Source organism: Pipistrellus kuhlii, unplaced genomic scaffold (genome assembly GCF_014108245.1).
Source record: "Pipistrellus kuhlii isolate mPipKuh1 unplaced genomic scaffold, mPipKuh1.p scaffold_m20_p_4, whole genome shotgun sequence".
NCBI classification, from domain to species: Eukaryota; Metazoa; Chordata; class Mammalia; order Chiroptera; family Vespertilionidae; genus Pipistrellus; species Pipistrellus kuhlii.
The window spans coordinates 25,843,637-25,900,578 of NW_023425540.1; the positions used below are offsets into that span (position 1 = coordinate 25,843,637).

Sequence of the window (56,942 nt, forward strand, 5' to 3'; positions counted from 1 at the left end):
TAAAAAATAACAGGCAATAAAAGTAAAGATATCCAAGCACAAGTGATGAGACAAGGGATGAAGAACAAAGGAAGCCAGTTATCAATGATAACTCAGATTATAGAGCAGGGGTGGGGAATCTCTTTTCTGCCAAGGGCCATTTGGATATTTATAACATTCTCAGGCCATATAAAATTAACAGCTTAAACATTAACCTGCTATATTTGGTCAAACATTTCATTAACTCACTCCTAATGCCTTGGCAGGGCCAGGCCAAATGATTTTTCAGGCCTTATATGGTCTGTGGGCCTGACATTCCTCACCCCTGTTATAGAGAAAGAATATTTTTCAGTTATAATGATAAATCAAATGATATAGAAAGAAAAAATTTCAGTCATAAGTGATGAATAAGATGATAGAGAAAAGTTTTCTAGTCATAAAAGATAACCAACATAAAAAAAAATTCTAGTCATAAAGGGAACCATGAGGTTCCATCATAAATGATGGAACTCAGTCAATATAAAAATGTTTTCAGTCATAAATGGTAACTCAGGTTATAGATGAAGATGGTGTTCAGTCATAAGTGATGACTCAGGTGATAAACGATATAGTCACAAATGATCATTTAAGGGATAGAAAACAAAAGATTTTTAGATATAAATGATGACTCAGATTATTACAGGTGAAGGTTTTCAGTCATAAATGATAACTAAGGTTACAGAGAAAATAGATTTTCAGTCATAAGTTGTTGTTCAGGTTATAGAGGAAGGAGATTTTAAGTTATAAATGATAACGTAAATGACAGAGAACATAATTGCTTCAGTCATAAATGATCTCAGGTTATACAAAAATAATGATTCCATTCATAAATGATAACACAAGTTGGGAACAACATACCCAATAATAAGTTATAATTCTGATGAAGGACAAAATGTTTTAAGTTATAAAGGATAATTCTCAGGTTAAAATGAAAGAAAGTTTTTAGTCATAGCGATAAATCAGGGGATAGTGGGAGAATGTTTCCTGTCATAAATTATAACTCACTAGAGGCCCGATGTAAGAAATTCATGCAAGGGGCTCAGCTCTCACAGGCCCGGCTTTGTCCGGAATGTCATTCAGCTGTCTGGTCTAATTAGCATATTTCGCTTTTATTATTATAGATGTGATAGAGAAACATTTCTAGCCATAAATAATAACTGATGTGGTAAAGAACAAAAAATTTTCAGTCATAAATAACTCAGGTAAAAGTGGAAGAAGATTTTTAGTTATAAATAATGAGGCAGGTTATAGAAGGAAAATGTTTTGTCATAATTGATAACTCAGATTATAGAGAAAGAATGTTTCCCGTCACCATTTATAACTCAGTTGACAGAGAAACATATACAGTAATAAATGATGATTGAGGTGATAGAGCACAAAATGTTTTCAGTTGTAAATGATAGCACAGGTAATAGAGAAACAACATTTCTAGTCATAGATTATAATTCAGATGATAGAGGACAAAATGTTTCCAGTCATAAGTGATAACACAGGTTATAGCAGAAGGTTTTCAGCCATAAATGATAACTCCAGTTATAGAGGAAGAATACTTCTGGTCACAAATAAAAACACAGGTGATAGTGAAACATTTCCAGGTATAAATTATTATCAGATGATAGAGGACATAAATGCCAACTCAGGTTATACTGTAAGATTTCCAGTCATAAACAATAACTCTGGAGAAAGAGAACACAATGTTGTTAATAACAAATGATAGCTCAGGTGATAGATAAACATTTCTTGTAATAAATGCTATTTAAGATGATAGAGAACAAAATGTTTGCTGTCATAAATGGTAACTCCGATGATTTTTTTAAAAAAAGGTTTTCTATCATAAATAATAATTCAGGTTAAAAAGGAAGAAGATATTTTTGTAATAAATGACAACTTAGGTGATAAGGGAAGAATGTTTCCAGTCATAAATGATAACTCAAGTGACCCATTACAAATGATGAATAAGATGATAAAGAAACACTTCCCACCATAAATGACAATTCAGTTGATGGAGAACAAAATGTTTTGTTATAAATGATACATCTGATTAGTGTTTCCAGTCATAAATTATATCTCAGTTATAGAGGGAAAAGATTTTTAATCATAAAGAATAACTCAGGTGATAGAGAACAAAATGTTTTCAGTCATATATGGTAGCTCAGGTGACACTGGAAGAATGTTCCCAGTCACAAATAATAACACAGGTGAGAGAGAAAGAACCATTCCAGGTATAAACTATTATTCAGATAATAGAGGTCAAAATGTTTACATCATAAATGGTAACTCAGGGAATAGACGAAGAAAGTTTTCAGTCATAAATAATAAGTGAGGTGATGTAGAAAAAAATGTCAGTAATTATGTCGAAGCCGGTTTGGCTCAGTGGTAGAGCGTCGGTCTGCGGACTGAAAGGTCCCAGGTTCGATTCCGGTCAAGGGCATGTACCTTGGTTGCGGGCACATCCCCGGTAGGGGGTGTGCAAGAGGCATTACGATCATAGAAGGTTCTAGTCATCAATGACAACTCAGGTTTTAGAGATAGGTTTTCAGTCCTACATGACAACTCACATTAGAGCAGTGGTTCTCAACCTTTCTAATGCCACAACCCTTTAATACAGGCTCTACAGCAGTGGCTCTCAACCTGTGAGTTGCGAACTGTTAGCAGAGTCACCTAAGACCATCAGAAAACACAGATATTTACATTACGATTCATTACCAGTAGCAAAATTACAGTTATAAAGTAGCAACAAAAATAATTTTATGGTTGGGGGTCACCACAACATGAGGAACTGAATTAAGGGCCGAGGTATTAGAAAGGTTGAGAACCACTGCATTAGAGGGAGAATGTTTTCAGTAATAAATAATAACTCAGGATATAGGGAAGAAAGTTTCTAGCCATCAGATGATAGAGGACAAAAAGGTTGTTTTTTTAAACATGATTTTTAGAGAGAGAGGGAAAGAAAAAGATGGATCAGTTGCTTCCCATACGCACTCCACCCGAGGATCGAACCAATAACTTGTTTATGTGCCCTGACTGGGAATCGAACCCACAACCTTTGGGTGTATGGGACAGTGCTCCAACCAACTGCAACACCCGGCCAGAGAGAGGACAAAAAAGTTTTCAGTCATAAATGGTAACTCAGGTTATAGTGGAAGAAGGTTTTCAGTAATAAATGGTAAGTCAGGTTACCATTTATTACTGGTAACCATCCCATCCCAGTCATAAATGATAACTCTGGAGAAAGGTCATAATGTTTTCAATAATAAATGATAACTCAGGTAACAGAGAAACAGTTTTAGTCATAAATGTTATTTAAGATGACAGAGAACAAAATGTTTTCAGTCATGCTAACTCTGATGATTGAACAAGATAACTCGGTAACTCGGGTTATAGAGAACATTTTTTGTCATAAATGACAACTCAGATGATATAGGGAAAATGTTTCCAGTCATAAATGATAACTCAGATTATAGAGAACAATATTAAGTCATAAATTAGAGAGTGAGAGTAAGGCATGAAATTAGAGAGAGACTGTTTCCCATCCTATATAATAAAAGGGTAATATGCAAACAGACTGAACAGCAGAACAATTAAGCAACCAAAGCATAATATGCTAATGATATGCAAAGGCTTTTAAACCACTCACTATGATGTGCACTGACTACCAGGGGGCAGATGCTCGGACTGGCTGATCAGGACTGAGCAAGACAGGCCAGACACCCTGGAGTCCTCCCATGGTCCTTCCGTGGCCCAATTGTGCACCATTGGGGTCCCTCAGTCTGGCCTATGCTCTCTCGCAATCCGGGCCCCCTCGGGGGATGTTGGAGGGCGGTTTCAGACAGATCCCGCAGGCCACTCCCCTTGGGAAGGTGCCAAGGGCAGGGCTCATGGCTGGTGAGCACTGCTGTGCAGCGTGAGCCTCTCCCAATGGGGACTGATTGGGCATGTGCCCGCAGCAGGCACAGTGGGGGCTGGATGAGCAGGAGAGGCAGGTAGGAGCTGCAGGCGGCATTGGACTGCAGTTTCGGCCCAATCCCTGCCGGCCACCCAGAATTCGTGCACTGGGCCTCTATTCATAAATAAAAACTCAGGTAGTAGAAGAAAAAATATTTCCAGTCATAAATGGTAATAGAGAACAAAATGTTTTCAGTAATAAATGGTAATTCAGATTAGAGGGAAAAGGTTTCCAGTCAAATTTGTAACTCAGGTGATAGAGAATAAAATGTTTTCAGTCATAATAACTCAGCTGATTGAGGAAAATTGTCTCAAGTCATAAGACGTCAGGTGATAGAAATACAACATTTCCAGTCACAAATGATAATTCAGGTGACACAAAACGTTGTCAATAATATGATAACTAAAGCTTTGGAGGAAGAAGGTTTTCCATCATAAATATAATTCAGGTTATAGAGAAAAAGATTGAGGTACTTGAGAAACAAAATTTGAGGTCATAAATAATAATTCAGGTAATAGAACAAAATATTTTCAATTATAAGTAGTAACTCGGGTTATAGAGGAGGAAAGTTTTCAGTCATAATAACAACTGAGGTTTTAGGGGAAGAATTTTTCAGTCATAAGATAACTGGTGATAAAGCAAGAATGTATTCAGTCATAAACGATAACTCAGATGAAAGTAAAATATTTCCATTCCTAAATGAGAATTCAGGTGACAGAAAACAAAACGTTTCCAGTCTTTGTTTTACTTAGGTTATAGAGCAAGAAAGTCATAACTCAGGTGACAGAGAAGCAACATTTCCAGGCATAAATGATAATTCAGGTGATTATACTCCAGTCATGTGATAGCTCAAATTTTGGAGGAAGGTTTCTAGTCATAAATAACCCAGGTTTTAGAAGCTGTCAGTCATAAATGAGAACTCAGGTGGTAGAGGAAGTGGGTCTCCTGTAACAAGTGATAACTCAGGTGACAGAGAAACAACATTTCCAGTTATAAAGGATAATTCAGCCGAGTTTTCCAGGAGCCTCATCATGGTGACAGGAATCACAGCCAGTGCACCGAGAGCCATTGCTTCCTTCCTGGGACAGAGAGTGAGGCCTTGAGTGAGGCCTCTGATTTGGAAGCTGAGCCTCCGAATGAAAGCCTCCTGGCCTCCATGGCAGGGGCACGTCACCTTCAGTCCTGGGTGTTGTTTACTGCATTGTGTCCTGTCCACCACAGGTGAGCAGCTTCGGCCCTGAGTGCAGGTGTGTGACGTCTGAACTCAGCGATCCCCGTTCTTGCTCAGAGCACAGGGGGTGGCAGGTGGCAGTGTGGGAGCTGTTTTCCTCCTAGGGGTGGGGGGTGGGGGGATGGTCATCTGCCTTAGCTCTTTGTATCCCAATCCTGACTCCCACAGGCCACATCTACTCGAGGGAGGTGGGAAAAGTAAACGATCAGGGATGACCTCCCTCTTCATACCTTGGTCCTCCCATCTCAAGCAGAGGCCTCCTCTGGAAGGACGGATGGGTGTGGGGATGGCCTATGTCTCTTCTGTCTACACAAGTCTGGTGAGCTAGGTCCTGAGGAGGGAAGTTCCCATACCCTGCCCCCATCCCTCCCATGTAGACACACACACATGCAAGCTCATGAACACACATGGCTTGTAGGGAGGATAGAGGGACTTCTGGGCCTGAACAGAGACACATGGCCCGGCTGGCCACCTCTGCTGACCATCTTTCCATCCTGGGGCCCTGGTGAGCCCAGAACTCCCTCCATCCCATCCCGAGGAGTGGTGTTGCCCTCTAGTGGCCCATGGGCAGATGTGTCAGCTGCACCCACAGACCCCCTAGAACCCTTTCTGGGAAATGGGTGTAGGTCTGGTGAATGTTACCAACCCCCCTTCTTGCTCCCCCCAATCTCTCCTACACTGCTGGCAGAGTCTGGGCTCTAAGGCCCTGCCCACCCGTCTTTCTGAGCTCTCTTCCCCATGCCTGCCTCCCTTGCTGCCTATTTCTTTATCCATAATGCCCCAGGCTCTTCCTTTCCTCCCAGACCCCTTCCTTCCACCTGGGTACCTAAACATTGGGCATTTCAGCAGCAACCTGTGAAATGAAGTTGTTTCATGGTCCCTGCCTTCTCCAGCCCCAATACTAGGGTGTGGAGCATCCCATCCCCTTCGCTCCCGGTGCCCAGACCCACCTTTCCCCATTATAGGGTCTTCAGGAAACCTCAGAACCAGGCTCTGACTCCAAGGCAGAAGTCACTGGCTCTGGCTCTGGCTAAAGCCAAGGATGGCAGATGGCACCGAGTGTGCCACGGCCTTGGGGGTCCTCCACCGTGCAGCCTGAAACCCTCCCACACCTGTGTGTGCAGTTCCCATAAAATGGGCATAGCCTCTCTGCCTTTATCCCCAAAGCATAAAACACGCTAAAAGTTAAGTAATTGTGTGAGCAATTTTTAAATAATATTCAAAGCGGATGGGAGTGGTAAGAGAAACAAAGCAAGAAAATTCTGGGGGGAAAAACTTTTAATACTTAAAAAGTTATATAACAAAAGGTAACACGTTTTTTAAAAAATGTATACAAAACACTAATATAAAATTTATTTTAGCATGAGATAAAAGCAAAACATAATATTCTGTGCAATATACCAATTATTGGCCAGTTGTTTCACATCTGTTAATGTGAATTTTCACTTGAGCTGTGGTAACGCTATGGAACTGAATGCAGGGAGAGGTGCTGCTGTACCTTTGCCTGTGCAGCTGAGAGCACCTGACACATGCGGGGGAACATCGAGGACTGCCTTCCCACCAGGAGGGCCACATCTGACTGCTGTGAACAATACTTTACCTAGAATTTTTTCTTGATTTCTGTAACACAGGAATAGCTTTTCCTTATGCACATTTCCTTTGCAATGTCTGCACTAAGTAAAACAAGCTCACTGCAGATAGCAAGTGACATCTTCTATCTTGAGTGATTTTTACAATTTTAATGCTATGACCAGATTCTTATTTACGGCAATGTAATTCCTCTTTTGTTTCCCTAACCTATATTAGTCATCATTTTTAAACAAAATTTGTAAACATTTTGTGTCCAATCAACCCCAAGCAGGATGAAACACATCTAGACAGTTCTTTACAAAGAGATAACAGAACCTGAACTATCTCCCTTTAAAACAGTGAAAATGACATGCCACCTGCCCTCTAACATGCATTTTAAAATATATAAATATGGCACTTTCTTTTAACAATGCTTGGCCCTGCAGGTCTATGCCACGTTGACACATTTCTGAGGAAGCGACCTCACTGTTCGCATTCATGATTTGAAAACCACAGGTGGGGAGCCCCGCTCAATCAATCACAAGAGGAAAGCTTCTCTCTCTCTTCAAACTGCTTGTCCACCGCCAGAGACAGGGCCTGGAGGAAGCCCTCGATGGTGACGGTGGGAGCCTGGAAGGATAGGGATGAAGGAATGGAGGGGTGACCCTCGCCTTTGAGGGCCACTGGCAGCACTCATCCCTTCCATGAAGCAGACGTCAGAGAGGCAACTCCGGGCGGCTGTTCTGAGGGAGCTGGCCCAGGCCCGAGGGGCACGAGCACCTCTCGGAGGCTTGGATGTGAGCTCTGATGTGTACAAGCAGAGACACACAGCACGGCCACCTCCCCCCAAAGAGCTTGGCGGGGCCCCACCACTAAGGCACCCAGGCTAGCACCTCCTAGGCTCCAGGAGCCTGTCCCGTTAGAAACTGAGGTAAAAGAAGGCAGATAACCCAATGGTTTAAATGTGACTCCTAGCAAGGCCACACACTGCTGGACAGAGTGGATGGTAAAGAGAAAAGTACCCAGTGGTGGAGGGTGGCTGTGGAAGACTTACCTGAATGTACAGTGCATGAGCCAGAAAAGGGAGTTTTCTTAAGACACGGCCGCTGAGGCCCTCGCTCTTCCTGAGAATGTAAGCCAAGTTTGTGGATGTCAAGTGAACAATTATGTTTTAGGACTACTTTTCCTACCCATCTCTGAATGTTCCTTCTCCCACAACCCCTTGAGGAGTCCTCAGCTACTGCTCCCGGTGGGGAAGGGTCCTTGCTGCCCATTTGTGCCACCTAAGGCAACGCTGTGCTCAGGGACCCAACCCCTACCCAGCGGCATGGATTACCTCATATTTTTATTAATTTTTGCAGAAATTTCTGAACTACTCCCCTCTGTCCTATCTCAACTGGTTTAAATTTCTTCAACAAATAATTTTTAAAAATACCCTTTAGCCCAGCTGGTGTGGCTCAGTGGTTGAGCGTTGATCATTAACATGGAGGTCACGGTTTGATTCCTGGTCAGTGGGGGCACTTTGCTTCTCAGCCTTTTGGCAACCAATCGATGTTATCTCTATCACACTGATGTTTCTCTTTCTCTTTCCCAATCTCCTTCCTCCCACTCTAAAAGTATTTATACATATATATATATATATATACAATATATATATATATAAAATAATACCATTCTTTATGTTATATCTTCATTCAAAACCTTCCACACCCCTTACGACCTCAGAATAAAGTTCAAACTCTGGTCAGAACCCAGAAGTTCTCCAGAATTGGCCCTCGGCAGCGCAACTCACCTAAGGTCCCTGCACCCACGGTGCCTGCGGCCTCACCGATTTCTCTCCAGTTTTTCTGAATTCTTATTGTTCTTTGAGGCTCTGCCCCATTCTCTACCTTCTTTGATCCCCAAAGCCGTCTGAGAACTTAAAAGCACTAGCAGTCCTGGACCAGGAACCCAGAACAAGGGGGCTCCGAAGCTCCACTAGCCTATGTATGATGACTTGGGGTTCAACTCTCTATCCTCTGACCCCCAAACCCTGACCTCAGATGGTTACAGTCAATTATGACTCCCTATTACTACAGCAAATGGACTTTTCTTGGTTACAAAAATTAGGTCCATTCACACCTTGAAATTTCACTCAAAAGGAGGCTCAACTTTGATACGTTGTTTTCAATGAAGCCAATCATCTCCAGCTCTCGGAGGGTCAGCAGCTGCTGGCGAGGGTATATGATCTGACACTGGGAAGATAGGGGCAGAATGCATACAGTCAGTAACAGGACAGCACAGAGAGAGCAAGCACATCACATCTTATTAAAACGCAAACAGGCCATTTAACAAGTGCATGCACATCACTCCACCCCAACACACATCTCCCTGATTCTTCAAACAAAGGCAAGAATACAAACAACAAAACACGTCTCTGAAACCAGCAGTGGCCCAGCCTTTTCTATGTTTTTGGCCAAAATGTGTCCTCACCACGTCACATGTCAACATGGGAGTTCAATCTGATATTTGGTTTCAAGGACATGACACAACCCACAGACGGCAGAGCTGGGCTTTGGAGCCAAGACTTCGCCTGCCTTTCAAGGAGAGTCTGTGTTTGTTGTTTTTAAGATTAGACTCTCACTTGGTGAATTGACACAACCAGGATCTGAGTCAGAGAGCACCTTGTAGACCACAAGCCTGCATGTTGGATGTTCTTTGCCAAGTAGCCACACTGGACTGTCAGACTGCCACCACTGAATGAATTTCAACATGAACTGTTTTGATTCAGGAACCAGGAGATAGAAAAATGAAAGGCTTCCTCCGTACATTTTGGAGGTTTGATGAGGGTCATAGGTAAAATTAAGAGCAGGGTTTGAGCTCGATATATTTGGACCCCCATCTAAGTGACTGACTACCTCAGGCTCCCTGCAGCCGCCCGAGCTGCCCCTGCGGCCCCTCCATTAACAGGCACCGTCCTGCAGGCTTGTGCGAGGATGGCAGACCTCAGGGTCTTGACAGAGAGGGCACAATCACACGTCAGCCTTCAGGACCAGCCAAATCTCCACTAGAGCATTGGAATAACCGAACTTCCTGTAATCTGTGTAAGAAGCCACCCCTGCCCACATGCTCAGCTCCCAGAAAAAGTCCATGCACCTGGCTCAACCTGAGAACATCCCTGGATTCAGAGCACAAGTGTGAGTACGACACCACACTGAGGGCAATCTCCAGCAGGACCCGCCATTGCACTGCACAACATTTCTGATGGCCAATTGGGATCTCACATCAAAGCTTCCTGGGAGCCCTCTGCCTCTCCCACATCCCAGAAAAGTATGATGGAATGTGCATGCCAGGTCAGTCCTGAACCAGATTTGAGCCCAGTCCTGAGCCCAGCTCTCCTGTCCCTGCCACAGGCTGTGTCATCTTTGTGGAGGATGTTGGGTCCAGATCTGTAGTGCCAGGAGGTGGCTGCAAAAGGGGATGGGGGGAGGGGGTGGGGGTGGTGATTCCACCCCATCAGTAATTACAATGATGCCTTACTATGATCACCAGGTAAATGCCCATTTGTTGGTTAGCTTGGTTACAGTGCATGTCCTCGCAGTGCCCAGAGCTCTTGGCACCAGGAACAGGTCAGGTCCCTGTTATACTGAATTATCAGAGACTGTGAACATTGCTGCACTCACTGCTATCACCAGAACACGGGACCAAAAGGACATGAACACCATAGCCGATGACAGGCTGTGAGAGTCTGTCTAGTCTGGATGATTCCCTGTGAGATGACCCCCTGTCAGATGACCTCTCTGTCAATCAGGACCTCTACTGCTCTTCTTTCAGGGATGGAAAATGAGGCTCAGAGAGTGGATCACTTGCAAAGGCCGTCAGAACCAGAACTTGCCAGGAATGCTGACCACAGCCCATACATTTCCTACCCATTCATCGCCTGCAGGTAAATCAAACAACCACAATGATCATTTTGTGCCAAAAAAGCAAAAATACTGAGTCAGTGGCCATGATTTTGACCATTAATGCAACCTGCCAGATATAACAAACTGATTGTTCAATCTAAAGAAATGGTTTATGCCTTGTAAAAATACCTTATCCTATATTCAAACTATTTTAATCTATGTCAAGGAATTTAAAAAATATATAAAGTCTAATGGTAAGAGAAAAAAAACCAAAGCACCTTCATCAGTTCTTCCAAACAGGAGAGGTAGATTTTGAAGATGGCTGCGGCAGAGGGGGGCCCGATATACTGCCTGATGTCAGCCCTGTCCACGAAGGCCACGTCGATCCTCTCCGTGATATTGGAAGTGGTCAGTATTACCACGTTGGAGTGCCTGGAGGCGGAGGAGAGAGGACCAGTCAGCCCGTGCCTGTGACTTGATTATACCCTACCCTACACAAGGATTGTCAGGAGCTGCCTGAAGGTTCTGGGCACTTAGCTGTCATTCAGCTAGCTATCCTTCCTATCCCAATACAGCCCATGAGGCCTCCTGAGATCCTGCAACTCTTGAGCACCTGGCCACACACAGTGTGTCAATCCAACTCTCTGGGGACCTTTGCTCTGGTCACTTCTCTGTCCTCTGGAAAGCTCTCCTAGACATCTGCTGGCTGTTCCCTTACTTCATTCAATTGTGATAAAAGTCTAATCTCTGAGGGCATCCCTGATTGCTCCATCTCCTGACCACTCCCCCAGTAACTGCACCCCATCTGCCTAGGCACAGCATACAACTGCTCATCACACAGCTATCGACAACCATGGATCAGTCTTAAAATCCCCTTTACCAGCTGCTTTCTCCTCTAGCTTCCAAATTCTGAGAGCCACTACTGCCACTCTGCTCTCCAACCTGGGCTGGCACAAGGTGCCTTGGGAAGCATGCTTCCCAGCCTGGTATAGGGGCAGTGCTGCCCTCAGGGACTGTGGTCAGCATACAGATGGCTCACAGGCAGCTGTGTAGCCAGGGAGCACCTAGGAAGATCAGCTTCACCTGGACTCTGGCAACAGGTGTGTAGCCCTCAAATGGTGAACAGGGTGAGCCAAACAAGAGCAGAGATGGGAGTTTGACATGCTTGCTGTACAGGCTTATAGCTGAGGAGCAAAAGGCTGTACCATATAGCTTAAGGGTGCAGCGGCTATGCCATCTGGGTTTGTATAAGTGCCTCTCTGATGTTCATTCAACAGAATCACCTAACAATGCACGTACCCCCATCGTTAAGTGGCACATGACTGTAGTACCTTTTAATTTGGTCGATTTGGGTCAAGACAGCGTTGACCACACGGATGGCATCTGAAGGCTCGGTGCCTGCCCTGCAGGCATTGCGGGAAGCTGTGAGGCTCTCCACCTGTGGGGACAGAGCAATGAAAAAACTACAGCACCTGGCCCCACAAGTCAGCCGCGGAACATGTGAATGAGCAAGTGAATGAACAAATGAATGGGTGTCAGGTGTCCAGGTATGCCAGAAGTTTAATATGTGGGATGGCAAAGAGGACAGGGCTGCATGAGACAGTGACTGCCCGATGGAGGCTGGGCTGAGCGAGGGGCTGGCTGCACCCTGGCAGCAGTAAGAGACGCTCAGTCTTGAATTTCCTCCACCACAGGTTTAATGCATGAACATGCCTACCTCGTCAATCAGGACGAACACCAGAGCATCCTTGTCATCAATCAGATCCTGGATCTTCTGGAACATCTTAGTTACTAGCTTGCCACTCTGGAACCAAAACACTCAGTGTTGACTTGTACTCATCATGCTGCCTGGTGCACACCTGTCCCCACCTGGCATCACTCTGACTCCAGGTACCCCCGCCATTTCCTGACAGCCCTTGGAGAACTCCCTAATCAGAGAAGCCAGGTCTGCAGGGGTGTAGGTAAAGCCAAATGCCCTCTTTCCCTGCTTCATGTGCCAGGACACTGAGACTTGAGTCCATAAACTCCTGTCCAGGGGCCACATGGCTCACAATCTGTTTTCTTACTTTCCCAACTGTCCCCACGACTGGGAATGAGATGAATCACGGGTGCCAAGATGCAAACCAGCCAGGCACACTCCTTATGGACACTCCCTGTTCCTACTCCAACCTACCATAAGGGCCAACTGACAGGGCTGCCTGCGGCAGAACACTTCAAAAGCGAGGGATATTGTACTGTCACCTTGTCCAAGCCCCTCAATTCACAGATGGCAGAAAGAGGCTCAGAACTCCAAGTGCATGCTCAGCTGAGGGGTGCAGTCCAGGTGAGAACTCAGGATGCCCTCCCTCCTCAGACAATGGTGATAGTCATTTGTTGTACCCAGGCTTTCAGGCCTCATACTATTTCTAAGTAACTGCTTAGCTCTGAAAGTTTCCTCTGACCACAAAGTCAGATGCACAGAAAGTTTGCCTAATATACAGGCCATCTTTTCAACTAAATCACATGTGTCAAACACAAGGCCCGCGGGCCAAATCCGTCCTGCCAGGCCTTGCAATGTGGCCCGCACCGCGCTGTCATCACTGCACTCCACTGCATTTCCATCACAATGACAGTTTATGACTGTTCAGTAAACCATTCGGCCCGCGATTTAGGCTGGATTTTAGATTTTGGCCCCTTCTCTGATTGAGTTCAACACCCCTAAACTAAATGATTGACAATCTAGAGAACTAAAACTTACTTCTGAAAACCACTTAGAAAAGAGGCTGTGGCTATTTATTTCAATTAGTTGGCCATACCGGTACCTAGGATTAAAGAAAAAAAAGAGTTAAGACAATTACGTTACAAATTAGTCCTCTGGCAATCCCAGTGGCAGCACTTTTGCTCATTAAATACAACACCTCTCAGCTGCCCAGTGTGGTGAGCATTACTAACACATCATTATAATTACTGACAAAGAACTGAGGTACCCAGTAGTCTGCATACTAACTAGTATGAAAAATCTAAAAAAATGCAACCAACAGTTCTGGTTGAAGCAAATTAAGTTTTTCAAACTGAATATCTTCATTTGGCTTAAAACAACAGTAGAATTCCTCTCATTTTTAATCTACTTATAATTTACATTTATTTTTTAGAGGTACTATGGTACTAATAAGCAAACAAATCTACATAAACAAGCATCAGAGGTTTTACCTGGCGTTGAATATTTTTTCCTCCTTTCACAAAACCTTAAAAACTGTAACAATTTACTTTCCAGCACAAATTCTAGCACCGTGGATACTGAGATGGCAAAAAGTGAACCTTAACACACAAACTGAATGGCATCAGCAGTAATCCTGCAGCCACTCAGGAGGCAGCTGAGAGGTCTGGACACACTTACTAGTAGTTCTGACTAGAATCGTACAGAAAACCAGACTGAGGCAGGACAGGAGCTGACTCCCAAGTCCTCTCCAGGGTCTTTCATGTTGAAAGTCCACAGAAGGAAAAGAATTACTTTCAAATTTAAAAAAGAGACTTTCCATTTAAAAAAGAAAAGACCATTTACTAATTCTGTTCACAAAGGAGGAGAGGGAAGACAGACAATGTAACAAAATAAAGACTGGGTTGATAAACAGAGTTATACATTATCAGATTTTTGTACAGTCACGTGTCATTTAATGAGGGGACACATTTGAGAAATGCATGGTGAGGCGATTTCCTCATTGTGACAGCTTTACAGAGGCACTTACACAGAGGCTCTTGGTAAACACGAAGTATATGATCCAGCACAGCACCACACACACACACACACACCCTGCACTGTTTCATAGCAAACTCTTTTTATAAGTAGAAAGAGCACACTGTGAATAAAAAGTATAACAACAGAAAGTATACACATTAAATACTTAAGCCAGTAACATAGTTGTTTATTATCATTTTCAAATAATATGTATTGTACCTAACTGTATGAGCTGTACTTTTATACAACTGGCAGCTCAGTGGGTTTGTTTACACCAGCATCAGCACAAACACATGAGTAATGTGTTGTGCTCTGATGTTATCATGGCTTCAGTGTCACTAGGCAATAGGAATTCTGCAGCTCCATTATAATCTTATGGGACCATCATCATGTATGCAGCCAGTTGTTGACCAAAAAGTAGTTATACCATGCATGACTGTGCTAGGAAAACTTCTATTTCTTGTAACAACATTTTCACTCTGTGGTGTTTTAGAAAACTGCTCATAAAGATCTTTAAAACACAGATGCACTTCAATATGTTAAGACAAAGGCCAAGTTGCTAAGCATAAAATAAAGGGTTGAAATAAAGCAATTTCCCTATGAAAAAATACAAGACATTTTGAAAACAAAGTAGATATTTAAAAGTAAATCTCATAGAATTCCCTTTTCTAAAGCCAAATGGGAGTAACAGGCACCAGATTTATATTGTGCCTTCACCAACTAGACTACTTGACCGCATAAATGAAGCAACGTCAATGAAGGGCACTGGACAACAGGCACAGAGGACTGTGACCTGAGACAAGGAAATAAATTGGTACTACAATCATCGGCTCTCTGTGTGGAGAAGACATAAGAATAACTCAACCACGATGCTGAATTGAGGAGACAGAGGTCAGAAGTCCAGAGGGCAGGAAGCTTTTCAGAAATAAAGCACCAGAAATCACCCTGATGTTCCTTCAAGTCTTTACTGAACACTTTGATGTCTAGGAGCAGGGAAATCCATAAGGTTCTCCAAACCTGTGAGCTAAACGGTTCCCGGTGCTCACACGGACTGGCTATGTTCAAGTTCCCAACAGCCAAAGCAGAGAATACTTGTTACTCATTCAAGGTGTTCAACTGAGACCCCAGGAAGGGCCTCCTGGAGAACACCTAGACTCCTAATAAAGTTTAAAAACAAACCTCAAAAGGATCACAACAAATCACAAGTAACAGAAATGCCTATCAGAACAAGACCCAGCAGCCTTTGGAGAACCCAGACACTTCAGATCGCAATGTCTGCATTCCAACAGAAATTACCTGACATGCCAAGGGCAAAAAACGTGACCTGTAACCAGAAGAAAAATCAGTCAATAGAAAGACTCAGAAATAATGATTATGGAGTTAGTCCACAAGAACATTAAAATAACTATTATAAAAATTGATCAAGGATTTTAACAGAACATAAGTAAAAAGTATAAAAGGAACCAAATGGCACTTCAGAGAAAAAAAATACTCACTATCCAAAATGAAAATTTCTCTGAATGTAATTAAAAGCAAATTAGATACTGCAGGAAACTATCCAAAGTAAAACACAGACAGGAAAAGTTTAAAACCTGAAAAAAACATAACAAAAAGGTATACCAGTGGCCTCTGGGATAACATCACAGTCTAAGTTGCAAATCAATGGGCTCCCAGAAAGGGGGCTGAGGGGAGATTAGGAAAATTAGTTGAGAAAAAAATGGCCAACTATTTTTCAAATGTGATGAGACCATAAATTCCAAAACAGACAGAACTCAAGGAGAAACAGACAAATTCACCATTAGAAGCTTGGCCATTCCTTTCCAGTAAGTGATAGAACATCAGACTAGACTATCAGCAGGGACATCAAGTACCCTGAGCTGACATCCATGAAGCATTCCACCCAACAACAGCAGAAACACGTTCTTTGAAGTGCACATGGAACTGGTCCACAGGACAGAACACGAGCTGGTTACTAAGCAAATCTCCATAAATTTAAAAAGATTGAAGTCATAACTCAAGACTATGTTTAGTACAGAGGAAATATTTTACAATGAAAGACAGGGACCTACTATTCAAGTAAAGTTATTAAAAAGACAGCTTATGCTATTATAAATCTCATTCCCACTACTCTCCTCTCTCAAATCACCAGTTACCTGCTTGAAAGTCGAATGGTCAATTTCTGGGCCAACGCTCTACACAGGGATGTTTTTCCAGTTCCTGGAGGACCTGGGACAAAATTTAAGCAAATACATGTTTAAGTCAGCGTTATGACAAATTTCTTAAAACCATGGTAGTTGTATTTTCGACAGAATACAAAATAAGAAGCGGAGAGCTCAATACTATGAATATTATTACAAGCACTGCCTATTAACACGCAAAGAAGTCTGCTAGCAAAGTGCCATAAAGTATTACCGATACTGTACACTTTAAAAGTCTTTTTTCCTAATTTGAATTTAACTTGTGCTTCTCGTTTTAGCTTCCACTGCCCCTGACATAAGCCCTGCTTCTGGGCCGAGGGGCTGGCTCAGCTCTCTAAGTGAGCACTGCATTTCCTGGTCTATAGCTTCACTAACACCTCCTTGTCCCCACGTCATCTATGAAGTTTACTTAGTAAGGCATCTTTCAAAAGTCAAACCCACCTTTCTTGCTAATCATCAGGACACTTAGGCACTGAAACTTGCTGTGTCTGCAGGCCACAGCAGCACCGTCTTTCACTATGGCTATTTCTACAGTGGCCCGCACCCCGTACTAAACCAGAGGATGAAGGCAAGGGACCTTGATTGTACAGCCTCTTGCTCTGTGTGTCACCTAACATGCCTTGCAGAAGTTCTGAGGTGACCAATGTAGAAGAACAAACGCATCTAATAGAAAATTCTGGTATATTCAAATGATTTTTTGCAAGCATTTTTAATAATGAAAAAGAAAATATATAACAAGTTCTAAATGAAAGAATTGAAATACTTATGATACTGGTATCAGGATAATGTGCTGAGATATCTGCTATTTAAAAGGCATATACAACTGTACAATCTTAACTGGTATAAAGAGGCTGATTACTCTGTGCTCCTAAGCTAAGAAAAATACCCCCTATCTTTCTCTGGGAAGAACCAGACAAAATTTCTGTAAAGTATGGTTTTGCAGCTTACTGCTCACAAAGCAAAGCTTTAAGAATACTACAAAGAAATACCAGGCAATTTATTTCCCAAGGAATTTACGATCAGTTGGAGAAATAAGAGTTAATTGAAATGTTTAATAATAATATAAAAAGTCACAAGGAAGTAATTGGGTGGCTGCCAGACAAATAGTCAAGTAACAAATGCCCAGAATAATGTCAGCTGCATCGGCTTCACGAAGAAGGAACATTCTAGGACAACTCTGGCTCCACCAGAATGAAACTGCTGTAACTCTTCCCAGAAGGACAAAGGTACACGTAAAACCTGATATCACAGCCTTCCCTGTCCATGTAACCTCACATGCCTTACCGTGAAGCAGCACCACCCGGTTCCAGGTGATGAGATTGCTGTCAACATTCCTATCTGAAAACAGTAACGCTGTCATCACATAATCAAGGAGCTGAGTGAAGAAAGGAAACATGCAGATAAAGAGGCTAACAGACACAGGCTCTCACTCTGTGCTCCTGCGCAGGCAGCAGGGACAGGAGCAAGGCAGCCCTCCATAGACACCACAACCAGATGCTTCCTGGATACATCACAAGCTTTCATTTTAGAAGGTAACTTAAAGCAGATGAGGCTAGCTGCTGGCTATTACTATTACAAGCATAAAGGATAAACAAATATTTTAATTACTAGATTACACAAAAGGGACTTATCAAGTAGGACTACGCTCCTTCCCCTGGGCTGACATAGCAGTAGGCAAGCACTCAACACACTTACTACAATATAACAGTCAGGACTCCCTCCTCTCACTGTGGCTGCCCAGAGCAGCCTGGGAGACCAGGATAGACTACCAGTATCCCCCACAGTGTGCAGAAGGACTCCTCCCTTAAAAGCGTTTTAGACATGCTGGTACTTGCTCCATTCTGCCAACCTGCTCTGTCTGCAGTGTTCCCTTCAGCCCTCGTGGTTCTTCACATTTGGCACCTTCCCACTTCCCCCTCGGGGATGCCCCAGAGACCAACTCCATGTGGGAGCAGTCTCAGAGGACGGACATGTAGGATATCAGCTGCTAGCAGGCAGTGGCTCCCAAAAACATATTTCAGTCAAAGAGTTCTGAGTTGTTAGCAAAACAATAGTGACTCTACTTCAAACAAGGGGGCCTTTTGGGGAAAAAGTGAAACTTACGTGAGATTTGACTTCCACATCATACACCAGGCTGTCCCACAGCCCATGGAATTCAGCTGTGACAAAATGAAACAAAAACTTAACTTTAGGAAGCAAGCATTACACCTACCAGCAAGATTTGCCCTGAGCCATTGATGCTCTCCCCTGCTCCACACTGGCATGCTAAGATTCTGATTAAGGGGAAGTTAAATTTTTAAAAACTGTCTTAAAATTAAATATGTAAAATAAATGTCAGCTATGTAGGACTTTTAACAGATAATTAACTGGGTAAGAATTACTTTTTGTCATGTTGTTACATACAGCCATCTCTTGTAGACAGACTCTAATCCACAACTCTCCCTGTAGGTCAACACTTGGGCAAGGCAGAGCAGCGGGTCTAGTCCAGCAATTAGGACATCAGGCATAAAACTTGATGACTAAGTTAACCCCAGGACTCTGCCTATAAGAACACATTGGCAAGTCCACAAATTAGCATCGAGACAGTAGGAGAAAGGAGTGGTCCAGTAGGACTGACCAAGTGGACAGGAAGGAAGAGAATGGTCCCTTTCTCAATGAACACCATCTGTGAGGATTCAGTGCAAAGGAACTCTCTACTTTCCTCTTTTGTAAGATATAAAATACCTTACAATCCTACAAAACAAATGAACAAAAACCTCTCTGGTTAACTGACTTGGAAAATCTGAGATTATGCCATCCTCTGACCTTGTGGATTCAGCATGTTTTATCTACTGTTATTATCACCTACCTGCGGGCAGAACCCAATGATTTGCTGCAATTATATTTTCTGTCTCTTCTTCCAAATTTTCACTGGTGGGGCCATCTTCATTTAGGTGGAAGATGTGAAGCGCAATAGTGCATACACTCAAATCGATGGGCTGTGATGAGAAAGAAAATCAAATAAGTCTACACAAATGGAAAAATCACTTACTTTTCAATTCTAATATCCAATTTGAACCTTAAAGTCCAAAAATAAAGATTGAAGGTGATGTTAATAGAAAAAAAGTCTATTACTTCAGAGTCAGGATTAGCTCTTTTAAATGTGTTTATCCCTCCCTCCCCTTTTGGTGTATGACCTCTATTTGAAAAAATAACTTTAATGTTTTTATAATTATAAAAGTAACACACTTGTTAAAAATTGCAATTATAGAATGAAGAATGTCAAAGTTGCCCAGCATGGCTCTGTGGTTGAGCGTCCACGGTTAGATTTCAGGTCAGGACACATGCCTGGGTTGTAGGTTCAATTCCCAGTATGGGGCATGCAGGAGGCAGACGATCAGTGATTCTCTCTCATCACTGATGTTTCTATCCCTCTCTCCCTCTCCCTTCCTCTATCTGAAATCAATAAAAACATTTAAAAAAATGTCAAAGTCCCCTACAATCAATCTCCTAAATGTTAGCCTATAATATATCCACATACATCTGACTCAAAATTAATTCTATCACAGTTTCTTAAACACGCTTTTCCCAGTTACTAGAGCTAGGAGACATTTTACATCAGTAGATAGAAATACCATTCTCTTTCATGGTTATAGCATATTTGGTGTGAATATGTCAGACATTTAACCAATCTCTAATAAACAGTTGAAATATTTTGATAGCTAAGGTGGTATGGTTTTGGAACCAGTGCCCATGAGGCCTTCCTGACTCCCCAGCATCCAGACAATGACGGAGGAAGCCCTTTCTTCAGAGGGTGGGTTCTCAGTTTATATCCTGGGAGTCACTCCTTGAGCCACAGCTAGAACTTGCTGCTCTCTACAATCTACCTCGCATTCATCTTACATTACCCAAATGTTTCCCATTATTTAAAAGATTAAAAATGGCAGCAGAGTAGGCGGATGTTGCACAGACATGCTCCCAGAAACAGACTGGAATTACAACTAAAATACAGAAAAACTTCCTAAATAATCAATAGAAAACTCGTTGGAGAGATCCCTGATACCTGAAGACCACAAGTGGAGACCACATAGAGACTATTGAAGAGGTGGAGGCACAAAAGGGCTGGCCTGGCAACCACAGACAGCAACTGAAGTTCCTGAGAGATATTTCAGCTGTGGGGGGTTGCCACTGACAACTCTGTGATCCAATCCCCAAGCTGGGCCCCCCAGCAGCAAGCACCAGAACTGAGAAGGGCACCCACATAACATCTAGCTGTGAAAAGCAGCAGGATTACTATCTGCTAGGGAGTAACAGCTGGAAATTCAAGCATCCTCTTAAAGGGCCAACACACAAAATGGAGCCACCCACCATGTGCTCCAGCAGGAAGGGCAGAGTGGATTGGAGCTGTGTGAGCAGAAGCCAGGGTTGGGGACTCAGGGGTTAGAGCTCACAAGGTAGAAACCCCTAGTTTCCTGTGTTGAATCATTCCCTCACGAGTGGAGGACACCTTTCCCACACAGACATTTCTTTTCAGGCAGCCTTGCCTGGGGGAAGACAGTTGGCCCACCCAATTGGAAAACACCTTTCCCTGAGGTCACTTAAGAGTCTAAAAATAACAGCCAGAAGCAATTGCTCCATCTTATTGAGAAGAAAAAAAAAAAAAAAAAAAAAAAAGGCAACTCTGGACACTCCTGAGGATGACTGTCCTGTGGCAATTCAAGTCAGCATCCTATCAGTTGGTAGGCAGAGGTGGTCTCTGAAGGCTTTGAGTATTTGCCTGATCTAATTAGTCAGAAACAGCATTTGACACTGTCCTGCACTAGAGATTGAGAGGTATAGCAGATCTACCTAATACCTAGAAACAAATCCAAACAGGCAGCCAAAATGAGGATACAAAGAAACAACCCACAAATAAAATAACAAAAGAATTCCCCAGAAGAGATAAATGAAATAGAGATAAGAAATTTATATGAAAGAGTTCGGAGTAATGATGGCAAAAATGCTTAACAGCATGAGAAAAGACATAGCAACTATAAAAACAGAAATAAAGCATGGCATTGCACAAATAAAGAACACATTGGAAAGATAGTTAAAATATTTCTAAGTGCTAGCTATTATTAACAATAATATTTGTTCATATATCTCTACAAAATTACATACTTATATGTTAAGATAAGTTCCTTGAGGTGAATCTGCAGTCAAAGATGAGAACATCAAAATGTTTAGTGGTTAGCACTCATGTCTTCCAGCTATACTGTGCTACCTGTCCCTCCACAGCAGTGCTGGAAAGCTCTCCAGTTCCCCTCAGCTGGCCAAAATCGAGTACAATGACATAAAATCTCAGTGTGGATAAAACTCCAACAATGCCACAAAAATCGGACAGCCAAACGACCTTCCAGATGAAGCCAGGGCTATGAGGGCCGAGGCAGTCTCCGCAGCTGTGAGGGCCGAGCCCCTTGCACAAATTCTGTGCAGTGGGCCTCTAGTATAAGAATGAAGAGGTCCACCATACAAGTTTTATTTTAGTGTCTTATCAAATTCTTCCAAATTGGTTCTTTATAAGACAGAAACCATCCAGATATCAGTAATGTGAGGCACACACTTTGGGTTGTTTTTACTCTGGTGCTAGAACTGCCCCAACGCATCCACAATGTCACACAAAGTTCTTCTTAGCTCCCACACATGAACAGGTGAGGCAGTCCATATGCTGGACTAAGTGAAGAGATTCAAGAAGACAAGCCCATTTCTCTGTTGCCCCAGCATGTCCTGTGATCCTAATACATTCTGAGCACTCCATAAATTTTGTTGACAGAAAGGTTAACAGAGAAGACAGATAAGCCTCATCAGCACAGCCCACTATTCTTGGTGCTGCCTTCTAATTCCTGGTTTCCAATCTCTCCCAACTGTCCTGACAGCAGGCTGGCAGTGGGGCCATGTCTATTCCCAGCACCTGCCAGAGAACCAGTACTTATTCAATCGTCAAGCAAAATCGTAAGCAAAATTTCTGACATAACTATCAAAGCAGCAAGCAGACATTCATGGCAACAACTTTCTATTTAGCTAATGGTTAACTGTTTCTTGGCACAGGGAATTAGTAACTTACCTGTGGGTCTTTAACCTTTAATTCTGTGTCAACAATAGACACAGACTGCACATTTCTGGTCAGAAAAGGATCATCAAACTCAGTCCACGTGTAATCACCAAACACAATATTATGTCTGTTAAGTAGCTTTCTAACACTCAGCTTTATATCTTCTTTTTTTGCCGTGCTGGACAAACAAAACACAAAGGTCAGTTCTAAGTTAAAAAACACACACCAAGATTTTAACACTTAAAAATTAAAAAAAAGAAACTGGGGCATACATAAGAAAGTGCAGTAGTGCAGAGTACAGGAGGGAGTGGGCCTGCTGGGGGATCAAACTAGAGCCACTCCTTGCCTGCCAGCTGTGGGACCTGGGGAGCAGCTCACCTGGTGCCTCATCTCTTCATCAGATAAAGGGGGCAGTACACTGGACTTGTTTGGAGATTGTCAATAAATTCAAAGTGTTGAGGACAATGCCTAGCATATAGTAAGCACTCAATAAATGTTGGCTATCCCTATTGTTAGTGAAAGAAGGAAAGCCCACCACTGTGGGGTCAGGTCAGGAGTTTGCATTTTAACAAGCCCCCAAGGCTGGCATTCACACTGAGAAAACCGAACACTTCGGGCTTGGCATTCAAGGCTCCACTCAGCCCACCTTGCCACCTGACGGCCACGCTGACTGGTTCTGAGATCACACCAAGGTGTGCGATCAATGTGGTACATGCCTCCTTGCAGGAAAGAGCCTGAGAAATGCTGGCTCTGATGACAGTATCTGTATTTCCGCTAGAATTGAGAGCTCTGAGTATCTGCCCCATCCTAGCTTCCAGCTTTCTCAGGGCTGCTCCCGGCTGGGCTCAGCGTGGGTCCCGTTCAGGGCCGGGCCTGATGGTCAGGTCCGTGTCCGACACAGTGGGCTCCAGTGGAAGTCTGGGCCGAGTGTTGTCCGTGGGGGCCACGTAGAGGCCGAATCGGCTCAGACCTACCCGGGTCCCACGGGGTCTGGCCAGGCCGGCTTACCTGCCTCTCCGCTGGTGCACCTCCACATGGATGGACGGCGTCTCGGGCACGCAGGGCAGCGCCTGCTTCAGGTCGCCCACGGCCTGGTCCATAGCACCGTCGCCGCTGCCAGGAGCAGCGGGTACCAGGTCCGATCGTGGCCGCCGCCTGACTCCCGGCGCCACCACCAAGTCCACTTCCACCTCTTCCTCCACAGCTGCCCAAAGGACCGACTAGCCCAGCCCGAACTTCGAATCTGCCGCGCGCAGCGCGCCCTCCCCTGACCCGGAAGCACTCGTGCCTGCGAGCGGGCGGGGCCAGTTCCGGCCTCGGTCTACTTCCGGCGTGGCCCCACGACCTCCAGGGGTGAGGCGGGCACAGAGCCAGGGCCGCGGGGGCGGCGGCCACGCTCTGGACGCGCTTGCTGCTGTGCTCGGCCCCGCGCCCTTGCCCCGCCGCCGCCATGGGCAAGAAACACAAGAAGCACAAGACCGAGTGGCGCTCCTCGTACGAGGGTGAGGCGGCGGCGCGCTTTGTGACGCCGGGCCGGGCGGGCGTTCGCGCGGTGGAAGGGCGGGCGGGCGAGGGTCCCGGGGACGTGCTAAGTAAGGTTCCGGGCGCGGGTGCCTTCGCGGTGGGCGGGGGCTCGAGCCCGGAGTCAGTCTGGTTCACCTCGCAAGTCGTGGCGAGAAGCCGAGCATGTGAGTTGACTTGTGTCCGGGTCTCAGGGAGGAGCTCTTACTGCTCTGTCCTCCCGCCTTTCCCCGCCCGGTCCTGCAGCAGCTCGTTCGTGTCAGCTGACAAGGGGGTGGGCAGGGGCCAGGGGCTTGGGGATGCGGGATTGCGCGGCGGGGTCCCAGGTCCTGCCCTTGTTGCGTTCCCCTCCCTCTGGCTCCCTAAGGATAATGCAGTGTAACGGGACAGATGTGAGCAGGAAAGGGGAAGTAACACCTGGGATGTGTTTTCTCGAAGCATACACCGTGAGGGCCCCTCTCTGTCTCTACAGAGTATGCGGACAAACCCTTGGAGAAGCCCTTGAAGCTGGTTCTCAAGGTTGGAGGAAGTGAAGTGACTGAACTCTCTGGATCTGGCCACGATTCCAGTTACTACGATGACAGGTCAGATCATGAGCGAGAGAGGCACAAAGAAAAGAAGAAGAAAAAGAAGAAAAAGTCAGAGAAGGAGAAATATCTGGACGATGAAGAAAGAAGGAAACGAAAGGTAAAGGAGGGTGGTGGCCCCCAGTCCCTGGGGGTGGTGGGGCATACAGGATGAGTGTTACAGGGCTTAGGAAAGGGGGTGATTTGTTTGAAGCAAAACAGACCATAAAGGTAGTGCTTCATTTCTGGTTCTTTGAGCCACACCTCTCCCTTGATTCCTGGGGAGGGTCTTTGCAAGGGTGGGAATCTGGAGTGAGAAGAGTCTCTGGAAGAGGGTGTTTCTCTCTTAGCTTTGTGTTTCCCCTTAGAAACAATTTGTTTAAAACTGTTTGCATTGCTTTCACGGCCCTGACTTTGCCTCACAGGAAGAGAAGAAGCGGAAACGGGAGAAGGAACACTGCGACACAGAGGGAGAGGCTGATGACTTTGATCCTGGGAAGAAGGTAGAAGTGGAGCCGCCTCCCGATCGGCCAGTCCGAGCATGCCGGACACAGCCAGGCAAGTGCTGGCATTTTCAAAGCCTGTCTTGGTATTGTGTCCTTCCGCTTTCGGGGAGAAGCACAGAAGGAAGGAGCAGTGTTTAATCTTCCAAGGTCTCACACGAAATATAGCTGGGTCTGAGATTCCTTTTTATTGTTATTGTTATTAAAGGAAGGGGTTGACTTTATTGTTGTTAATCCTCACCTGAGGATATTTTTCCGTTGATTTTTTAGAGAGAGTGAAAGGGAGAGGAAAGACAAAGAGAAACATCGATGTGAGAAAGAGAGACATCGTTTGGTTGCCTCCCAAACGAGCCCGGACCAGTGTCAGGGATGGAGCCTGCAACAGAGGTATGTGCCCTTTCACCAGAATCAAACCCAGGACCCTTCAGTCTGGGGGCCAATGCTCTATCCACCGAGCCAAACTGGCTAGTGTAGGATCCAAAATTTTTGCCACCATCTTTGAACTTCTAGAATATGGTTTGACCAACTGCTGCTCATCATAGATGGGAGGAGGCTGGTTTACAATCAGTTTATTCAGAACCTGGGAGCTGTGCTGGCTTCACTAAAGGAGAGTTTCCAGAACCCTCTGATCTGTGTGTGGTCACTTCCCTCAAAGGCTTCCAGGCGGTCAAGGAGTTTGTTCTTCCGGGACTTCTTTTCTTGCTGGGGGAGGTTGCAGGGATTGTATCGCAGTCATGGCGGGTGCTGTTTTCTAGCAGTGCCCTCCGTTGTGCGAGTCATTGCCATGGTGAACGGATAGGTCTCTTGGCTGCTGAGCATGTTGGGGAGAAGAGAAGGTCAAGTACAAACAACATTTCATGAAATGAATGTGTCCACAAAGTTAGTACAGTCACTGGTAATTGTTAGCTTAATCTGACTTCTTCCTTGAGGTCACACACTGGTGCTCCCCCTCTCCCCAGTATGTCTGAAGAGTTAATGATCACATGATGCTTTCTTGGTGATTCTGAAGAGGGTCTCTGTTGGGACTTGCTGGTCTGCACTCCTGTTGTGCTTCGGCCTTGTTTCCTCAGAGGAGGATGGCATTTAGAAACCAAGTCTCGGTCCTGGGTGTAGCCCTCAGTAGACAGAGCTAAGAAAGGCCATTTACATACATGCAACTTGTAGAGGGAAACTAGACCAACATCTGTGTTTACATTCACCAAAAACCATGTTTTCACAAGTGTGCCCAGAGATGTAGCTAATAACTGCAGTGCTTGCAATAACCCATGTAGTATGCGTTCCTATCTCTATTTCACACAGGAAGAGCAGGCATATTCAGACATTTAGGACTCTCAAGTGAAATGATAGTACCCTGTTTCCCTGAAAATAAGACAGTGTCTTATATTAATTTTTGCTCCCAAAAATGCGCTAGATCTTATTTTCAGGGGATGTCTTATTTTTCCATGCGCTAGGTCTTATTTTCAGAGGATGACTTATTTTCGGGGAAACACGGGTAGTTAATCCAGGATCAACTTCTATATCTAAACCTTTGTTCTCCCCTTTATACCTTGTCTGGAATATAGCAGGCCCTTTGATGATAAGTGCTAGAAATAGATTGATGACTGATACCTATGTGTTGTTGTTTTAAGGGATATTGGCACTCGGTTTTGGGAACTGATAATATGGGTGTCCTTTCTACCCAGCTAAGCTTGAGGGGAGGTGGAGCAAGGCTGGGTCTGGTTTATCTTTGTATCCAGTTCTTATTTGAACCTTCTTATTAAAATGCTGTGGATCTCGAAACAAATAAGTACATACTGTGAAATTGGAGCTCTTCAGTGAAGTGATATCTAAATCTTTTTGTTCATTTATTTTTTCTACTTTTTAAATCATCAGCTGAAAATGAGAGCACGCCTATTCAGCAGCTACTAGAACATTTCCTCCGCCAGCTCCAGAGGTAAAGAGTGTTTCCAAAGAGCTTGTGCTTGGGGACATTTGGGTGTCCTTCTCTATGGCTGAGGTGTTCTTGCCCTCACCACCATCACATGCGAAGTAGACACTTGCCTTTCATTGGTAACACCCAGTCTGACTGGGCAGGAAAGCATGTGGGCAATGTGGGGGGCTGTCAGAGATGCTATAATGTAGGTGTCATAGCTGCAGCCAGGATGCTAGTTTTGGAATTTTTAGTGTATTCAAAAATTTTAAAGAGCACAAATTTTATTTTTTATTGGTAAGAAACAACTTTGATAAATTAATATTTTTATTGTGAAGGATTTTGTGTCATTCAGGAATTTAGGTTTTAGGGGTTTCCAGTTTAAATAAAGATGTTTTTGTTTTCAGAAAAGATCCTCATGGATTTTTTGCTTTTCCTGTCACGGATGCAATTGCTCCTGGATACTCAATGATAATAAAACATCCAATGGATTTTGGCACAATGAAAGACAAAATCATGGCTAATGAATACAAATCAGTCACGGAATTTAAGGTAAATTAATTTCAGTTCCTAAAACAATTGTTTGGAAGCTCTGTATTAGTTTATGTCCAGTAAATGCTTCCTTCATCTCAGGTCATTTCCAGTTGCAAGTTTTCACAGGTGTTTCTGTGTTTGGGTTGAAGTTTCACATAGCCTCGAGGAAATGGATTCGTTGTAACTTTCTTTGTATTTTGTCTAGAACATTGATTTTCAACCTTTTTCATCTCATGACATGCATAAAGTAATTATTAAAATTCTGTGGTGCACCAAAACATATATTTTTTGCTGATCTGACCAAAAAATAGCTATAATTTGGATTCATTCACACAAGACGGCTATTGTGTGGGGGGCTGTCATTTTTTAAAAATTATTTATTGTTGAAGTTATTGCATCTGTCATTTATTTATTTATTTGTTTATTTATTTATTTATTTACTTATTTGACAATCTAAGGGAAAAGTCAGTTGTCCTGGCCAGTGATCTCAGTGGTTAAAGCATTGGCTCTTTCACTGAAGGGTCATGTGTTCAATTCCCAGTCAATGGCATGTACCCGGGTTACAGGTTTGATTCCCAGCCCCAGTCAGGGTTGGAAGGCAGTCAGTCAATGTGTCTTTCTCACATCAATGTCTCTTCCTTTCTGTCTCCACCTTTCTCCTTCCCTCCCTTCCTTCTACTCTTAAAAAAAAAAAAAAAAAAAGCAATGACAGGAGGCAGCTTATCAATGATTCTCTCTCATCATTGATGTTTCTATCTCCATCTCCCTTCCTCTCTCTCTAAAATCAATAAAACATGATTGTTGTTATTTTAAAAAAAAAAAAAAAAAAAAAAAGCAATGAAAAGAAAAAATGAGGTCAGTGCCCCTGACTAAACTAGTCAGGTATTGCATGTTTCAAAAATTCTTGCGGCATAGTGTTTGAAAATATCTGGCTTAGAAGCTGGCCCATATGTTACATTCTATTTGAAATGCATTTCCTTTTTTTTTTTTTTTTTTTTTTTTTTTTTTTTTTTTTTTAAGTTCCTGGGTTGGCATAATTGAGACACTTTAGGTCAAGCAAGGATGTGTCTTACGGTAGTTGGCCTGGTTCCAGAATGGCTATTTTTTGAAATACAATTTTCCGAATTCTTAGTTTTGTTTTGTAACAACTGGGTTTTATAAAATAATAAATTCTTACATCCCTTGAGTGCTTTGCTCTTGACTCCCTTTCTTAGTATCAGCTGTGAGAGATAGAAAGCGTGAGGGGAATAAAAACAAATGCTTGGTCACATTGGCAGTAGTGCTATTTAGAAAAGGCCATTAGGCCTTTTTTTTTAAAAAAAAAAAAATATATTTTATTGATTTCTTACAGAGAGGAAGGAAGAGGGATAGAGAATTAGAAACATTGATGAGAGAGAAGCATCCCCTCCCGGGGATGTGTCTGCAGCCACAGTACATGCCCTTGACCAGAATTGAACCTGGAACCCTTCAGTCTGAAGGCCATTGCTCTATCCAGTGAGCCAAACCAGCCAGGGCACCATTAGGCTTTTTTCTTAGGACTGTCAACTTCAGAAAAAGCTTGGTTTTTCTCTGTTTACTGGAGACATCACTGAAAGGGTTTGCTGACCTGCAGAAACAATACAACAGACTAGGAGGAAAATAGGAAGAAATCAAAGTTTTCACAGGAGGGTCCCCTAACACTCCAGAGGCCAGGTGGAACAGTGATCCATGCCATAAAGTCCTGCCTTTTCTGACTAAGGCCCCCAATTTGGTCTCACCCAGTGTCAAAGCCATGGTGGGAGCAATGTTCACCCATCTCTTGTCCTCAGAAAAGTGATAGTTTTTTATTGATTGACAAAATTATATGTGTTCTGTGTGTACAATTCTACAATAGGTCATCTGTATAATGTTTTGTGTTCACCACACCAAGTCAAGTCTCCTTCCATCACCATTTATCCACCCTTTACCCTCCTCTACCTCACCCTACCCCCTTTCCCTCTGGAAATCACCATGCTGTTATCTGTGTCTATGAATTGTTTGTTTAGTTCCTCCACCATTTTCACCCAGCCCCCCTCTCCTCTAACAACTGTCAGTTTTCTATCTGTGAGTCTGTTTCTATTTTGTTTGTTAATTTTATTCGTTAGATTTCACATATGAGTGAAATCACATGGTACTTGTCTTATGGATATGGAGAGAGCATTATGTTAAGTGAAACAAGCCAGTCAGAGAAAGATAAGTCAAGAGTGTTCTGAACCTGACACAGTTGTGACCTGTGATGGACAGGGGCTTCATAGCCTCCGTTCCAGCCCTGGGGACGCTGGCACAGTGACTTGGTAAGATCCCTGGATAGCATGTGCTGTGTTGGTGTGTGGCTTCAGTGGTCATTGTCCATCCTGATGTCTAATTCATCTGTGATAGCTGTGTGCTACATAATTTGGTTAGGGTGTTAAAATACTGATGTTTTAAATAATACAAATTGTTCAATAGGACTGTCCATATTTTAGTCCTTTTCTAATAGCACTAGAATAACTGTAGACAAAATTTTAAAATTCTGTGAAAAAACCACAGAGATAGGATATATGACTATGTCCACCTCTCAGTTCACCCCTGGACTTTCACTTAACTTGCCTGTTGGTCCTTGCTCCTATTTATGTCTAAGTTCCTCCCCAAGAGAGAGGAAAGGGCTGGAGATGGGAGCCATCCTCTTCTCTCATGAAATGAGGGTACAGTAAAGCCTCTATATAACAGACTAATTTAGGCAAGGGGTGTCTGTTAAAGCCGAAAGTCCTTTATATTAGGTCTAGTAATAATTAATGTCGTTTTCTAATACTTTTTAAAATCGAATTTATTTAAACAATACAACAAAATTTAATCAACAATATAGTTGCCGTTTTCTACTACTTGTGCCCAATGCTCAGGAAGCATTTTAATCCCTCTGTTGTAAAATTCTTGTGATTTTGATGCAAAAAATTCGGTCAATGCATTTTTGAGGCATTCTTCATTATTAAATTTTTTTTCCAAGAAGAAAGTTTTGCAAAGAACGAAACAAATGGTAATCGGAAGGGGCAATATCAGGAGAATATGCAGGTTGAGGGAGAACTTCCCATTCCAACTGGCGCAGTTTTCCAGCAGTGATTCTTGCAGTATGCGGTCATGCGTTATCGTGGTGAAGAATTACGCCCTTCCGATTAATGAGCGCGGGTTCTTTTTCTCTTAAAGCTTGAGCTAACCTTTCCAATTGGGCACTATACACTGCACTTGTAATGGTTTGGTTAGATGGTAAAAGTTCATAATGAAGAATTCCTTTAAAATTCCACCAAACACACAACATCACTTTTTTCGCATGCAAGTCAGGTTTTGGCGCGGGCTGCGGAGCCTCATTTTTGTCCAACCATTGAGGTCGCCTTTTCAAATTAACATACAGCACCCATTCTTCATCTGTGGTAACAATTTGCTCTAAAAACGGCAAACGGTTTTGACAAGAGAGGAGCGAACTGCAAATTGTGACTCTTTGATTACGGTTGTTGTTGGTCAACTCATGAGGAACCCATTTTCCAAACTTTTGGACTTTGCCAAGTGCATGCAATTGATTGGAAATTGTTTTTTGTGAACAATTTAAAGTTGTCGCAAGCTCTTGTTGGGTAATTTGCGGATTTTGCACCAAAAGAGCTTGAAGAGCTTCTTGATCAAAATTGGACACACGGCCTCGACCACTCTTGTCATCTAACAAAAAATTTCCCTCGCGAAATTTCTCAAACCAACGCTGGCATTTTCTGGCGCTAACTGCATCTTGACCAAGAGCACTACAGATGTTTTTTGCAGCTTCACTTGCTTTTCTTCCTAATTGGAACTCGTAAAGCATGCAGTGCCAAATATGCTCTTCATCCGCCATCTTCTTAGCCCTAGTTTTGCAACAAAAACCAAACCAAACACAAACTTTTTCAAGCAAAACTTGTTAATTGCACTTCACACGTTCTGTAGATACCACGTGTTTGAAGGTTATGTCAATACAAGTCAACGCCAAGCAAGATTTTAAACGAATGTTTAAAAACGACATTAATTATTACTAGACCCGATATAATAAGCAGGTTTTCCAAGTGCATATGTTAACAAATTAACAAATTAGTTTATCTGTAAAATTAAGTATGTATGAAAAATTTAATTTCACAGAAAAGTTTCCTGTATGTATTATTATAATTTTAAATTTATACTGAGTAGATCTAGTTAAGTGTGTGCATTAACCAGTCACTGCAAAGAAACAAATGCCCGCGGCTAGGTGAGCCTGAGCGCTAGTTGCAGCATCATGGCCTGCATGCTTTAAAACTGCAGCAGAAAGTCATGCCACAGGACGACAGAACCAGTTACCACCAGCAATGCGGTATGATCACGTACTAATCATTTGCTGAACATTTACAAATGGTGACTCTTGGATTTAACTGTTACTGTAGATATTTAATGTTATATTGGCAAAATTACTACAGTGTTTTTTCCAACATATGGCCTATTTGCTAAAATTGGTTAAAATTAACAGTGAATTAAAACAATAGCACCCTGTTTATTTAATTATTAGTAAATCTTGGTTAAAAACTTCTTTAAATTAACAGGGTGTTAATTTTCAAATATGACATTCGGAACAGAAATTTTGTCTGTTAAATTGAGATCCACAAAATCAAGGATTTACTGTATTATGCTCAAAAAAGTACAGGCTTTGCCCTGGCTAGCTTGGCTCAGTGGATAGAGCGTCGGCCTGTGGACTGAGGGGTCCCGGGTTCGATTCCAGCCAAGGGTACATGCCTGGGTTTGGGCTCAATCCCCAGTGGGGAGTGTGCGGGAGGCAGCAGGTCGATGATTCTCTCTCATCCTTGATGTTTCTATCTCTCTCTCTTTCTCCCTTCCTCTCTGAAATCAATAAAGAAATTTTTAAAAAGTACAGGCTTTGTTTAAAGATCAATGAACAATTAGAAAAATTTCTTTGAGTTTTAAAGTTAATTTTTTTAATCAAACAACCAAACTAAATTGTTTTTCACTTAATTTTTGGCTCTTCATTTTTGCCCCTTGGATAGAAATCTAAATTCTTTGCTGTTGTCTGGGTGATGTTTCAAACTTGATGATTTTTTTTTTTTCAGGCAGATTTCAAACTGATGTGTGATAATGCAATGACATACAACAGACCAGACACTGTGTACTACAAGTTAGCTAAGAAGATCCTTCACGCAGGCTTTAAGATGATGAGCAAAGTAAGAAAGCCACTAATAGCGAGGAGCCACAGAAACGAGAGCTCTCCTCTACGTTGTTTATGCCTAAACAGAAACTCACAGTGAATGACATGCTTCCATCTTTCCGTCACTGGCCACCGCGTGGACCCCTCTGCTCTAGGGTAGACACCCCAGGCTGCCCCCTCCATGTCCTTCTCCTCCAGGCACTCTCCTCCTTCTGTTCCTGCTCCTGCCCTAGCTGTAATGTCTCTGTTAGGGTGGGTGGAAAATTCCTGATCTGTTGATCTCATGTCTAGGTGTCTGTCTCTCTGGACTGCCGCTAGCCTTTGGGTTTGTTTTATATGGCTGCCTCACTGAATCGGCCAGGACATCCTGGCCATCCTGAATGGCTTCCCAGATCTGTCCTGTGAGCCATGTTGCATGTGTCACATGTCTAGGACCAGTGCCTTGTGCCTGATGAGCCTGTGGGTGAGGTGCAGCCCTGTGCCCTCTGGCCTGTTCCCTTCTGCCGGCTCTGAGTGCTCACCAGCTAATCCGCTGCACCCTTTGGTGCTGACCCCACGACCACCTCCCGCTGCACTGCATGGAAAGTTAGCTGTTAGGCCAGGTGAGGCTGTGGCCATCCCCATCCCATCCCATCGTCATGGCGCCTTGGCTGTGAGGGAGAGGTAAAGTCGTGCTGCTCTGTCCTTTCTGATTCTAGGAGCGGCTGTTAGCTTTGAAGCGCAGCATGTCGTTTATGCAGGACATGGATTTTTCTCAGCAGGCAGCTCTTCTGGGCAATGAAGACACAGCTGTTGAGGAACCAGTTCCCGAAGTTGTACCTGTACAAGTAGAAACTGCTAAGAAATCCAAAAGGCCAAGTAGAGAAGTCATCAGGTAAAGAGAAGTGCACTCGCCTGTGGAGTAGGACGCCCGTCTTGGGAAGGCGGGTGCTTCTTGGAAGAGCAGGTTAGGGACATAGGCCTGTGTTTCCGCTTTATCTGGAGTAGCTTAGGAACAGGCTGCTAGTGCAGCCTAGTGGGCAGAGCACAGCTCCTCAGAAGCTTAGGTCAATTTTCGGAGGCACATGGCCACCCTTCCTGCCCACCTTGAGAGTTAGGTGACCATCGTGTGTGGGTAATGAATATCACCATTGTCACTGGAAGGTGTTGGAAGACCATGAGACTCCACAGTTAGTGCTGGGAGGAGTGGTAGTTTGCTATGTTACCCATACTCTCCTATAGGGAGCACAGTAACTTGTCCTGGAGGAGAGTCAGTGCACACTGATGGATACAGAAGACAAAAGGGCTGAGACAACCCCTGCTGCAAGCACACGTGCTCAGTCCCAGGTGTGACACTGAGCTCAGCTGTTCAGCCCTGCAGTATGTATCCTGACACTGCCAATCCCACATGTGTCCTGTTTATGAATATTTGTTGGCTCTTTACTTCCAAGAAGCCTCCTTACTTGGCGGACACTTGCTGGTGACCTGGGCTTGCCTATTCCAGGCTCAGGGAACAAAATCGTCTCTCGTTGGACAGACAACATGCATTTCTTACAGCTCCCGTAGCTGTAAATGCTGGTCCAGAGGAAGGGCCTTGTTAGAAGCTCAGGATCCCTAGGCAGGGCTTGATCCCATGGTTCCCTGAAGGAGTCCCACCCACCTGCTTCTAGAATCTTCCACAGCAAAGGCCATTTCCTTTTGGTGCTGCACCTCTCAGCTTTTTGAATCAAGAACTCTACTGGAACCTGAGGCTGGCTTGCTAAAGTCTTGGGGAGTCCCTTTTGTCTTGCAGTGGGGGGTTGCTCTTCAGCCCAGCAAGCAGCCTTATGTTCCCAGCCCCAACTCACCACCAGCACCTCAACCCTCCACAGGATTTTTGACACTTTTTCTAATGGTGCCTTGAATGGTGCTTTAACCAGTGAGGCTGCTGTTATGTTTCTTCTATTTTTCTTAAAGCAACTGAAACATAACAGATGCTTGGCTTATACTTTTCATCTTAGTGAAAGAAAGGGTTTTGTTTAAAAGTGGTTAAAACTACAAGAAAAAAGAGCAAAAGTGCACTTTGTGTCACTCCTACTGGCCCTTTGTGTGACTCTGAGGGGCAGTAGGGACTGACCACAGTGGAGAGGGATGAGGCGTATGCCTCCTGATGACGTGTGTGTGTGTGTTCCTGCCTTGTAGCTGCATGTTTGAGCCAGAAGGCAATGCTTGCAGCTTGACTGACAGCACAGCAGAAGAACATGTGCTGGCTTTGGTGGAGCACGCAGCAGACGAGGCTCGGGACAGGATCAACCGACTCCTTCCAGGTGGCAAGGTAGTGCTCCCTAGTGGGTGGGTGTGTTTTCTGCCAGAACATTGGCACAGCCGTCAGAATCAAGACATTAACGTCAGGATGTTACAAGTGTCTAGTCCAAGCTCCGTTGCTGTCAGGGGGTGCCTTTGTCACTGTAGGGTAAAGCTCAGGAGCACATGCTACAATCAGGGTCAGCTCCTTGTCCTCACTGGCCCCATCTCATGGAGGCTAAAGGGGTCCTCCAGGGACAAACACCTGGGTCAGGCATATGTTACCCTCCATCACACCACGGCTGAGCCTGCCAGCTTCCCTGTTGCAGGTCAGTTCTTTTCCCTGTGTACTCACATCTTTGTGCCCTTGCAGTCATTCATGGGTCTGACCCTGTGTACTCACGTTTTTGTGGCCCTGCAGTCACTCATGGATCTGACTCAGTGTGCCTGGTGGAGGACTCTCCAGGGGCTGCTGGTCCTCAGGAGGAGGTTGTACCATTCTGTGACCATCTTCTTTATGACACAAGAAGACATTCTAGGCCAACATGTTCAGTAGAAATTGTGCAAGTCTCATATGCAGAACTTAAACTTCCTAGTAGTTGTGTTAACAAGGACACAGGTGAAATTCTAATATATTTTATTTGACCTGATATACTCAAGATCTGATTTAACATTTTTTTTTCATACTAAGTCTGTAAAATGCAGATTGTAAAGAATTTTGAAATAACTTTTTGGATACATTGGATTATGTAAATTCTACTAGAGGCCCAGTGCACGAAATTTGTGCACAGGTTGGGTCCCTAGCTGCTGCCAGCTGCTGGCAGGGGCCTTCCTTCATTCTGCGCCACCACCTGGTGGTCAGCGCATATCATAGCAAGCGATCAAACTGGGCATGTTGCCCAGACCTGGAATTGAACTGTGACCACCTGATTCATAGATTGGTGTTTAGCCACTGAGCCACACCAGCTGGGCTTTTTACTTATTTTTAACATGCCTGCTAGAAAATTTGAAGTTCCCTGTTTGGCTTATGCTGTTGTTCTGTTGGTGGTCTGCACCCCTGTTGCACTTGAGCTGTGGAATTGGCCTTTTCCCAAAGGATCCCTAGTTCCTTAGTGGAGAACAGTATTCAGAAACCCAGACCTAGGCCATTACAAACAGCATTTAGAAGGAACCTAGACTGATATCTTTGTTTATATTCACCAAAATCCATGTTTTTATAGTGAATTTCGGATGTCATCCAGTATAACTGGGCCTGCTTTATCTTTCTCCTTTTCGGTTTTGTAATTCAGAGTGAGAAACCTGACTTGTATTATCCTTAATACACTTATTTGAGTAATCAATTTTACATCCCTTATTCCCTACTCACCCTGCTTGAACCCTGTTTCCCCTTCGGGCCTTGCTGCTCCCATTCGGACATTCGGTCCCTGAATTTGGGCTCCAGCACCTGGACAAGTGGTTACCCTTCTCTACCTCTTCCTCACACACACACACACACACGACACACAGGTGCCTTCGCTTCCTTATTCTCCTCGTGGCATGCAGAGGAGAAGTTGGTCTTATTTGGTGGTTGGTTTTTAAATGGAAATAGCTCCCATGTGCTTTAGAGATGGAGCCTCTAGGCTATTCGTTGATAACATGACATTCGTTCACCAGTGTCTTATTCTGATTGTTTTGTTGAGGCTTCTGACCTATTTTTAAAGGTTGTTACTAGGTAAAGTTTTCCGTTTCAAAAGCTCCTTTTTAGAAGGTGTCATAAGGAGCTTTTCTAAGTTCTTTCATTGCATCCGTGAGCACTTTATTTGCAAGTGGCTCTTAAACTCCAGGGAAGGATATGAGAGGGGCCTGGTATTTGTTCATGGAGAAACAAGTGACCATTATGGCCTTTCAGGGTTGTCCAAGCTAGGCCATGCTCCTAGGCCTTTCTTTTGTTGGAGCTTCTGTAGAAACCCCAACTGTAGAAGCTCAGGGTTGTCACTTCTGGGGCAGTGTGTACTCAGGCCTGCTTCCTTGCAGATGGGCTACCTGAAGAAGAGCGGAGATGGGAGCCTGCTCTACAGCGTGGTCAACACGGCTGAGCCAGATGCCGACGGTGGGTGGTCCTCTCAGGGCTGTTTTCTTCTGAGAGCCTTCTTGCTGTTCTAACCTCTATTCCTATTCAGTGATTTTTAAAGCCGTTTAACCTGTCTGTGATGTCTACTTTTCCTGGAGTGTGTGACACTGGTGGTAAAATATAGATGAGAAGTCCTTTTGGTTCCCTGTGCCTACACACCCCCCCTCACCACAACATCTTGGGTAGTAAATGGACTGAGGGTGGTTGCAGTGGGGGTGCAGGTGTTGTCCAGACTTTTCTGACGGAGCGACACTAGGACAGCCAGCAGGACTGGGATTGTGCTCCCGCACAGCAGCAGACATGGGCTGGGCTTCCTGATGGTTCACTGAGACCTCCTTTGTCAGAGACCAGAGCCCAACTCTGCCTCATTCTCAGGCTTGAAAGATATAACTGTCAGCTCAAACACAAGTTTTAGAAGAAAAACCCCAGTTGATGAATTATATCAAGGATGATCTGGAAGAAGGCATAAATGTTGGTTCCATCCTACCTGTATGATCATTTTTGTAGTCTTGAAAAAGTATTTTTATACTTTTCTATCTGCTTGAAAAAGATTTCAAAGGCTTGTCCTTTGAATAAAAGCAAAACTCACTTGAATTGAATTTGCACACACACTTAGAAAATGAAATACTTTTCTTTGCCTTGCAACAAGTATAAGCTCTGATCAGTTTCTTTGCTCTTTAGCCAGAATGAGTCATACTGTTCTTCCTAAGAGACTAGATGAGTTGATAAGCAGTTAACTTAGAAAGAGAACACGAGGTGGAGGTTCTGGTTGGGGATTTGCAGGACCCTGCGCAGGTCACGTGAATAGTGGGTGAATGATAATTCAGCATAGGAATGTGCAGTTGGAGGGTGTACGAAGGTGGGGACTCACTGTTGCTATTAGGACACATACAGCATTTCTCAGAGGTGCTGAGTGTTCAGTTTGAAAATGTTATGTTGCTGGTATCATGGTCTGCGAGCTGAAGGTTTTCATTATGTTGACTTCGGAGTAATCATAAAGTGAAATTGGAGTGCCGTTAAGGTTTGAAAATGGTAGTTGGCTTTAGTAAATCTGGTATTAGATGGTCTTTATGGAGAGGCCCAGGCACTCTCTCTCACACATACCCGCTGTGAGTTGGAGAGAAGGCTGGAGCTGCTGTGTGGGCAGGGCTCCGAACCGCTGGCTCACAGCTCTGGTCTTACAGAGGAGGAGACCCACCCAGTGGACCTGAGCTCCCTCTCCAGCAAGCTGCTCCCCGGCTTCAGCTTCACCACTCTGGGCTTCAAAGATGAGAGAAGGAGCAAAGGTGAGTATGGGAGGGGCATTGGTGGGAGCATCACCGCAAGGGATCTTCCTCACCTGTCTTTAGAACTGTACGCGATTCTGATTTTGAAACCAATAATAAAGACTTCCCATTTGAAGTGATGGGAATAAAAATGACATTGGGCAAGTTCCTCCTTTGCCATCAGTTCTTTTTTTATATATATATATATATTTTTTATTGATTTTTTACAGAGAGGAAGGGAGAGAGATAGAGAGCTAGAAACGTTGATGAGAGAGGAACATCGACCAGCTGCCTCTTGCACACCCCCTACTAGGGATGTGCCAGCAACCAAGGTACATGCCCTTGACCAGAATCGAACCCGGGACCTCTCAGTCCGCAGATTGATGCTCTACCACTGAGCCAAACCGGTTTCGGCATGCCATCAGTTCTTGACTGATGGCTGGGTCTCAGCCCCGCACTTTGTGGAATTCTCCAGATGAATTTCATAGAGGAGAAAGGGTGCTGCAGGGGGATGCATTATGCAAATGAGCAGCACAAGGAGAAAACTGGAGTCATCTTGTGCCAGATGTAATTTGATGTAAATCTGCTGTTTCTTATGCTTTCCCTTTTTATTTCACTCTTAGTCACATTTCTCTCAAGTGCCAGTACTGCACTTTCAATGCATAACAATTCTGTATTTGGAGACTTGAAGTCAGACGAAATGGAGCTTCTGTATTCTGCCTATGGAGATGAGACGGGTGTGCAGTGTGCGCTGAGGTAAGCTGTGCACAGAGACACGGGCGGACTTCTTGCTTGCACTGTGATAGGAGCTATTTTCCTCCTGAGCAGTTCAGAGCCCTTCTGTAGGCAAATGGGGATGGGGGAGACAGCCACTGGTAGCAGGTTCAAATAGCAGAAATTTCCAAGTTCTTTTCAGTAAACTGTTGTGGTCTGCTGTAGGCTGGTCATGAAATTAGGGAAACTCCGTCACAATTTTAAGAATGTGGTGATCCAGGCTGTAGTTCAAAAAAGCATTTGTGTGGTATGTGTAACCACCTGTGTATGTTTAGTAGGAGTTTCACAATTGTATTGAATGTGGTTCTTGATGGCTGCATAACAAGCCCCACAGACAGGGCAGTGAACAACTGACATCCATTGTCTCCTAGTCCCGCAGGCTGCAAGTCTGAGCTGCAGGTGTCAGCAGAACCTCTTTATTCTGGGGCCTCTGTGTTGTCTCATCGCTCTGTGTGTGTCTGTGTCCGGATCTCCTTTTCCTATAATGACACCAGTCATACAGAGTTAGGGGCCACCCTGAAGGCTTAATTTTAACTTAATCACCTTTTTAAAGGCCCTGTCTCCAAAAGCACTCATTCTAAGGTACAGGGGGTTAGGGCTTCAACCTATGGATTTTGGGGACTCACTTCCAGCCCCTAACCGTGACTAAGATGCAATATTAACATTATAGGTGTAGTACTCTGTTTATGTAGGACTGTTTTTAGAGTGTATGTTTTGTTTTCTGTGGAAAAATAGAAGTTGGTCACTCTTGTAGAATTTTAGTAATTTTCTATGGAAAAAGTAACTTAGTTTTACTATAGAAATTGAGTCTTTTTCTCCTGTAGGGGGTGTGCAGGAGGCAGCTGGTCGATGTCTCTCTCTCTCTCATCGATGTTTCCAGCTCTCCATCCCTCTCCTCCTCTCTGTAAAAAATCAATAAGAAATATTTTTTTTAAAAGATGAGGTCATTCAGGGGGGGGTCAGTAATATAATCACTTCTTCCTTAGAAGAAGGGGGGACAGACACAGGGAGAAGGCCACAGGGTCTGTGGGCCACATCGGAAGTAGAAGAGGCACAGGAGTTCTCTACCAAAGCCTCCAAAAGACACCAGTGCTATAGACACCTGGACTTTGGACTTGTGGCCACCTGTACTGACAGGATTAATTCCTGTTGTTGTAACCTGGCCAATATGTGGTCATTTATACAGCAGCCCTAGAACTGAAGACACCTGGCCCTGGGCCCAGCATTTCACCTGAAATATTCCCTCACACCAGGCCGAGAGAGCAGAATCCATGTGAAGATGCCTTAAGGTCAGCATTTCTGGCTCTAGCAGCTTCATGAACTGTGCATGGTAGTCAGGCTTTGGCCCCTGGGGATCCTGGAGCCTGGAGGGTCTGGGTAGTGGCTACACCCCCTTGTTGTAGCTATGTGGTTATTTCTCCCCATTGTGGGTCCTCTGGTGTTTGTGGAGGTCGGTACCCCAATTAAACCCTGGCCACAGCCTGGGCATGTATAGGGCTTCTTGCCTGTGTGCATCCTGTGGTGGGCGCTGAAGTGTGAGCTGTTGCCGAAGCATTTCCCACACTCAGCACCCACATAAGGCCGCTCCCTGGTGTGTATCCGGTGGTGGGTGGCCAGGCTGGAGCTCTGGCTAAAGCGCTTCCCACACTCGGCACACTGGTAGCGCTTCTCACCCGTGTGGACCCGCTGGTGGGTGCTGAAGTTGGAGTGGTCGCTGAAACCCTTCCCCCCCCCCCCAAAAAAAAAAAGAAATTGTCTTTTCATACTATATCTTTGTTTTATTCTATAAAGAAACAAAACGTATGAAAAATAGTCCGCCTTTCGTGCAGTAATGAATACTAGTCCATATTTTTGTGAGAAAAATGAGGAAGAAATTTCTTACAGGAAAGAGTGGTATCATAAGTTGGTGACCCTCTCTTCACTCCTGCTTAACCTGGGAGCATCTCACAGCTCTTCAGGGGCACCAGTCAGCTTTTTTTTCAGTAGCACCATGTAGCTGGGCCGTGATTGCTTTCCCCAAATGCGTTTCTGAAATGCATACCGATTCTGTCTGACGTACAGTGACCGTCAGCACGTGGGCACCACTCGAAGGCAGACAGGCAGGGCCTGGCCTTGGTACCAGGGCCTCTTCCTACTAGATGTCCCACACCACCTTCCCCAGAAACTGTCCTGAGGCACTTTCAGACCCGCTGTGAGTGTTCTGGCCAGTCCCCGTCCCCTTCTCAGCTGTCCATGTGGTGGTTTCTCATAAAATGTTTCCCCGGTAGAGATTGGTGGTTCTGCTTCTGTCCAGCAGCCCTCCTGGCTCTCTGGAGGCCTTTGAAGTCTTGGCAGTCCTTTTGAGCCTTTGCCTGGCTTTGATGCTAGGACCATAGGATTTCCGTTTGCTGCTTCCTTTTACATTTTTTGGTAGTTAGTTTTTAAAGCATTCACATGGCCCATAAATCAAAGTGAAACTACAAGGTGTCCTTGGGGAGCCTGGCTCCCACAACTGCTCCCTCCCTCCTTCAGTAAGAGCTGTTTACACTGTGCGTCTCCTCAATCTACTTGTATTTTAAAACCCAAAACAAATAGGTACAAATGTGCTTTTACAAAGTTAGCGAATGTCATCATGTGTATGTATACACTCTGTTCTTCACCTTGCTTTTAAAAAATTGAGATCTTTCTAACTTTTTGGGGTCATGGTCCACTTTGAGGATCTGATGAAGTTTTTTGCTCCATTTCCCATATCTACCACCTCTGGGAGGTTCGCAACTCTCAGGAAGACCCTCTCATGGAGAAGCGGCTGAGGTGTACTGATGTCAGGACTGCTGGCCTTGTGGCAGCAGAGTCTGGAAGATGAGAGCACATAGCGTTTGTGTCAGCCTGTTCTCTCCTGGCCCTTTCCAGCCTCCAGGAGTTTGTGAAGGATGCTGGGAGTTACAGCAAGAGAATGGTGGACGACCTTCTGGACCAGATCACAGGCGGAGACCACTCCCGGATGCTCTTCCAGCTGAGGCAGGTGGGCTGTGCTATGGTGCCACTCCTGTAGAAGGGCCCATCCGAACAACTGGCTTCTCAGGAAAGAATGCTGCTTTTAGGTCATCCGTCGCAGTTCTTACATTATGTTTCTGTTGGACAAGGCTGGTCTGGATTTTATTTTCTTCCTTTAAAGAATGTTTATGTTCATTTTGGGAGAGTTGTTACTTCTGAGTGACCTGACGTTTTTGATACTTATTTTTCTGCTTAGAAGTTTATGAAAATCATAACATAAATGAATCTCAGAAACAGTATTTTGAACAAGAGGTCCCGGATTCAAATGTGTACAAACTGAATAGCTATTTTTTAGGTATATATGCAGGACTAGGATATTTTTATGGTAATGCTCCTGCCAGATTATAGAACAGTGGCTCAGTGCCACATTCAAACTGTAGTCACATGTAGTAGTCAAGCAAAAGCCCTCTTTCAGGTACCATATAGGCCGAGGAGAGGGGTGCATCGCCCCATAGCTCTGCCCATCCAAGGGCAGTGGCACCATCAGAATTGTCAGAATTCCAGCTGGTCTTGTGCAGCTCTTCCAGGTTAAATCACCAGGCCTGGTATTTTCCTGAGCTGCCTGGAGACCCAGGGTACGGCATCTGACTTTTACGCTATCTCACACTCCAGCTGTACAGAAGCATCCAGGCCCAGCTCAGATTCACAAAATAGTGGGAACATAATGAACATAGCCCAAGAGTATTATCCTATATATAAAATGTTTTGGAAAAGCTGATGTCCTGCCTGTTTCGCTTTGCAGAGGAGAAATGTCGCCATGAAGCCATCAGATGAAGTGAAGGTGAGTTCCATGGACATTTAAGTAAAAGGGTTCTAGGAGGGCAGTTGTGCTCTGCCTTTGAACTGGGATGGTTGAGAAGAGCTTCGTGTACTGTCTTGTTTAGAAACTGATTAAGTTTCTGATGAGTAAGATTAAGTGGTAGGCTCTTTCCACTCCCTGATTTTTAATGGCTTGGGGTGAGGGATATAAAACCACGGTATATTCCTCCAAATCCAGATTCAGGATTTCACGGGTGCCCGGCAGGCAGGGCTGTCAGCAAGCACTGTCTCTGCAGTGGGTTCTTCCAGTCCTGGAAGGTGTGCCCAAGGGCTGGGTGCATGTGCACCGCACACTTGTAAGAGCAGCTTGACAGGTCTAGGCCATCGGGATCTCACCAGCACCTACTATACATGGTCTCTGTTTGAGGAAACTGTTCGTTGTGATCCCTCCCCCACCCCTCTTTCCTTTTCTTGGGAATGACTTGGAGCACATGTTGGAGCGGACAAGTCAGGACACTGAGCAGGGCGTTGGGGCATCCCAGGGGCTCACTGGGAGAAGGAAAGAGAACGTTCTGGAATCTGCTACATTACTTGTTAAGTGAAGCCCCTGAAAGACAGTTGTGGACTTTCCAGGTGCTGTGTACTTACTGGCCTGATACAGAGATTTTTCCATGTTCCCTCAGCACCTGTCGTCCCCCAAGAGCCATCAGCCCTTGTGTGTCAGTCTAGAATTGTTGGTCTAGGTAGTTGCTCACTTATGAGCTCATACTCCGTGGTCCCTGGACTGTGGCATGGGCTGGACACTCCTTGGGACTGGGCGTGACAGAGCAGGCCTGTCCTAGCACCTTTCCTTTGTTTCCTGTGTCTGCAGGCTGGGGATTCCCCAGGAGACGGTGGCTCCGTGCTGGATTTCATGTCAGTGAAGTCATATTCTGACGTCTCTTTGGACATCTCCATGCTCAGCTCTCTGGGTAAGTTTTGCTGGGCACATGCCTCCCTTGTAACACTGCAGTCGGATCATCAGGCTCAGCTGAAAGGAAGTGGCCCCTAGTACTGCATTTCTACTTATTAGTAGTCTCAAGGGGGCAGTCCCGAGGGGCCCAGGGCTGGTATAATGCTGCCTGTACTTGATCCCGAGAGGGTGGCATAGCCTGGTGAGGTGGCCATAGGTGAGTGCCCCGCTGTCCTCAGGACCACCTTCAGATGGCTCCAGATGGGGTGCGCCTGGATCTCCTTCCTCACTTCAGGCTCTGTCTTCCGATCGCTGGGTCTTTTATTCTGTTGGTGCAGGCACCTGCTGTTAGTGCATTAGTGTGCTTGAGTCTATGTTTTGGGCTGTCCCATGCTGCATCCTCAAGGGCACTGGTCATCCCTTCTGCTGTGTTGTCTTTCCTGGGGTTTCCCTTCCCAGCCAGCTCCATTCTGCTTTTCAGTGTTGTCATCCCTTTCTCACCCCATGGTCCTGGTTTCTCTGCCTTAACACATGAGTGTGTACCCAATTGTCATTTTAACACCCTGTAGCTCATTTCTGCGTCTCTTCACAATGTTCTCTCTGGTCGGGCTGTGTTTATCCCTTTGTTACCTGCCTGGTGGTTTATTGGTCACATACCTTTACATTGTGGTGGGCCTTGCTCCAATGGAGCTACCGGACCCTATCTGGGTTTTGCTTTGAGGAATTCTTAGGGTGGGCACAGAGCCTCAGTGTAGGGTGACTGTGGTCCACACATAGGCTGCATCCTTCCTCATGCTTGGGACATAGATAGTCACACACATGTGTGAGCTGTTGAACTCCCTGGCAGGACGCAGAGCAGTGCTTGGCCAAGACTTGTGAGTTCCAGGCAGCCAGTCTTCTCCAGCTGGTAGCCCACGGACCGCCTGGCCCTGCAGGTCGCTGCCCTGGCTGTAGCCTGTGCCCAGTCCTAGTCTCTGCAGGCCTCTGTCCCACACGTCATCCTGTCCTCTAGCTGTTTGTGACAGAAATGCAAGGCCTCTGCCCATAATGCCTCTGGTGTGGTGCCTGGTTTCTTGTGAGGCACGTTGCCCCTCCCGTCATTCTCTACCCCTTCCACTTGCTCCAACTGTATCTCCCTGTCTTCCAAAGCTTGCCTGTGCTCATCTGGCTTCACTTATGAGGGGTCATTGTCCTGAGTGTACGGGTGACAAGTAGGAGACTGCAATTGCAGACCAGAAGTGCCAGGACTCGGTGCTTGATAGGTGGACCTGTGTCAATGTCTCGTCACCTGTGTGTGTTTTTTAATATATATTTTATTGATTTTTACAAAGAGGAAGGGAGAGGGAGAGAGAGTTAGAAACATTGATGAGAGGGAATCATCAATCAACTGCCTCCTGCACACCTCCTACTGAGGATGTGCCCACTACCAAGGTACATGCCCTTGACCGGAATCAAACCTGGGACCTTCCAGTCTGCAGGCCGACGCTCTATCCGCTGAGCCAAACCAGTTAAGGCAGGTTGTCACCTGTGTTTGCACAGGGAAAGTGAAGAAAGAGCTGGACCATGAAGACAGCCATCTGAACTTGGACGAGACGACAAAGCTCCTACAGGATCTGCATGAGGCGCAAGCAGAGCGTGGGGGCTCCCGGCCGTCGTCCAACCTCAGCTCCCTGTCTAACACCTCCGACAGAGATCAGCATCACCTGGGTAAGGTGGCCCTTGGCCTGCCCTCTGCCCCAGATTTTCCATCAGTCTGGGGGAGAGCAGGAGTGCTGGTGACTGTCAGGAAAGGCTAGCGATCCTAGGGGGTTGCAGCTTGTGTGGGCAGTGAGTCCCAGCTCCCTGGAGCTTGAAGAGTGGGCATGTGGGCACTGAGGTGAAATATTTGAGTGGAATTCAGTCTGTGTTAGGAATTTGTGGCCTTGGCCATAAGATAATGGCAGACCATGTGTCAGGAGGAGTCCTAGGTGGCTGCATACTGAGGCCCTGGCTCAGGGGCAGAAGGAAGCTGAGGCTGCAGACCCTGCAGCCATGCAGAGTTAGACATTGGAGTGTTTGTTTCTTTCTGTTGTTCCCATGTTTAGTTGTAAAACAGTGGGTTGACAAGTTTATTCCTCCAGGTTCCTTATTTGGGGAGAGCACAGGACCTTCCTTAGACGGGGGCAGGGTGGGGGTCCCGTGTTTTTTGTTATTTGTTGTTGTTAATTCTCACCCGAGGCTATTTTTCCATTGATTTTTAGAGAGATGGGGGTGGGGGAGAGAAGAGAGAGATTTTGATGTGAGAGAGACACACTGATTGGCTAGGGATAGGACCTGCAACCCAGGTATGGGCTCTTGACTGGGAATCAAACCCCAAACCTTTGGTGTGTAGGCTGATGCTCTAACCATTGAGGCATTGGTCAGGGCAGGGCTCCTGTATTTAATGAGTATCATAGCCTTGCCAGGAGGGGAACCAAACAAATATTTGCCTCATGGCTCCTTGAATGTCTGTGCTACTAGTTTAGTTTCCAGATAGGGATATTGAATTATTCTTTCTGAGAATAATTAGTGGGGGAAAGTAATCAGCTTCAGAGTTTTGGCAAAAACTGTGCAAATAAGGTATTTCTGGTCCCATTAACCTTGTAAGAAACGGCCATGAAGTAGGTTCCAGGTAGAGTCCTACGTTGTCTTCAGGTCTGAGAACTCCATCATCCTGGTGGGGGGTGAGGGGACAGGCCTAGGGTTTGTCTGAGAGACTCCTGGCCAAGGAGCCTTTGTTCTTGCAGAACCAGCCAGGGCCAGTCTCTAGCTTCAGGGTGTTTACAGCCATGTCTGTGATAAGCGGCTCTCTGCCTTCTCCCCAGAAGTGATGGGGAGTGGTACCCTGGGTAGGATGAGGGGGTGGCCTGCACCCCAGGAGCCATTCCGCTGGGCTTTGCTAATGGCAGACATGAGATTTGAGCCTGGACCATACACATCTACTGAAATGTCTTGTCTTTCCCATGCTTGCAGGAAGCCCTTCTCGCCTCAGTGTCGGTGAGCAGCCAGAGGTGACACATGACCCATACGAATTTCTTCAGTCTCCAGAACCTCCAGCCTCTACAAAGAGCTAGCTTTGTAGATAGTCATTAATTTTTTTGTTTTATTTTTATTTTATTTTGTTTTCATTTGTGTGTACAGTTTTTGTTGTGAGACAAAGACTATCATGTTCCCTTGGGCCTGCAGGAAGCAGTGCAGGGAGGGGGTGAATTGTCTCTGATCATGTCGGCCACATGTGGACCATGTTTCTGTAGACAGTCTGGTGAGCCTGAATAGTGGGAATCCTAAATAAAGGGTGTGTAAAGCTGGTGTGGCCTTTCTCTTAGCTTCATGGTGTCAGTGAAGCCCTTCTCTGCTGCGGGTGTGGGCACCCTCATGTCCCCCACAAGTGGCCTTTGGGAAGCAAAGTCTGTTGGGGATCCTGTGTATTCTTTCCCACTGTCCCCCACATCTCCACATTTCTGAAGCAAATCATGGTGTGGGCCATACAGAAGCACGTGGGGAGCCAGCCGAGCACCCTCCTGGCCCTGGACAGGCAGGAGTTGCATGCAGCTTCCCTGTGCCTAATTCACGTGCCTGAGAAAGGAGTACATTCTGCTGGAAGACTTGGAGATCAACTGTCTACTCGTTACGATGAAGTGTTCTGTCCATAAAATATTTATTCTGGATATGTTTGCTGGATGCCTGCTTATATTGGCAAAGTACAAAGATCTTAAGATATACCAAGAGTGTAATTGTATAGAATTATTTACAGCACTGCTAGATGTCCACTTTTGTGTGACTTTTCAGTAAAAATCCTTTGTCATGAGAGTTTGACAGTGTCTGTTCTCCCTGCCATCTCCTCAGCATCTAGCCTGGTTCTCAGTCTCACAGTGACATCTGGGGATCCCTGCACACCTTTCTGCTCTGTTCCTTTTTGTGAAAATACAAAATTACCTTCTGGGTTGGCAGTCCTTAGGGGAGAACGTGTGTGACTTGGAGGTAGGGGCCAGTGTGGTAAGTCTGGCCCATGAGCATTGCTGAACAGGACCCTGCTGGAGAAAGGGAAGCAAAACCTGTCACAAGTGAACCGTCAAGCAGCTGTGGCCCGGCCAGCGTGGCTCAGTGATTGAGTATCAACCTATGAACCAGGAGGGCGGGTTCGGTCCCCAGTGTGGGGTATGCAGGAGGCAGCCAATCAATGATTTTCATCACTGATGTTTCTTTCCTCCCTTTCTGAAATCAATAAAAACATTTTTTTTTAAAAACAGCTATGACGAGAGCAGAAAAGGAATTTTTTTTATCATTGCCCAAGTATATGTTTTTATTTGAGAGAGAGAAAGGAACATCGACACCTTGCCTCCTATATTCTCCTGACCAGCGATCGAACCCACAACCTAGGTATGTGCTCTGGCCAAGGCAGAAAAGAATTGTTATTCTTTGTCAATATAAATTTAGGCCCAGCCCAGGGCAAGGCCTTTTTGCTCAGAAAGCTGCAGGCCCGCAGGGAATGACGATAAAGGAATCATCAGGACTGGAGGAACCTCTGACCCACAGGCTTCAAGTTTTATTAAATCTTTTTATTTTGGTAAAATCCATCTGAGAAATTTATTACCCATTGTTGATACACAATTCAGTGGCCTTTGCCCCTTCACAGTGTTTCCATTACCCGAAGGGAAGCCCTGTACCCAGGTGTGTGCACATGCGAGTGCTCAGGTGAGCTGTGTGTGAGCACCTTTGGCCAGTCCTGTGCCTACCTCTGCTCCCTCCTGTGGCTGTTTCCTGGCCCTCCTGCCCACACCAACCTCCCCCACCTGCAGTGTAGACCCTTGCAGTGAGGGGGCGTTCATCAGGATCTCAGACTGCACAGCAGAATGACATGCAGGTTCACAGAGGGTTATAAAAGAAAGTCTTGGACCACCTGGATTTCAGTGTGTTGATCAGTCACCAGATGGGTGTTGTGTAGTCCATAAAACCTGTGGTGCTTCTGCATTGGAAGGGACGACAGCGTGCTGCAATAAGGGGAAAAGCAGGCTGTGACATGGGCCCCACAAAACACCGGTCACATTTTAGTCCCTGTGTGCATGCCTATGCACAGAAGGCCTGGTGGCCCTGGGCTGGAGGCCTGACTTTGCAGCTTCTCTGTTCTTACCTCTATTTCCTAATGTTTGTACAGGGAACCCATGATGCCGCCGAGAGGGCAATCAGCTCAGGTGGCTGTGGCTGTGTCATTCTGTAGCGTCTAAAGTTATTTTCATGAAGCAAAGACCCTGAGGTGGGGTCATTTCTCAAAGGCATGAGTGGCTGAGGTCACTGTCTCTGGGTCAATCTGGAGGCCCCCACCACCTGCAGACAAGGTTCCCTGGGGTAGTGCTTTGTCCACCCCTCACGCCTGGCCTTCAGTGTCACACAGGAACTGTTTGGGGGCCTGACAGCCTTCAGACAAAAAGTGTTGAGGTCATTTGCCCCTAGAGCACATGTGTCAAACACAAGACCCACGGGCCAAATCCGTCCCGCCCAGGCCTTGCAATGTGGCCCGCACCGCGCTGTCAGCACTGCACTCCGCTGCGTTTCCATCACAATGACAGTTTATGACTGTTCAGTAAACCATTCGGCCCGCAATTTAGGCTGGATTTTAGATTTTGGCCCCTTCTCTGATTGAGTTCGACACCCCTACCCTAGAGTAATGGCCGTGTGGCCACCCCGCACCATCCATGGACTGTGCATGTATGTGTCGGGAAAAGCATGTTCTTTGCACGAGGCAGAGACAGCGTTAATCTTTAGTTACCAGGAAGCGCTTTCAAGAACTGTGAAGGCCACGCTGACCAACAGCTTGCAAGGTGAATCCACTGAGACATTGCCGTTCAGGAACAGGGCTTCCTCAGTCAGTCCTTTTGGAAGTGTAGGTATCTTAGACTGACCGCCCTCCCTGAGGGGTGCCGAGCCCTGGTTGTCAGTTACCGAGATCATGGCTCTGAGGTCTCCCGCAATCTGTGGCCTCCGTGTGCCGTTGGTTAGATTCTCAGGGGTCAGAGACACAGTCCAGCAGCCCAATTGTCTATCCTGTGTCTCTGGTAGTGCCTTGGTCTGGCATCTGATGGGACCCTGGCAACAAGGGCCTGGTCTGGGCAGCACCATGGACAGCGGTGCCTAGCAGCCATAAGTGGCTATTGGGTCAGCTATGGGCGTCTGGGCGCTAACCTCTCTTTGGCATGGCTTCTAGGTGGAGGTCAGTGTAGCAGAGCTGTGTTGGTACCAGCTTGGGTCTGCCCACAGGTGGTACTGATGTCCAGGAGCCCTGGGAGACAGCCACCCACCCCCACAGTGGCCTGGTGATAAGGCCTCCGGACCCTTCATTCCCTGGGGCCTCTGAGGCTGGTGATCCCAGAGAGCCTCTCAGGCCCTGTCTCCTGCTCACCTGTGATCTGCACAGGTTTCCAGGATATGTGTCCCTGTCACCCCCAGGTGCTTTGTTCCTGTGCTGTTTCTTAGGATGACACTGCTGTAGTGTGAGAAAATGGAATGCCAGGTGAGTGGGGAAGGAGGTCAGGGGGCACATGAGCCAGGTGGCTGCACAGAGTAGACTGACCACAACCAGAGGTCAGCTTCAGCACCAGCCCTGCAGGCCCATCTCCCATGCTGATGAGTGGTGGGTGCGATGTGTGCTTGGTATGTGGTTTATGTGGTATACGTGTGTGGGTGTGGTGTGTGTGATGATGTGGGTGTGGTGTGGTGTGCATGTGTTCACATGCAGCAGCAATATCAAAGCCATGTGTCAGGTCGGGTAGGAAGGAGAGCCTTTTCCTCGCTCTCACGGGGGCCTGACCAGTTTGGCTGCATGGCAGTGGCGGGAAGTGGGCTCAGTGAAGAGTGAGGAGTCTGCTGAGTCTGCTGTTGCTGGTTGGGTGTGGGAACCTGGCCTGGCTGTCTCTTTCTCTCACTGGGGCATGTGGCCTCCACCGTGCTATCCCAGCCCTGCGGTCCTCACCTCACTCAAGCAGTGTGGAGGGAATGGGCCTGTGCCATTGGCCGATGAGACACACTACGGTTTCATTTCTCTACGGCGGAGCAGGCAGGGAGAGCTCAGTCTCAGTAGGAAGTGGTATTTCCAGAAATTCCTTGAAGTTGAAGGAATGGTGGCTGGAGGTGGAGGCTCTGATTCCCTCAATGCAGGGGAAGGGACTGTCCCCAGACGGGCACTTTGTCCACACAAGGAGATAGTGGGGGTGCTCACGGGGAGCCCACTTTAATTGTGCCTGTTTCACTCAGAAGGAAACAGAAAGTACCACATGTGTTGACAGCCAGGTTGTTTTTTTTTGTTTTGTTTTTTTTGTTTTGTTTTGTTTTGTGTTTTGTTTTGTTTTTTTTTGTTTTTTAACTGATCTGATCTCCCAAGAGAGAAGAGTTTGAATTAGAAATAAAAGAGTTTGAACTAGAAACATTTTCCTGTTTGCACATATTTCAAACTGGGTGAAAAGATCGCTTGGTTTTTATTCATGGAGAAGAGCTGAGGGGGGAGGAGTGAGATGAGGGTGTGCAGCATTTTTGGGTGGGGTGGGAGGCAGCCCCTCTGTTTCTGAAGAACCATTTAGATCCCAAAGCTCAGCGAAGCGCCTGGGAGAGCTCTGCACAGCACCCCGGAAAGTGCCGGGCTTCAGCCACCGCTGCAGATCATCTGTGTCCTAGGAAACCGGGTAAGCGCATGCCTCGCACTCATTAATTTGGCATATGTCATCTTGCTGGCACCCTGCCTCCGACCAAGCGTGTCTGCTGACAGTTGCACAGACTCATAGCTCTGTCATCAGGCGTTGTTTCAACTTGATTTTATTGTAGATTTGATTCAGACATAATTGTAGATTCATTTGCTCACCACTGTGGGTAATCTTCAGATGTGATGGCGTGAACACTTTCGGTATTCCTTGAGTCTCATTTCAAGATCTTTCAGTCTGCTCCCACACTGTAGTGAGAGTTTGGTTTCATCTATTTTAGGTTCAAAAGACCGTCTGAACTTGAAGAATTGCTCTGTTTTAAATTCTACAAAATCTGCCCAGCCGATGTGGCTCAGAGGTTAAGCATTGATCAACCTATAAACCAAGAGGTCATAGTTCAATTCCTGGTCAGAGCACATGCCATGCCCGGGTTGTGGACTCAGTCCCCATTGTGGGGTGTGCAGGAAGCAGGTCAATGATTCTCTCTCATCATGGATGCTTCTATCTCTCTCTTCCTTCCTCTCTATAAAAATATATCTAAAAAAATATTTTAATAAATAAAATTCTACAAAATTTGAAGCCAGTTACAGCTATTATAGGTAATCTTATTTCTTTCTTTCCTTATTCCTGTCTGGCTCTTGGAGCAAACTTTGAGTCTTAAAGTCTTAAATCTCCTCGAAGTACGTATTTTCTTCACCTTTGTCCTTTGTTTCTCCTCTTGTGTCCTCTCCATTGCCTCTTCCAGAAAGCCTAACAGATAATATTGTGTCTAGTTTCTCTTCTCCATGTCGCATAAATTTTCTCTCATAACTTTCACTTCTTCACCTCTCTTCTGATCTCACTTTCTAGATTACAAGACTGATTTTTGGCTGTTTTTCTGTTTGGCAGCTCTTATACCTGCATGTTGTTTTTATTTGTGAAGCATGTGTTTATGTGCTCTTGTTTCATAAATGTGATATTCTCTCAGGTTTTCCTGAGGTTCTCATGTAACCCAAACAAGCTCGGGGCCACTGTGGCCCCATGTCCACCTGCGAACCAGAGCGGAGGACCAAAAGCAGTGGGCAGCAGCCAAAAGGTGCTCTTAGGAAAATTCCCCAGAGAATTCATAACTCTTAAGAAAAAAAAATCTTAGAATGCTTTTCAACATCTCTGTCTAGTCCCAAAGAAATACACTACTGTCTACGACATGATCTGTGCATTTTATTCTGAAGGGACAACAAGGGGCTCTGCACAGGATGCATCATATGGCAGAGTTTTCTGAAAGCTGCTGTGCATCATTGTTTGTGCAAAATCCCACACCCTCAAGTGCTCACTCCGCAGTCTCTGCGCATGCCTTTTCTTTCCCGGTGGCTCCTGCCCACCTGTCTGGCCAGGAGGAGCCAGGGCTCCCTCCCAGCCGCTCTCCCTGGGCAACACCAGGATGCCCAGAGGTCTCAGCCCTCCCTGTCTCCAAGGAAGAAATGACAGAACTCTGCAAACATCTGAGGTTCTGTTCGGAAGGGGAGCTTGCAGGGAGAATGCTCAGGGAGGATTTCTGTGGATAAAGCATCACCTCATCACACTGGCAGAGCCTGCCTTACCTGCATCACCTCCGTTTCCCCAGGAGTGAGGGCCGAGTGCTGATGTGGGTTTTCATCTCACACTGGTGGACCTTCTTTAAAAAAAATAAAATAAAATAAAAAATATATATTTTTATATACATATATATTTATATATATGTATATATACATATATATTTTTATATACATATATATTTATATATATGTATATATACATATATATTTTTATATCTTTGTGTATATATTTTATTTATTTATTTATTATTATTTTTTTTTACAGAGAGGAAAGGAGAAGGATAGAGAATTAGAAACATCAATGAGAGAGAATTATCGATCAGCTGCCTCTTGCACACCCCCTACTGGGGATGTGCCCGCAACCCAGGTACATGCCTTTGACCGGAATCAAACCTGGAACCTTTCAGTCTGCAGGCTGACGTTCTATCCATTGAGCCAAACCGGTTTTGGCTAGTGGACCTTCTGATGAGCCTGTGCACATTGATGAACAAACCCGGACTTGTTTATAAAGCCACTCCTGCCAGGCGATGGCCGCATCCATGCTCCTGGTCATGGCCTCAGCTGCCTTCTGCATCACTGTAGTCTGTTCCTAGGCCATGAGGGAGTGGTAGCTGCCCATACCTGGGGTCCTGGCAAGTGGGTGCCCCTTCGGTTCCCTGACCATGTGGGCCACCTACCCCTTAAGGACTGTTTTCCACAGCAGCATCGTGGCTGTGGCCTGGTGGGGTGCTGCAGAATTCCCGTTGGTTCTCCTATGGAGGCCCCTCTGCCCATCCAGCCCCAGCCCCTGCCCTACCACCTCTCCTACCCACAGTGGTCCCGGGGGATGCCAGGCTGTGGGTTCCCACCCCTTGGGTCTCCCCAGCTACACAGGGCTATGGGCAGGAGGCCCCAGGCCTTCCATGCTCCCCTCCTTTGTCTTGCAAATGGACTGCTGTGGCAGGGCCAGACACGGGACCTCTCAGGCCTTTGACCAGCAGGCCAAGTGGACATTGTGCCTCGCCTGTCCTGAGTAAAAGGGCGGTGGGAGCCAATACCCAGTGATACCCTGGGCCATGTTCACGTTCTTGGCGTAGCCACACTTTGCATTTTTATTCACATGCTGCCGCAGGAGAGGAAGTACCTCACCCATGGAGCATCCTTTTCTGGGGCAGCACCTGCCTGTGGCCTGGAGTGGGGAGGGTCTTCAGAAGGACTCCTCCACCCGAATGGACTCCAGGGCCTGCCTGCGAAGCTCTCCTTCTGCCCTGTCCTTTACCCTGAGTCACAGCAGGGATCGTTTCCTACTCCCCAATTCTCACCCCATGTACCCCCCCCCCATTATCACAATGCCTCCCCCCCAACACACACACACACACACACACACACACACACACACACACTCCTACACTCCTGTCCTCTGTGCAGCTCAGGGTCCTGGCTAGAAGTGCAGATGCTTACACGGAGGCATCCATCCCTCACCTGTGGTTGGTGTAGAGAGAGTGCACTTGGCTACAAGGGAGCGGTGAGGGGGGCCGGGGGTGGGGGGGAAGTTAGCTCCAGGGACAGGTAAGAGGTGCCGCTAAGGGGGTCCTGACACTTACAGGCCTGTCCTGCAAACGGGCTGATGTTGCAAGAGGACTGAACAAGAAACACAAAACCTCAAGCCACCCTGACACAAATGACCGAGCTATAAAGGCAGATGTCTTCTGGGGCGCACCGGAGAACACAGCCACCAGGATGGCTCTCAGACTCAAAACCCATAAGTGAACCAGGTCAGAGCTGAAACTCACGGGCTGTGTGAGCTCCCCTGGTTGCTGCCATAATACCAGTAAGTGTTGCAGACTGGGTGGCTTGGAGAAATTTATTCTCTCTCAGTTCTGAGGCCAGAAAGCTGAGATCAAGGCACGGGCAGGAGGGTGCTCCCTCCGAAGGCTCCAGGGGGACCCATGCCAAGCCTCTCTCCTGCTCTCATGGCCTTACATGTCCCTTGGCTTAGAGGTGGCCACGTGTTCTGGCCTCGTGGTCTATGTCCATTGATTATCCTGAGCGCCTATGTGCTTTATGGGGCAGCAAGGATTCCAGGCTACCCTGCTCCCCCTGCCACACCTGCCCTGGCCTTCCCTGCCCCTGGGCAGCTTAGAGCCCAGTCTGTGCTGCCCTTCCCACTTGACCTAAGTGGTGGATGCAAAATAGCACCCCCACCTCGCCAGTGACATCCTTCAGGCCCCAGCAGCTGCACTGGGGCTCCATGCTCTGGCCACTGGGGGAACACCAGCATCATTCGGTGCCTGCAGAGACCATGGCCCAGGGCCCTAGAGCAGGCAGGGTGGAGTGCCCCAGGGGGAACAAGGAAGGAACAGCAGAGGTGGACCTCTGCACAGGGCTGAGGTCAACGTCCAGTGCTGGCTGACCCTCTGAGTCCATGCTCCCCTTGCTGTCTGACCCCGGTGGCCCACAGTGCAGAAGGCACTGGAATCTGATGGAACTTCATTTAATCCAGGCATCCTGTGCTGTGGCCAGAGGCACAGTGAACATGGGCACGAGGTGGAGAATCCTCCAGTGAGGACAGTGAAGCTGGCACCGCCAGCATCTGCTCTGGCTCCGGGGCTGGCTGGGGAGAGGGGATAGGACGTGACTGTGGCAGTGGGAACCCTGCCGTGGGCCCTGCTCTCCGCCCCTTCCTGCTGCAAACAGGACAAGAGGTTAACAGTGTGACGAGGGCGTGTCCTGGGCTGGCGCCCTCTGAGCTGTTTGTTTACCAAACAGAGATTGTTGCTAGGGGACCTTCCAGCCAGTTCTCAGAACAGCTCCTGCGAACCCTCAGGGCTGGTCAGGCGGCTCCTGATTTGTAATGAAAGTGTGATCACAAACCCCCTTCTTTTTCCTCTTTATTATAAACGTGAACCTAAGATGAAACTGCCTCTGAAAGGAAAAGGAGGGAACTTAAGGTGCAACCCCTACCCTGTACCTTTCCACTCCAGGGGCTCACCCACCTCCGGTGAGGTTCAGTGAGTGTGAATGGCCAGGACATCTTCGGCAGAATGCGACCCTCTTCCGCTCAGCAGTCATCCCTGTGGGTGATCTGTCTGTGGAGGGGCGGCTCAGAACTGGCTGAGTGCTGAGTGCTGAGTGCTGAGTGCTGGCCGAGGTGTTTGCTCAGATGCTCACGCTGTGCAAGGTGTGCTTGTTTGCTCTTGGTTTGGACAGCTCCGTGTCCACGGGGCTGAGGGCAGCTTGCCCACTGTGTCTGGGCAGGACACCACCCTAGATTCTCAGGGTCCCCTCCCCGTGGAAGCCTCCCAGCTTTGTTCCTAGGGGACATGATCCTCGAGATGACCTGCCCACAGGCTTGCAGGTTTGGGACAGCTTGGGAAACGGGCTACAGGCAGCTCAGCATGGCTGGCCCCACAGGCCCAGGTCAGGCGCCCCAGCACCTCCATTTTGAGGCTGAGGGTCCTCGTGCAGACTCTGCTGTCCCCACACTCCATGACAGTGGTCTCGTGTGTGAGGCAAGTGTGGACATAGGGACAAAGGCCTGGGCCACAGGCTTCAGTCCCAGCCTCACCTGCGGCCCAGGAGGAGGACCCACTGGCTATCCCCCCCCTCCACCATCCCACCCACTGGTTCCTGACAAAAGCCCCTCTGCCGAGTAGGGGCTGCA

At 46.0% G+C, this 56,942-nt stretch overlaps 2 protein-coding genes across 8 annotated transcripts; one reads left to right on the top strand and one right to left on the bottom strand.

Annotated features, from left to right (window-relative positions):
- Positions 1–6,987: 6,987 nt before the first annotated feature.
- On the bottom strand, positions 6,988–23,888 carry TRIP13 (thyroid hormone receptor interactor 13). Its single transcript, XM_036411228.2, has 13 exons — positions 23,640–23,888; positions 22,644–22,809; positions 19,410–19,539; positions 18,665–18,720; positions 17,846–17,936; positions 16,517–16,589; positions 13,386–13,449; positions 12,366–12,452; positions 11,980–12,086; positions 10,927–11,080; positions 8,886–8,998; positions 7,819–7,888; positions 6,988–7,394 (listed from the first exon to the last, which is right to left on the bottom strand). The coding sequence occupies exons 1-13, from the start codon at positions 23,729–23,731 to the stop codon at positions 7,299–7,301; spliced, it is 1,299 nt and encodes a 432-aa protein (XP_036267121.1). The 5' UTR covers positions 23,732–23,888; the 3' UTR covers positions 6,988–7,298.
- A 52-nt stretch (positions 23,889–23,940) lies between these two features.
- On the top strand, positions 23,941–47,842 carry BRD9 (bromodomain containing 9). 7 transcript variants are annotated; one of them, XM_036411219.2, is made up of 16 exons: positions 23,942–24,133; positions 24,625–24,839; positions 25,144–25,276; positions 27,094–27,154; positions 27,538–27,682; positions 32,770–32,880; positions 33,563–33,738; positions 35,025–35,157; positions 37,140–37,215; positions 38,421–38,522; positions 39,125–39,257; positions 42,165–42,276; positions 43,051–43,089; positions 43,939–44,038; positions 45,559–45,726; positions 47,011–47,842. In XM_036411219.2, exons 1-16 carry the CDS (start codon positions 24,082–24,084, stop codon positions 47,109–47,111), a joined length of 1,857 nt encoding a protein of 618 aa, XP_036267112.1. In that variant the 5' UTR covers positions 23,942–24,081; the 3' UTR covers positions 47,112–47,842. The 7 variants fall into 7 exon arrangements, with proteins under 7 accessions (XP_036267115.1, XP_036267117.1, XP_036267118.1 ...); XM_036411220.2 differs by having other exon boundaries at positions 33,623–33,738; XM_036411221.2 differs by having other exon boundaries at positions 33,626–33,738.
- Positions 47,843–56,942: the final 9,100 nt, after the last annotated feature.

Excerpts from the sequence above, each read along its gene's own strand:
- TRIP13 (XM_036411228.2), bottom strand. The coding sequence starts at position 23,731 with ATGGACCAGGCCGTGGGCGACCTGAAGCAGGCGCTGCCCTGCGTGCCC. Across the intron at positions 18,721-19,409 it reads TCATTGGGTTCTGCCCGCAG|CTGAATTCCATGGGCTGTGG; the intron begins GTAGGTGATAAT and ends ATTTTGTCACAG. Across the intron at positions 17,937-18,664 it reads ATGTGGAAGTCAAATCTCAC|CTCCTTGATTATGTGATGAC; the intron begins GTAAGTTTCACT and ends TTCTTCACTCAG.
- BRD9 (XM_036411219.2), top strand. The coding sequence starts at position 24,082 with ATGGGCAAGAAACACAAGAAGCACAAGACCGAGTGGCGCTCCTCGTAC. Across the intron at positions 27,155-27,537 it reads TTCCTCCGCCAGCTCCAGAG|AAAAGATCCTCATGGATTTT; the intron begins GTAAAGAGTGTT and ends TTTTGTTTTCAG. Across the intron at positions 35,158-37,139 it reads GACTCCTTCCAGGTGGCAAG|ATGGGCTACCTGAAGAAGAG; the intron begins GTAGTGCTCCCT and ends GCTTCCTTGCAG.